General features: G+C 39.1%; 2 protein-coding genes across 4 annotated transcripts; one reads left to right on the top strand and one right to left on the bottom strand.

Moving 5' to 3' along the window:
* Positions 1 to 2,742: 2,742 nt before the first annotated feature.
* scarf2 (scavenger receptor class F, member 2) lies at positions 2,743 to 20,491 on the bottom strand. 2 transcript variants are annotated; one of them, XM_080893079.1, is made up of 11 exons: positions 19,808 to 20,487; positions 17,277 to 17,335; positions 17,081 to 17,182; positions 16,116 to 16,635; positions 15,440 to 15,658; positions 15,098 to 15,226; positions 14,651 to 14,754; positions 13,382 to 13,496; positions 12,985 to 13,082; positions 8,036 to 8,191; positions 2,743 to 7,467 (listed from the first exon to the last, which is right to left on the bottom strand). In XM_080893079.1, exons 1-11 carry the CDS (start codon positions 19,915 to 19,917, stop codon positions 6,305 to 6,307), a joined length of 2,775 nt encoding a protein of 924 aa, XP_080749205.1. In that variant the 5' UTR covers positions 19,918 to 20,487; the 3' UTR covers positions 2,743 to 6,304. The 2 variants fall into 2 exon arrangements, with proteins under 2 accessions (XP_080749205.1, XP_080749206.1); XM_080893080.1 differs by lacking the exon at positions 15,440 to 15,658 and having other exon boundaries at positions 19,808 to 20,491.
* A 1,026-nt stretch (positions 20,492 to 21,517) lies between these two features.
* prodhb (proline dehydrogenase (oxidase) 1b) lies at positions 21,518 to 36,538 on the top strand. Of its 2 annotated transcripts, XM_080895150.1 has the most exons (14): positions 21,518 to 22,381; positions 23,208 to 23,416; positions 26,400 to 26,434; positions 26,530 to 26,679; positions 26,827 to 26,891; positions 26,970 to 27,086; positions 27,264 to 27,337; positions 27,846 to 27,927; positions 28,656 to 28,748; positions 29,177 to 29,323; positions 30,660 to 30,835; positions 31,540 to 31,638; positions 31,745 to 31,833; positions 32,849 to 36,538. In XM_080895150.1, exons 1-14 carry the CDS (start codon positions 22,034 to 22,036, stop codon positions 33,037 to 33,039), a joined length of 1,875 nt encoding a protein of 624 aa, XP_080751276.1. In that variant the 5' UTR covers positions 21,518 to 22,033; the 3' UTR covers positions 33,040 to 36,538. The 2 variants fall into 2 exon arrangements, with proteins under 2 accessions (XP_080751276.1, XP_080751277.1); XM_080895151.1 differs by lacking the exon at positions 31,540 to 31,638.
* Positions 36,539 to 61,763: the final 25,225 nt, after the last annotated feature.

Genomic DNA, 61,763 nt, shown 5'->3' with positions numbered 1-61,763 from the left:
GTTGCTCTTAATTTGTGCATTAAGAGCGGCCTATTTTAGCTCTGAGCCAACGCGTGGAAGTTTTGGGTTTATGATAATGACAGTCTTAAATCGCAGAGTATGTAGATGTCACTGGAAATCTATAAACACATTTGATGCTGGTGCCCCCCCTGCCTCCCCACTTCTGGTTGCATGCTGACCACAGTCTTCAGTGGTTTTGGCTCAAGAAAAGCACCAGCTCCATTTCCAGTAAATGTCATTTCATAGTTACTGCATTTCCACAGGGCTGAGAAACAACATTTAATGTGTAAGAAAGACTGCAATTAGACAGTGTTTCTCGCAGACAGCCTGTCGACAGGGATAAGAGACGGGGGGAAAAAAGCCCATTTTTGAATCTCCTCTGGCCATGTCTGATGCAATGGATCAGCCAGGGGAATGACAGCATTTGAGAAAAATCGTACTACAGCAGACACAGTAATGTCAGACATTGTTTGAACACTTGAACAAAGAGCAACTGTTCATTTGAACTTCAATCAAACTTTACATCACACCGAGGTTTTATGAGAAATAATTTGTGCAAAGTTCATGAACCGTGTTCACACCGTGAACATTTCAATATCAGATTTTCAAAATCAAAAGAGAGATTTGCATAGAATATTCTTTTTCTTGCCTTTGTTTCTGGTGCATGCCTTTGCATAGAGGCGATACACGTCTCTTTACACTGAATACTTCTTACTGAACCTAATCCACTGTCCTGAACTTACGCGGACAGTGAAAAACGGCTCGTGACTCAGGCCATGCTTGAATTAATAATCTTCAACCACTTTCAAGTGTAACTCGACTCCACTTTCTTTCTGCTTTGCATTGCAGAAAATATTTGTCTTTTTCCCCCTCACTCATAAATTTCTTTCTTCCTTTCCTTGCAGGGACTGAAATGGCTACCAGATGTGGTTCCAATCTGTTCCTGTTGCCATAGAGACACAGGGACTGGAATAGGTTTTTTGAGTCCAGGGCTTTTGGCTGACTCATAGGCCTGAGTTTTAAAGCCTCGCTGTTCCTATAGACATGGCACATTGAGGGCGCCCCAGCTCCAAGTTATGTTTAGACTGGCAGCCGAAATGTCACTGAACCCCCTTCCCACACACCTACCCCTGACTTTTTGACCAAGCTTGGCATTATCCAGTGTAGTAGCTCCTTTTTGTGCATTTATGTTGCAGTGCTACACGTAACCTTCAATGCCAAGTCAATAAATGAGTAAAAAAATTACTTTAAGTTGATATGAAACAGGACAAGTTCTGTAATTGTAAATCTGTTCTATTCACGAGCAGCAGGCACAGAAATCCATCAAAAGTTGTACACATGCTTAATCAACACGGTTGATCCTGAGATTCTGTGCAATGGTGACATGCAATGTTCATTTCCAATCTGTGACTTTCCCACAGCATGTCAAGGATGAAAAGACAGAGAACATGTTTCGGTATCCTCAGCTGAGAATCTTTTCCATCTGTGAGTTGCGGATGGGCAGATGGAGGCAGTTGTGTTAACATTCTTCTCTATTCTAGCAGTAAATCTGACTTCAGGCTGTTGTCACATGAAAGATGGTATGACTTTTTTTGGGGGGGGGGGTGCTCATCGTGAGAGTGTACATTTCAGTATGGTCAGCAGCTCTGTGAAGCTCTACACAGGGATTCTTTAAGCCTAATGCCAATATCAGCAGGCTAACATCTGCTAATTAGCATTAATTAGGCGGATATTTGGTTATGAACCAAAAAACTAAAGTACTGAATTAATTTTGTTTTTAATTTGAATGGCTTTGCCAAATGAATGATCCAAATGGCTATTAAAACTCCACATGCATGCACCATATATGTCAACACCAAATGTCACTGGGTTTCATTCAATGCACAAAAATAAAGTAATGCAAATAGAATAAAATAAAAGTATTTAATCTTCATCGTGACTAAAGTAGCATAATGTCTGAAAATACTGATGCAACAGAATCATCAAGGTTCATCCTCTTTGGACCATGAATTTAACTCGTTCATGGTTTAATTTGTTACAATTCATTCAAGTCCAAAGCAAAGTGGCGGCGTGACTGGCACTTTGCCACTTGTATGACAAATAAGGAAACCATCACCACAATGATTAAATTGTTTGCTCTGCTCTACAAAAGACATCTTTTTAGAGTGCTCTGCAAAGGTCACATCAACATTATTGCTGTCAGTGTCAGTAAAAAGCTTTATCACACTGCTATCTCCATAAAAAAGTATTGGAAACCAGGCTTATGTTTTATAGCTCTGAAAATGTAGCATAAAACTTCTGTATGCATAACACATATGTACAGCTGTAAGTAGAACATCATGTCAAAAGAGCAGAAACCTAAACAAAGCCACTTCATCTTCTGGTTCCAATTACCCATCACATGACCTATCCATCCATCCTCATATACAACCATTCATCCTCCTTCATTGCCTTGTGGCCCAGTTTTGGCTATATCCCCTTTTCTCCCTTCCAAAAGACGAGACATATGCAGCGCGTGATTAACTCCTTAACACAGAGTTTCCACTGTTTTTCCTTCATGAAAGAAGCGCTTGTCCCCTCCTGAAGGAGCCAAACTGACAGTCCCCTGGTTCCCTCAGGGTCTTTGAAGAGCCGCTATGACCGAATGACTGTGAGAACATCCGCAGTACTGTGTAGCCTAACAGCTGAGACTTAAAAGAATGGATAAAATAAAAGTGGATCTGTTAAGGAGAATACAATACATGATGTATTACAAAATTTATACTTCTTTACCATGTTGTTTTTCTAGTGGACTGTACACTGGAATCAGGCAATAGAAAAAGAAGCCAATAGGAGGTCATGATCCCATTAAAATGTCCAGGAGATGCAAAACGGTATACAATGATTGTCACAGGAAACTGATTCAATGAGGACTGTTTTTAAATCTCTCTATAGCTACATGTATTGCTTTTTTATTCCAAAGAAGTAAATGAGGAAAAACCAACCAAATAACCATACACAAATGAAAAACAAATCAAAACTGCTATGAAAGAACCACAAAAGACAAAATACACCTTACAGTCAGTAATGTTTTCTGCAGCTTTTCAGGCCCTTTTCTACAAAAATGTTCTGTAAGCCAAAGAAAAAAGCACAGACCAGTCAGATAAAAATGGTCATTTCCTAATTACACAACATTATGGTCAAAAGTATATGGAATTGCTTCAGGAGTGGTATTATAGTACGACTGTACAACCCTTTTTGTATGAGTTCGTTTTTTGCAGGCAATAATAACAAATGGAAGGAGCACAAAGGTTACAAGGTTCTTCTGCAGCTATCAATGCCATATAATTACACTCTGCGTCATGCAGTTAAGTTTCACATAAACATAACATCAACAGAGAACAATTACAAAGCCAATGTAAACTTGACCGGAGGAAAGCACTGATACTCCAAGTTTGCTTCAGAGCCCAAACTAAGCAACAAAAGAAAACAGAGAATGCAACATAAAAGTAAATTCAATGATGTCAAGGAAAACATATAGGCACTGAAAAGGTCATATAAGCACAGCTTACAAAGATAATAAAATTTACACAATGTATACAATGTTGAAAAAACAAATCACCAGAGAAATATGTTGTACCTTGATAAAAACACAAAACAGCAATATTTGGTTCACGAAATTAGCTGAGGGTGCGATGTGGACTTTTCAGACGGAAACACACCATGGCACGTTGGTATAACTTTCTGCTTATTTTAATTCATTATCCATTATTTATAGCTCATATTGTGACAGTTATTTTCACGTGTGTATCTTGAAGAAAAATTGAATTTTTCAAGATGGAGTATTTCACTGCAATACCATTTTTTTGTGTATGTATTTTAGGATCAGCAGTTAAAATAGAGACTGGCAATAACATTAGGCAAAAATAGCTTTTTTCACTTAAACCGATCCACAGTTGAGGCAAATTATAAGACCCGAGTACCATCTAGTCTTACAGTCTACACCTTTTTATTTTAGCATGGTTCTGATAGCTTAAGATAATCTGATCCTTTAAGGTAGAAAAGATCTTAGTCAAGATTTAGTTCCAGAAAGTACCCAGGTGGCATAACACAACGTAATTTGAAATGAAAATACCTTTGACGCAATATCAACCTCACTTTTTGACTAAACTGAAAGTACACAGAGACACATGGCAGACTTCTTCTGTAGTCTGATCTGCAAAGAATGCCACTAGTGGTGAATATTTCAACAAAACTATATTTTACTTCTGATTAATAGGAGGATACCATATAATGGTATGCTTTTTTTAAATAAAGCATACAAAACTTCATCACACAGAAAGTAAGTGAATTCAAAGTGAATAATAAGCATGAAATAAAATGAGGTGTGCTTTGGGGTTTCATTTTTGGTTTAGTGGTTTAGCTGATTGAATAAAACATACAGTAAGAGCACATTATGTTGGCTTGGGTTAAGCAGAAGTATGGAAAAGCCATGTATATGAAATAGTTGGACAAAGGAGAGCAAAAGGCTGAAAATCCCTAAATACTTTATTTCTGTATGGAAAAAGAAGCAGTAATAATGCTCAAAGCGGAATTAAATCTGTCTCATAAGTACGGATAATTTCGTTAGATGATTCTAAATGTAGTATTTCACGTGTACCTGTGTGTCAAAATTTCAAATTTAGATGTGAAGAATAACATCATTAAAAGCTTGGAGAGTAAGATTTTTAAGATTTAAGATAGACTTTCTTTTGCTAGAGATGCTGTTCTGCAGCAAATACAGCATAAATTAAAGTGTTTCTTTTAAGAATCAACATCAAATAGACCCTTATCTAAAATACATAAAAGAGATGAGGATTATATCCTAAACTAATTCAGGTCAGATCTGTATTCCTGTGTGCTGGTACATCTAATTGGGGGGGAGTGGCTTGGTATACTCCGAGGACCAGTTTTTGGTTATTTTTAGTACCTTTAGTACCTGTGGAGAGCATATATAGAATAGCTATTTTTCTGACACCTGGATGGCAAATTAGTTTTCTAACCTCAACAGCAATTCATATTCAATTCGTGAATATATCTGCAGGCAAATATGAGGCGGTCAAACAGTAAAATAGGCCGGAGACATTATATCAATTTAATCCAATCATGCTAAGTCTGTGGCTGCAAGGTCACGTATGAAAAATGTGTTTTTGCCTAATTTGGTACCCCAGTCATGAAATTATGCAAATTAAATTTTGGATAACCTGAAGTCCTAACACCAAGTTTTGTGTCACGCTATAGGTGTGTCCAGGTTCAGTGGCCATGTTCTTGGAAGGTTGTAAAACCTTATTTTTGGTTATGTTATGACTTCACTTCCTGTTTGAAAATTCTGATTGACTGCAATAAACAGGCACAGAAAAAATCTCACGACTTTTGGTGTATAGTTATCTCTACGCACTTTGCTGAAGGTAGGAAAAACTGAAAAAATATTAATAAAGCGCAGTTTTTCAAAAGGGGGTCTCAAGTCTATGGAACTTTTTTGGTTTTTAATAAATCAAATGAAAACTTATTGCCCTTAAATTAAAAAAAATGCATGTAATAACTCATTTACTACTAAGTTTTTTAGTGTCAATTTTAAAGCCTCTTTTAAAAAAAAATACCACATGACAGATAATGATGACACCATGCTCTGAAGACAACCCAATCCCAAAACTTCAACTATACCTTTTTAAGAGAAAAAAATGGGGATGTACTTTAAAGGTTAAATCTTGCAGTTTGACCAGCTGGTGGTCCTAGAGTGTTTATTCACTGAGATGAAACTTTGAATAGGGACAATTCTCTGCCCCTTTGTACAGAATTTAATTTTTCAAAACTTTTTATGATACAGTGTACGGGTTGGCATACAAGCCAGTGGTAGAACTGAAAGAAAAAAAAATCTAATGGATGTCTAAGCATATAAGCAAAGTATAGTGGTGGACATACTGCAGAGTAAAAGAAATGAATGAACTTTGGATTATGCTTTTGCACCACTGTTCTCACAGTTGTGTCCAGTTTAGGCACAGGTTGTGGTGTGAGGTTGATATATAGTTGTTACTTTAAAAAAAGGACTCCTGAAACGAATACAATGATGTATATAGGTTATTATAATACACCTTACCAATATGACTCAACTGTTCCTCTTGATCTAAAGCACTTCTTATTCTTGACTGGTCCTGGATTCACCCTAAACTCTAACAGTAAAATTTCAATTCCTTGACCGAAAAACTATGTTGTGGTTAAACTTCCAACAAATTTTAGTCTTTTGCAAATCCATCATAAACTTTGTGCAATTTGTAGTTCAAAACACTTATTTCACAACCTGTGGTGGCATAATAGCTGTCTTTTGCTGTGGTGTTTTACTTTCAGATGTATCCAAAGTACCTTCCTTTCCTTTCTTCCTGGGTGGTTTTTTTATGGGAGTCTTCTTTGGTGTAGGATCCAGTGGGTCCCCTGTCCTGGAGCCGTTCAAGTCCTGCTTTTCCGGGCTCTTGGCTTCAGGGGTCCCAAGGTTGGTTTTTACAGGTGCCACCATTTTCTGTAGGCTACTTGAGGTGGGCAGCTGGGGTTTGGTGGAGCCTTGCTCAATCTGGCTCAATCCAGTGGAGCCGGTTCTTTTGGCTTTCTGTGGAGGTGTGGGCTTCTCCCGGTTTGCCCTTGGTGTGGAGAGACCATTGGTCTTTGTCAGCCCTGTTCCCTCATTCCTGTTGATGCTTTGGGTTTTTTCCTTGAGCTGAGCGGCAAGCAGCGTAGCAGCCTCTGAGTTCATATGAGGATGGATGACCTTTGGGCTCTTGGGTGGCTCCTTAGGGGTCTGCTTTGAACTATCAACACTTTTCTTTTCAGGCGAGGAGCAGTGAAAATTACTTATCTTCTTGAGGGCACTCTGAACAACACCATTGATGTGCTCCATGTGACTGGGACTGCCGTGCTCATCCCCAGACTTTTTTCCTCGCAGAGGTTTGTGTTTTTTAGGGGAGCCACTGGCATCTGCCTCCTGCCCCTCCTGTATCTTCTGTCGGTCATGATGCTTTTCCTTTATTCTTTGCCACTCTTCACTCTTAGATGAGCCATCACTTGAACTTCTCTTTTTCTCCTTTGACACTGCAAGTGCCTTAATTCCCCCCTGCTGCTCAGGCTGGGGAGACCCTGTGGTATTCCCGTGTATCCATGACACCTTGGGTTTAGTGGATGGGTCTGGTGGCCGGGGTTTGGGCTTGCCAGGTGAAGGCGGTGGCTTTCCATTGCGCTTGGCCTCTAATATAGGAGTGCCATCTCTATCCTTGCCACTGTTCTCATCCTCCTTCGACTGCTTGGAGAGGCGGGCGACCAAGGCATACTGTGGCTCACTACCTTCTGTTTTGGTTACACTTGTGTCTTTCAGGGAGGTGTATTCACCAGCGTCATCTTCATCAGGGACAGATTCTGGCTTCTCTGCTGCAGGGCTGGGGCTCCGCTTGTCATTCATGGAGTCTGTGGATCATTGGCAGGTCAAGAGATGCTACTCAAAAATGGTGTTTGTTTATTTCAATCCTGATTATACGTGCTGTTGCAGCATTACATTACTTGATATGATCACTACGTTTACTGCATGTTTGCTGTTGTTCAATTATACTGAAAATAACTGGGTCAATAACTGGGTCAATTCGGCAACTTGATGATCTTACTCAAAATCCATTTTTGTAAAGAGACCCACATCAAAGAGAAACAGACTAAAACTGGCTAAAGCATCATTTGCAATTTCATAGTTCAAGATTAGAAACTGACGGAATGGGTGTTTTCCACCAAACTTTAAGGATTTAGTCACTGTTTGGATGTGTGCAATATGCTGACTTGACCATTCCATTTCCTGTTTATGCTCTTCTTGTTCTCAAAGGAGAATCTAAATTTAAATGGCATAAATGCCAACTATTATGTAGCTATTAGAGAAGTGAGTGAGTCACTGGATAGTCACATTGGGGAATATGATTATCTCGCATGTGTGTCCATACAAGATAGCTGAACTGTTTTTTTTTTTGTTTTTTTTTACATGATTACTCACCTTCATGCGGAACACAGTAAACTGGCCCCTCATCTCCGCTCTCAAAAGAAGAGAAGGACCCCTGGGATGACCAGGAGGAGGGGGAGTGCTGTTCAGCCACAGAGGGGGGCTCAATGAAGCTGCAGTTGAAGGTGTTCTCTGGGTCATGGTGGGCTACTGAGAACAAAAAACAAATGCAAAAGTCAAAAGGTCAGTCAGAGGTTTTTTTTTACTGTGTTACAGGACAAACAGTCTGCTCTTACTCAGTCTCACAGCAAAGTTGTAGAAAGCATTGGTTTAACTAACTCTGTAGAAAAATAGGTTTTACATGTGAGCTAACAAAGGCTCTGACACTATGAGTTTCTAAAAGCAAATGGTGATAGTTTCATACCCATTCATAATTTATTAGCTGGAGCTGAATTCCCACAGCTGACGATATTCAGATTTTCTTTAGAGTTTGCTTGGAAAATCTTAACCAACAAACAACGCTCTTTATAATATACAGTATACTAATAAAGAGCTGAATGGTGAGATAAAACATTGCAATGTTATGTGGTTGCTTACTGTCTCTGCTGGGCTTTTCTAGTATTTTGTGGGTTCAGCAAAATGAACCACAAATGGGTTCTTCATCGTCATCTTCCACTGAGTCCTCTCCCTAACAATAAGTAGGTCAAGTCATGTTTCCCTCTCACAATCTCCCTTTCACTCTCTCATTCTTCTGTCCTCAGACACTACAGCATTCTGCTAACCCTTCAGTCTCAGGACAGCTGCGCTTTCTGAAGGGTACTTAAGCTTAATCTTCCCATCTGGTGTGAACCGGACTAAACCATACTGGGTGTTAACTTGCATGACCGGCCACATCAGATGCTCCTGTTTATATTCCTGATGACACATGGGTCCATGCGTTTGTTTAGACCTTAGATAAACCATCTATGGAAGGAATCCCCTAACTACCAGGACACTGGCCAAGACTGGCCTAAAACGATTTGCTAGTTTAAGAGATCTACAGCTAGATTTTTGCAGCCTGACTTGCAAAATGTATCTCTCTATATTCTTGCTGCATTTGTATTAGTGTTTGATATGGATGCACTTTTAAAATGTTACAAAAGAAGAAAATCCAGCAGATTATCTGCTTAGACGCTGTTTTTATATTCTCCCATTATAGCAAACAAGTCTGGTTTATCTGTCACCCTAAACCAGTCTGAAGTTTATTCTCTTGCCTCCCATGTGAATCAATGTGGCTCACACCATGTGACTTTCTGTTGAGCCTTTTGTGCTTTGAACTTTTTCTCCAAAAACAACATGATTGAGTCATGTTTTCCCCTTTAGTTTGCTGGATTTTATCTGAATTTCTACTTTCTAATTTAATTTTACGTTGCCCCTTTCAATCTGTTTTGAAAGTCAAGGTTTTCCCTTAGATATATGACTCACTTGGTTATTTTTACATTGATCTAAAATGGTTCCTTAAAAGGTTTCCTTCTTTCATCAAAACAAGAAGTCTAACTCCCTGAACAAAATATTTGATTTTGGGGTTCTATTGTCTTGTTTTATGCACTGAGGGGTGAATGTCAAAACAGTTGCAACATGTCTGTCTCAACTACTTGTATATATAAAGAGGTCACAAGATAGTATTTTTAAACACAGAGGGCTTACATTTCCAGTATCATTTTAAGATATCCCCATAACAATCTGCTATCTCTATGTTTTATATTAATTAATTTATAAAAATAAATCTGAAGCCAGAATGGAACTTCAATGTAAGATCGAAAACTATTTATGCTTAAGTAAATATTTGAATTATACAGGAAAAAAAGCTATTGTATATGTCTTTTCCACCACTTATGCAGGGTCCTCATAGTGTAGCAACAGGCAGACAGGCACAGACTGAAGGACAAAGGAATGTAGAACGGCAAAGATTTCAGTCATGTTAGTCAGCGATCTAACACATGGGCATTTTGCAAGTGATGTATGCAGCGATGAACAACTGCTGTCCTTAAAAATTGCTTGGTCCAGACTGTGAGTCTAGTAAGGAAGATCGCTATGCTGACTAGACGCCACTGTGATCCCTCTCTGCATGAAGGCCAACACACAACAGGGTATTATTGACCCATCTCCACAACAGAACTCCACCACCACAGCTGCTCAGTAGGGTGGTGGAAGTCTGGAGGATACAACAAGAAAGTTGATAGATCAAACACCTGGTCCATCTCTAGAAAACTGTGCACTGAATAATAATATGGTTCACCAGTAATAACAGTAAATAAAAATATACTTCAGCCTAAAACAGCATGGACATATGTTGCAACGTTGCATGTAAATTCTCATATACAAAGCCAGCGTACAGCCTACAGCCATTTGGACACTTCTGTTTTAAAAGAATGAATATATACAGCAGTATAACAGTAACTGGGTCATTCTAGTAAAAGCCAAAGTGTGACTTTGAGAAAATATTCTGACTTTTTGATTAGACAACTCCCAACTACACTGTGAGTATTGCAGCAAACACATTTGCAATACCAGCCAAACTTTGCCCGGATAAATAAAGAAGAAAAAAAGCAGCTGGTCTTAGCATCCGTCCATGAGGAAGCGTTTGGATATAGAGGAGGCAAGGAATGCCAGACAGACACGAATGTGCAGGGTGTGGAGTAAATATGCTTAGAAAGGAATGTTAAAATGCAAGCAAACAGCATTAGTTTCACCAAGAGGGAAATAGGTGACAGTGTGTTTATATAGGTTTTTTTTTATTGAGTCTAACTTTGCTAGGACTAAATGCTGTCCTTTAATTCATCCCTGACTTCTAAAATGTAGTTCCCATGCTGATAAATATTGCATTTTTCAATTTCAGGAAAATAAAGACAAATTGATTTTAAAAAAGTCTTATATTTAAAAAGAAAAGCAGGCATATGGAGGCATAATGTGAAAGATTTTCATTTAGGGTACTGTGGTTCAACTTCCATGTGTTTCCAAATGTTTATTTAGCTTAATTTTCATTGATTGTTTATTATTGTTTATAAACATACCATTTCAAAACATTGACCACATTAGATATTTCTTCACCATGTTCTGCTTTATCAGACCATTACATTTGACTGATAGGACAGCAAGAACTCAAATGGCAAATATAGGCTGACTATAAACATTTTTAAATACTACAAACAAACTGAAAATTGAATTTAGTTTCATGGGAACTTAATTTTTAGGTGAGAGCCAACACCCCCCAGCCCCCATCTCCCCTACCCCTGTTTTATTATCATTTGGTCTTACCACATCTGTTGCCACTGACCCTGATGTGGATAAATCACACTTCTGACACTAGCTGGGGTAAATTTGACCACTTCCTGTTTCCAGCCCTATGGCCCCCCTCTGGAATGTGTGTGTGTTTGTGTGTTCTGTGTGCAGGACTGTGTGGCTTCAGTCGGAGCTGGAGTTTCTAAATGTTGGCAAACCATGCTTCTGTGAGTAGCACAAATGCAAGCAGGGTAGCAAAGATTTATGCAGGACAAACGAAGGAGAAGATGAAGGTTGGTATGAGGGTCTGCCTTCAAGTCTGACTGCAACATTTTTCACATTTACTGTCTAAAACTGTTGAAACTTTAGTTTTTCAAGGCCTAAAAATAGATTTTTCTTTACTTGCATTCTTAAGAAATCCTTTTACCTACATGATTTGCACTTGCTCACAAATAAGCATTAATGTCCCATAGGATGACACAGGCAACACAGTCCATGTGTTGTATTTTCAAATGAGGCATAATGTGGACAGATTGTAGCTTAAATAATCAGTTGGAAAAATGAGAAAGCACATGCTGCTCAGACTTGGAAAAGAAACCAGGTCATTATGATTTAACCCCTTATGCACTACACTGACTTCAAAAACACATTTTAAAGCATCTGTCTTTTTCAGAAAACACAAATCAAAGTAAGGTTGGGAACATCTGTGTCACTGACCAGCCATATATGCTTTTACTCTGCAAAATGTTACAAAATACAGAGAGATGATTGGATTGACAGATTAACTTATCATTTTAGAATCAGAAAATGTCAGGATAAGTCAGTGTCTTGAAAATATTGGAAATTCCATTTAACAGCGCAGCAAATATCGCTTCTGCTGTCTGATATGATGCACAAATGAATGTATTTATTGCATAGGTAATGGGAAATGATTTGATAACAAACCTTAGTGTTTTAAAATTTAAACAACTCCAAATCCAAAGCAAATAGCCATAATACGTTGACTAGTCTGACATCTGTAGAAAAGCAAAACAAAAAACGAAAAAAAAAACCCAAAGCCTGGGGTCACAAACACATCTGTCACACACCACGAGACCTCCACATGGAGCAGCAGAACTACAGCGTCCACCCAAACAGTGCAGCCTTTGATAGCTCGTCACTCACCACCATGTGGGGCCCCCAACAACCACTGGCTTTCTTTTTAATAACACAGCCTCCTCCTCAGCACAAGAAAAAAAATTCTTGTGAAGAAGATGATGGAAAAGAGTAAAGAAAATAGGGAGAAAAAAGCCCAAGTTTAGGGTCGTAATAATATGAACACATGGCATTTGGCAGTGCCAAGAATAATAATGGGCTCTAAAACCAGTGCATTCTTTTCAAATGAAACCTCATACTCGCCTGGCAGCCACCATACACTTTTCAACCCTATTCATCTTCTAGGCAGCAGCCTAAGGTAGCACTAAAAGAAAATGCTTACACTGATTGACAGACATTAGCGTCATTGTCTACATGACGTTAAAATTAAAAACATTTGAAAGCACTGATAGCCACTAAAACACAGCTTTTATACCATCTACGTATACTGCTTACACAGAATATCATTACATTCACTGGCTTTTACTGAATCTAATAAAAATATACATTTTAGCAGACTGTGCAAGAATCAAAGACAACGATTACAGAGAATACAGAAGCTTCTGGTAGCACTGTGGTGGTATATGAGAAATAGTTTTCGGGCTCACCGACTACTTTGGGCAGTTTCTGTCTCCTCAGTGGAATACGGGGAAGTTTAGTGCTGATTCTGCTGAATCGTCCACACAAGATCCGTTTGGCTTTTTTGCTGTTGAAAAGGGATGACGCCATGGAAATCCAAATGAATCATTCAAACTAGGCATTTTAAACCTGGCCCTCTGCCTCTTTTGAGGGCTCAGGGACTGCTCATATTGCTATTCACAATATAATGTCAATATATAAAAGCTCTTGAAATACAATTTATGTGCATTTATTAATTTAACAACCTGTGAGAAAATGTACAAAGAAAATATTTTTCTCTGTTTTTATAACCAGGGCAGGCCTCCTAATAGAAACTCAAGCGCCTAATGTGGACCGCTGAGGTGAAGGCACCTATCTGTCACTCACTTGTGGTTGTCTTTGTGCCGACAGAGGCAGCAGCAGCACAGCAGTGAGAGGAGGACAATCAGTAAAAAGGAGACCAAGGTCCCAGCTGCAATCACACCCATCCGCTGGTTGGGCTCTGAAAGACAAAATGCAGGGAATGGTGGGTGTGCCACAATGTGTTGGTGAAGTCTGAATACCAGTTTCAACAAATAGCTCTCTCAGTCATAGCTAAAACAAAAAAGCGTGGCATGTAGGACATTATTACGAATTAATATGAAATCGCATTGAAGATACCATAATATAGTGTTTAACTCGTGTATTTGTTAATCTGGCAGATTTGACAATAACTGTAGATTATAGCGCTCCCCCCTTTAAAACCAATTGGGCTTTTGTTGTTGATTTTCTGCAATTAGCTTCCTCCTCTCACACCCTCTTTGTTATAGACCCTTCATCATAACTCAAAGATTTATTAGCATTCCTCCCACTTGAAGTTTGATACACCCCAAAGACAATCAGTGGTGTATTGTACAGTTATGGGCACCATTTAGTATTGGGAAAGAGAGACAAGCACCAGAAGAGAAGTAACACATAGGAGTAAAAAAGCAATGAGCCTCGGGTTTTACGCTGTCACATACGTCTCTGGTTGTTGGGTGGTCTGTCCTTGACATGTTGTCACCCTCAATTTGGAATGGAGTTGAGGTAAAAGTAGCAAAGGGTTAGTTTATCACTGACCAACTTGCCACCACCCATCATGTTCACTAGCCAAAATTCATGCAGTCTTTGTGTGTGATATTCTCCACGTCTGCCTCCAATAATCTCTTTCCAAACAGTATTTTTTCTCTATTCTCTGTATCCATTCCAGTTTCTCATTTTTCTTTCCTTTCCTCTATCCCTTTCTTTTTTTTCTTCCTTCCTTTCTCTCTTCTGCGGCTGGACAGGAACAGAGCCAACAAACACAGCCATAAAAAGGACACCGGTCTAGGTCTGGAAACACAATCAAGGCCCTTTGGTGTCCCACTACACACACTGACCTAAATAGATGTATTTGTTGCTACTCAGCATATACAGCCAACTATTAGAAATTTAATATGCAGGCAGTATTGCTGGCATGTAATTTACAAATAAACAGTTCAGAGCATTTGAATTCTTTTGGTGTGTACAGTATAAAGTAAGAAATATCTGTTCAAGTTAGGAGAATAAAAAAGACCCACTAGTTTCTGACATACTCGCTAACCGCAACACATCAGTTAGCTCATAAAAAACTAAAAGTAAAAATAAAGATTTTCTTACGGAGATAGCAGGCACCAGACACAGGATCACAGTTCTTGTCATGGCAAGAGCATGTCTGGTTACAGTTGATTCCATACTGGCCAGTTGGACAGGTCATATTGCAGCTTGACAACAGAGAAGAGACAGAAAACATCTGCTTAATGTTGTGTCTGAGTAACCAGTATGTTACATGGAACAAAAGAAGAAAGAAGGGGATAACTGGGATTAGCTCCATATCCCAATCGTTTCTGCTGTGTTTGAGAGAATTTTGCTTTCTTTGTTCCTAAATTTTATTTTATTCGTTTAAACACATGCATCAAAACACAAACTCAACCTTTTAAGTCCCCAGATATATAAATGTGCTACAAACATCATATCACCACGTTCAACCCTTTGCCACTGCATACTGTACAGCTGTCAAGGGTATAAACAAGGCTGTTTTTATCTTTGAGGTGTCGTTTAACTTACTATGTGCCATAAAACCCGGGGTCACAGAGGCACTCTCCGGTAACAACATGACAGATGCCATTAAAACAATGACTGCAGTTGTTTTCACAGTTCTCGCCATATGTGCCATTGGGGCAGCGCACGTCACACCTATCACACACAGAAAGAATGTCTTGATTACACATAATGTCATTTTAAAGCTTAGAAGTATGAGTCATGGTCATTACCACAGTGCCAGAAATAGTCTCGTAATAGCTAGTAGTTAAATATTTAAAAGGAATACTAAACAACAAAACAGCATGCTCTTTTCTTTACACATTTGCATGTGCGCACGTGCGTGTGTGTGCATTTTTTTTTTTTTACCTGTCCCCAATCCAGCCAGGGTTACAGTGCGAACACTTGCCATAGATGGGCTCACAGTGGTGACCATCTTTACACGTAGGACACACTTCCTGGCAGTTTTCACCAAAAAAGCCCTTGGCGCAGACCTGATCACACCGAGTCCCATTCCATCCTCTCTCACATGTAATACAGCTTCCTCCTGTCACTTTACAGGGCTGCTGGCCTTTGCAGTGCCCACACCTGGTGGCAGCCAATGAAACACAGTTTTTTTTGTCTCCTCTTATCTAAATGTAATGAGACAGCTCAGTGATCAAAATCTTCATGAAACCAGCTGTATTAGTTTGCTTTAGATTCTTGCTCTAATCATTTGAAGGCGATAAACACTGAACCGTAGCAGTACTTGAAGCAATTGTACTGCACGTTTCTTGTGTTGTGACAATGATTGTGGGACAATGTGAATACCATTACCTCCTGAATACCAATTTCCATTGAATCTCGCTTGGGCATTGTTCCATTAAATTAGACATGTTTAGATTTAAGATTTTAGATATTAAATCCTCTAAAACCCACAGACCTGCAATATCACATGGACCAGGCATGGAAACTCAACATTATGCATCTGAAAAGCTCAGAATTTCCTGTTTAAATAATGGTACACTGCTTTCTGCCTACTTTAAAAAAAAAAAAAAAATCCCACCTGATCCTGCAGTTTTGACCATAAAATCCAGCAGGACATGGCTCCCTGCAGAACTTCCCACGGTACCCAGGCAGACAGGTACATGAACCATCAGCCTGGTTACACTTGCCATAGAGGCACTGGCAGTTTCGCTCACAGCGTGGACCCCAAAGCCTCTCCCTGCACTGGCAGCGTCCCGAGAACTGGTCGCATGGTGAATTGTTACAGTTACACTGGAGTGCACAGTTCCTCCCAGTCCAGCCAGGGTTGCACAAGCATCGCCCTGTCATCACATCACAGATTGAATTGATGCTGCAGTAGCAGTTGTTGTTGCACTGAGGACCCCAGAAGCCAGGATAGCATGTGCATTTTCCTGTTTCTTGGTCACACTTGCCCTTCTGGCAAAGACAAACATTCTCGCATTTAGGTCCCCAGCGATTGTGGTTGCAGGTGCACTCGCCGGTCAAATCATCGCACTGGCCATTGGGGTAACAGTGACATTCTCCCTTGCAGTCTGGTCCCCAGTACTCTGCAGGGCATTCTGTTAAAAGACAATGCAATCAGGAGAAGTTCTTACAGAGTCTAAGACTACAAATACTAGTAAAACTGGAAGGTTGTACTTAAGCGCAGTAGTGCTTTGAGCTACAAACACTGACATTGGAACTTTGTGTAAAAGCATGTTATGATAACTAATTTGAGAGAAATATAAGAACTAGCTGATGCATAAAGAATGCCATTTATTATACATGTATTTGGTCATTTGGTCATCATCCAAAATCTTGAAGGTACATGAATTCTGAATACCTGTTTTTTTGGACTAGCCTTTGCCAACTTTTTAAGATATTTGTTGTGTCAATAAGCAATATGTTGAAAAACTGACTGTCGAGAGTACTATACTGGAACATTTATATTTAACATGTAAAATGTATTTGCTTAATACCAGGAATGACACAAAATGAAAAATAAAGTGAGAAAAAAATTCTTACTGGTGTTACAGCTAGCTCCAAAGTATCCATGACGACAGCGGCATTCATTTGGCCTGACACACACCTCATTGTCCTTGCAGGTGAAGTTTCCTTCACAGAGGGCTGAGGTGAAAAGTATAGGCCATATTATTCTATTGGTGTGCACAATGAGCCATATGACATACTGCCAAATGTTAGCTCTAAGTGTGGTACATACGTGTCAGACATTCAGTTCCTAGCTGCCCCCATCCACTGCAGCACACTGGTGTTGATGATCTGGGGGTAAAAGGTAGAGAATGAAAGGGGGGAAAGATGAAGCACTTGATTAAAATAAAGCAAAACAAATATATTTCAAGTGACAACATTCACACGAAGTTCCTGCTTCTTTGGCTTTGTGCTTCTTACTGATGCAGCTGTTGCCAAATTCTGCAAATGCAAGCAGAATGTGCTAAGCATATGCATTACACATATGCTTAGCACATTGTTGTATAATTACCTCAATATGGTTCATTCCAATTTCTACAAGACACATACACTCAAAAGCTACTAGCTCCTGAAGCTCTACAGGCTTTTCTGCCTCCCCCAGCCTGTGATGGAGTGTGAATATTCAGAGGCAAAGTTTTGCAGACAAGTATTGGGCCTAACAGGAAAGAACGGCTGCATGTCCTCTTCCTCCCATGCCGGTGACCTCTGTGGGGCCCCTGCAACACGTCAGCTTGCCCTAAATTGTTTGAAGATGGCAGTTTGTGTTCAGTTGATGGGAAGGGAGTAGCAAAATTCTATTATCCTGCCAAAACCGGCACGTGTTCAAGATCATTGGTCAAACCTTTGAATTACTTGACTTGTATGGAAGGAAATTTTCCAAAGAATCTCTTTTTTTCTTTTTCATACAGTTTTGTTTAGATTTTTTTTTTGTTTGTTTGTTTTGTGTTTTGTTTTTTGTTTTTTTCAAGTGTGCCACACCAAATTTGGACAAACTGTAATCAACCCTTTATAATCGACCCTTTGTTAACCATTAACATTAATCCAATCCATGCCAGAATGCAGAAGGAGAAATTACCTTCACTGTTTAATGGAATTAATTTGGTCTTTACATGCTGTGTGCTTTTCATTACCACAGAAAGAATGCACGGACTACTTTCACAGACGACCTCAATTGCTGCTTTTTCACTGATTTGAAAAGAAGATTTTAGTGCTGAAAACATCACAAAGCCAGCAACTTTTTGCATTCTCAAAACACTGTTAGGAACACTTGAAGCTAGAAAACAATGACTATTGAGGGCACCGGCAAATGATTTTAGGATGTATTGCCATTAAAGCCAGATTCAGCAGTTGATTTTCCACTATGAGGAGACATATTGGAATGCTGACTAGTTGTGATAAATAATGAACTACTTCCCTCTGTTCATATGATTCAGGGCTATAAAAATAGAACAATAAATGGATAGTGGGGGAAAAAAAAGACAATCTAATGGTGAGTTCAGTGTCATGAATGGTGAAAAGTGCAAAGAGGGGCACAATATCAACCTTGTAGAGCAATAGAGGTCATGTACAGCATGCTGAAAACTTCATAGAGCATAACAATACTCTAGAACAGAATTTCCTTTCTGGCAAATGACAACGTTTTGCCCAGTGAGGCAAGATGACAGCACAGCTTTAGCTTTTGAAGAGCAGCTGCTGATGACTTTCTATCTGAGTGCACAGGAAAATACAGTGTGTGGCTTTTCAGATAAGCTATTTCCCCCCTCTCTCGCTCTCTTTTTTCAAATAAGCTATTTTTGGTCCGATAACATTTTCAACATAAAAAAAGTAAGTGATAACTTTTAAGCTCATCCATCCTAAAGTAATCAGCTACAAGTATATGGTTACTTATCACACATTGTTTAGAACATACTGGAAAATGATCCCTGGATTACATTTGCTGTTTCTGGCCTACCACAATTTACAAAATTCAAAACATCAGTTCGAGCTTGGATACTACAGTCAGCAATTATGGGCTTGGATGTTTTTCTTTTACACAAGTTACTGAAAGGCTCAGGAGATCACCAAGAAATGCCTTTAGGATCACTTACTTTTGCTTTTATGACAGGATTTTAACCTAAATCCTATCAGTTTTGCGTTTCATTAACTCCTCCAAAATCTGGTTCTTAAAAGTGCATTATCAACCACACTATTAAATAGTGCCACGAGTGCTGTAAGGGTCTGTAAGAGCGCCCTCTTCAGAGCAACAAAAACATTTCGGTTCCAGATGTAGCACACACATCTGTATAGCTATGCTTTTCTTCAGTGGACTCCTCCTCTTGCTATCTTGCTATGGCTACACTGAACAGGGAGCGCGTTATATGTAAGGGAGAGGGGGTGGTGGGTCGACGTGACATAATGCATAAAAAACAAAGTGTTTCTAAGATCTCCTGACCTAAAATACGTATCTTTTAAATACTAAAGACGGCGGATGGCTTCACAAAATATTCGGCGACTTTGGAGGACCACTATTTACGCACAAGGCCACCAATGGAAACGTCAAATTTATAAAGTTACGCATTTTTCCACAAAACAAGAAATAAAAAACACTTTGAATAACTACTTATTTCCCAACTCTAGCGGAACCTTTTTGAAGGAAGTTCCCATCCCCCCGAAAATGGAGAATAAGAAGCAAAAAAAATGTTATCTTATTGCAAATCTTATTGTACAAGCTGATTTGCAGTAACAACAAATCGAATAGCTCCCATTTCCCCCCTGCATGCTTACCCGGGTACTTTGCACACATTCCTGCCTTTGGGGTTGAGTTCTTGGCTGAAACCGGAGCAGAAGAAAAGACAAACCAACGCAAGAAAAGTAAAAGAGTTCTTTACTTCCATTGTACAAGCAGCATCATCCTTCTAGACGCCGTATTTACGCCGCATTACCCTCATCCAAAAGTTACGACGGCTGGGTTTCAGTGTTCTTTGCACACTCCAGTTTCTTTAATGCACATAAAACGAATGCGCATCCCTTTTAAATAGGCTAATAAATCCTTAAGGTGTTTTAAAAAGTCTCGCCACCACCTACGCCATCGAGAAACTTTCCAAAACTGACCAGCGACGGCAGCTCCAACCGCAAAGGAGAAAAAGTCATAAAGCCAAAGTTGCAATCGCAGTAGTCTTAGTAAACGTCTTTTCTCCTGTTGTGTTACTTATTCCTTGAAAGAGGTCATAAGCCACATGCCTCCAGATTCAAAATGAATCAAATATTTTTTTCTCTTGCCAAAATGTGTCCTCGGAGCTTCTGGGAATGTGTAGACTGTTGATAATCTTTACAAAAAAATAAAATTAAAATAAAGCAGAGTGTCACTATGTCGCTTTTGTTCCTCTCGAATGAGACGCGCTTAATCCTTAACTTTGTTCCTCTCTTGCGCTCTCAGGAGTGGCAGAAGGGAAATTCCTGATTTGTTACTCTATCTTTGGCTCAGTGCGCCATGCGTGAGCCACCAAATTTACATAAGCCTGTGCGCAACAGGGTCTGATTGAAGGAAAAGGGTTAAAAAGAAATAAAGAAAAAATGTATTGTGCTCCGTTCTTAGATTTTAACAAACAGTAGAGGTAATTACCTATATTGATGACATTTAGTGGAAATATTATATTTATTAACAAAAGTTATGTACATAGATCATCTTAGACGTTGACTTATCAGATTTATAAGTATAATTTATAGAAGACTACGCATTTCAACCAAACCGTATTTTAAAGTAGTTGGGTTTTTTTTTTTTATTATTATTGTGTGAGCCTTTGTGTGGCGGCTTCAGGGGGCAGCAGTGTATTACCCACAACTGAGACAATAGCTCCCCCATCTGTCAACATGAACGTAGTGATGCTGATAGACAGTACCCTGCATTAAATCCTCTAAGTGCGTCGCACGTAAGTTGAACATATCACTTTTGTATGAGTGATTTTGTATCCATGAATTCATTTTAACAAACTGCAGCACTATACGCATTTCACATTCTTGTCTATATAGCAGTGTCTTCTGTGAACCTAATTTTGACTAAGTTGTGTCCTACACATTTACAACATATTGCTTCGTCGAAAAATGGAAAACAACCACTGCTGAAAGGATGGAAACGCCCAAATGGATACTAATTTACAGGTGATAAAACAAAGTTTTATCCAAGAAAACTTGAGTAAAGGTCTGACATGATCATGATCGTGCAATGCGCCCATTTCATAATAAAGCATAATTTTTTTAATATAATTTGGATAATAACATATGGGTACTATTTATCTATGTATGCAGACGGTGTTGTTGCACGATGCTAGCAGACAGTGCATACATGCAACTACATAACCAAGTGGCTGACATAGTTCATCTGCGCAGTGTATGGCCTTGAAAGTCCCGAGGTCAAAATGGGATACGCCCCCAAGGTTGGATAAGAATGACCTGTGTGACTTCCAGATACCGGACGTAGTAGTTGAGAACAAGCAGAGGAAGGAGGCCGAAGCGATATATGTAGCTATACCAAAGTGATGGCAAATTCAACTGCAGAAGCTGAAGAAATACCAATATAGCTTATTTTAATGTTTTAAGTTATATCCTAAGAAATTGCCATTTAATCCTTGAGTCTAACATAGTAAACAAAATGTTTATTAGGAAAATACCTAATGTGAAGTGGAATGTAATACAAGCATTTTTTTTGTACCTCTACACGTCATGGTAATTCGTGTTTTCTGCGGAAGTTGACAGCATTGCCAATTAAAAAAATACCCACAACAACGCAACGTGCTCACAAAAAAAAGAAGAAAAAAAAACGCGCTGGTGGAGAGATGCGGGAAACTTCGGGAAGGAAGCCGTGAGTGCGTCACCGTCTCAAACCACCAACCAAGTGATGATAATGTGCCCGTTCGGGCCCGAGTTTGTTTACAGTTGGGCACGCGCAGCTAGCAAACACTATTGGTGTGCTAGCTTCACCTCAGCGCTGATACCCGGGCCAGCTATCCGCTGATGTTTTACGTCAAAACCGTGCCAGCCCTCAAACGGGCGAGGGCGGACATCCACTTTAAACGGTTAGTCTTAAACCGAGCAGTACGTTGCACCGTGACCTCCAGTTCGACGGCCCAGACGGAGCATGACGGTGTCAGAAGCCGCGGCGGGTCAGAGTGTCCCGGACTGTCTGGGAGAGGAGGGAGAAGGAGAGAAGGCACCGCCGCCGCCGCCGCTGCTAATGAGATCTCCGTAGACTTTGAGCAGACCCGGGAGGCTTACAAGAGCAAAGACTCATTAGAGCTTCTCAGAAGTTTGGTGGTTTTCAAACTTTGTTCATATGACTTCCTGGTTGATAAGAACAAAGAGGTAATGAGGCGCTATCTCACCGCGCAGCCCGGCAATTTAACACGAAGTCTGTTTGTTAATGTGCCTTTAGGTGTTCAGATCACTTTCTAATTACAGTTTTTTTAAAATAAAGTTGAGCATAAATACTGAATTCTATGTGAAACGTTCGCATAACAAGCAAATGAGATGTCACAATCAAAGAAAACAGGTGTAAGCAAGTCACTGGACGATAAATTGTATAGTATAATACAATATTATATTATATACTATATAATACAATTTAATTGCTACTATGTTATTTTTTACTAATAGATATAGCATTGACAGTGATGTTGACAATTTCTTTTCAAACAATATGGGAATATTCCCATTTATGTCAGCAATAAGTAGCGTTGAAGGTAAACAAAAGTTCTGTCAGCTGATCAAATCTGAACCATAGGCTGTATGTAAAGTAATGCACTGTAGGCTATATATGTTCTCATATGAAGACAGGCCTAACAGTTTCCGCTCCACCCTTAAATGCAATGCACACCTCTCAAGTTGCAACCTGTTTTTCAGCTATCCAGTCCATGTTACATAACCTCAGCTGTCCTGTTATTGTAGTGTACTGTTAGCATACAGGCTGCTGTATAAATCTATCAGGGCACAAGGCAGTTTCCATTCATCTAAGACTTTTAAGCAAATGTGTTATATACATGGGAGTAGAGTGCATTAAAACACATCCAGCATGGCACACATATTTACATAATCAATGGGGACGATGTAAAAGACATGATGAAAGCCCAAAACATATTAGAATTACTAATCAGAAATGTAATGTATGTAATGTCCTTCCCTTTTTGCCCAGGTAATGGATCTGGCTAAGAAGATTCTAGGCCAGAAAACCTTTGACCAGTTCATGAAGATGACATTTTATGGTCAGTTTGTGGCTGGTGAGGACCACAATGACATCAAGCCACTGATTCAGAAGAACCACTCCTACGGCGTTGGCTCTGTCCTGGACTATAGTGTTGAGGAAGACATCAGTCAGGAGGAAGCGGAGCGGAAAGAAATGGAGTATGAAAATTCTATTGCTTTACTTAATAATACAATAGACTCAACCCCGTTACAGTGATAACCATTGTTGCCTCACAGAAGGAAGGTTTTGGGTTTTGACATGCTTGTTGCCTAACGTGCACATCTTTGGGCTCACGGTTTTTTTTTCCACTGTCCAAGGACATGCACCAGAGATGAATGTGTAATTCTAAATTGGTTGAAGGTTTGGAATGTGTTAGCATGGGTAATAGACTGGTGCCCTGTCCAGACTGTTCTTTGCTTCCTGCGCAGTGTCAGCTGGAATAGGCTCCAGCCCCCCCACACCTCACCTTTGTAATGTGTAATACCTTTGACCTTATCCAACCACATCTGGTTGGATAAGGTCAAAGGTATTACACAGTGATGTACCAATATATTAGGCAGTATTTGCTTTGCCGACTGCCATCAGCTTATTAATTTTAAATGACCTTCAACTATTGCAGTGGCTGATATTTGCTGTGTCCTAATAATGTTCTAGTCTTGATTTCTTGGATCCCTTGTCCCTAATTTGTTTGTTTTCACACCTGTACTGCAGCCCTGAACGTTTATCAAAACCACCCAGTGGAGCTGTATGTGAGAAAACAAGTGGTTGACGCAGCTGAATTGCACATTTAACAGTTTTTACCCTGCCAGCGCCCTGGTAAAATGTCGGTGTAATGTCTAATGCATCCATCTGAGAATAGAACAGACAATTGCTTACCCATGCAGCAGCTCTCACCTAAACCAAAGTGAGTAATTTCAGTTTTATGAACACTTCTGATTGGTATTATCTCCTGTTATGCTGTACAGGATGCAGGGCAATTGTGGACAGTGCCCTGACTTAACTTAACCTGGAATTCATTTGTGAGAACAGCTATAATGTGGTGAAGGAGGAAATAACTCAAAAAATTTATTTCTTGATAATGATTTTTTCCCCTGTTGCACAAAATGGGGAATACAAAAAAAATCATCTATACCCTTTTTTTATTTACATATCAGTATTGACCTAGAATTTCACAATTGGTTCAGGCCCAAAATTTCATGCCATTACTGTCAAAGACACATTGAATTCAGGCTATGCTTGTCTGTATTACACATATTACAGATTAAAAAAACAACACAAAGCAAAAGCACATTTTTTTGCATTTTCTTGTAGTTTAATACCAAATATAGATGTGTTTTTATTTTAGCCAGGAGGTCGATCTTCTTTACACCATGAATTGTTGGCATACTTGTGGCTTTCTAGTGTGGAATTGGCTGGCTGAAGAGAATTTCTCACTTGCTAGGTATTGCCTCGTGCAGCTCGTGTGACGGGATTCCTAAGTGATCTGTGAGATGATGTAAACTTGGACAACAGTGCAAACCTTTTGCAAGCAGTATCTCTGTGGGCAATAGCAGGACTTTTACTTTAGTTTCAGCTTTGGGCATTCATGCATTATGAGTAATGCACGAGTGCCATTTTGGTCCCCTTTGGAGATGTTCCAGAGACAAATCAGTAGAGAAAAGGGAATATTTTGATTCCTTTTTCTTTGAAGTAAAAATGACAAATGTACTTGTCAGATATACTTAGCAAAAAAGTTAATATTGAGGAAAAAAGACTGACCTTTTCTAACTCTCAGAATTTCTCTAGTTTTATAAAGCTCAGATGTGATGAATAAATGGGGCTACCTCTAGTCAGGTATCTTATGGTTAAGTCTGTTGACATAGAGTAACAGCTGACAGTGATAACATCTTGAGCCAGACATAATTTTTTGTCATCCTATCACATTCTGTAAAGTGATAAAACTTCTAGGTAAGCTCTTTGCTATAAACTCCCTTTTATTTTAACTGCATATATTTTTTAGACCTCATCACTAGTAACAAGATGTCATGGCACAGCTTTGATATCCTTTGTGTTGGGGGATGCCTGCTTAGAAACATCAAGCGAGGTATCAAATCTGAGCCTAGAAAGATATTGTTTGCCAAACATACACCTTCAAACATTGAGACTGTAGGACAAGGCACATTAAGCCAGCTTGATCTGAGACAGCAGGTTTGACAAGTTCTCCAGTCATATGTCAAGATAGCAACAACATTAGTCAGTTTCTTCCAAAAGAAGGAAGATGCTGTATAAGGAACAGAAGCAAATCCTAGCTTGATGTTGAACGCATGATATTTACATTGACAGCCTTTGGATGTGTAGACCATCTATACTAAAAATACATTCCCAGTTTTACACTTTAGATTTGACAAATGCACGCTTTTGAAGGCTTGCATGCTTTTTAAAGCAGCTGGGTGCCAGTGTTTTGTGCTGGCGATAAAATATATCCCAAATGTGACACAGAGAGCGTAACACAAATGTTATTTGACACAGACACTGTCCACTGAAGCTGTTTAATTCAATTTAATTTTTGGAGATTTGGCGTCTTATTTTTTAGGGCTGAAAATCAATCAATAGTATCTGAACGACAGCAAAAAAAAAATCTAGGAAATAGTAAATCTCTCATTTTTAAGCATAAGCAGATTGTATATAAAACACTATCATGCAAGGGAAGGACAAAAGAAAAAAAACAACATTTAAAATAGTACACTTTTAGACCATGTCAGATGGACTCCATTGTAGATTTTGCTTTTAAAAAGAGTCCCTGTCAAAAGCAAGCAAAGTTAAAAGAATATGGCTCCCTTTAGTTTTCCTGGCTTTGAAGCCTCTTGATGTCTCTGATGTCCAGGATGCTTACTGTTTAGTCATCTGTTTGGTTACATGAGCTCCCCTGTGCCTTATGATGAGGGGGGAATAGGTCAAGTGTGGAGTGATGCTGCAACTCCCCTCTGCAGAGGGTGAGCAGCAGAAATTCAGCAAAGCATCAGTAAACACAATTGCAGCCTCGAGCATGCCACTGCCACAAGGCCACAATGTTCACAGAAAATAGTGCAAGTTTTCACATTTTTGAAGTTGCCTAAATTCATGACCATGATCTTTTATCCTTTCATATAACTTCTGTTTTAGCTCATGTGTGTCTGCTGCAGAGAAAGAGAACATAGGTAAGCTGCCTTATTTTTCCCCCTCATTTGTGGACAAACTGTACTGTGAGATGTAATCAAAAGTAATGATATGCAAATGTGTTTTTCACTCACAGGCAAGGACCACAGAGAGAGAAAATATCAAGCGCACAAACAATTCAGCGACCGCCGTGGGGGAGTGACCGGAGCCCGCACATATTTCTATGCTGACGAGGCCAAATGTGACCAACATATGGAAACCTTTATCAAATGCATCAAAGCGTCTGGTAGGCAAACACAGGAGAAGCCACACTTGTATGTGTTTGCATTGAAGTTGTAGTCTATGACACCAGACATCATTCTATCGTACCATCACACTGTTATCTTTAGTTTTTTGTCATTTCATTTATTTTAATGTTATGTGCCACTTGTAGGTGGGAGTTCAATGGATGGTTTTTCTGCCATCAAAATGACTGCACTAGGACGACCTCAGTTTCTGGTAGGCACTAAAGAGCGATGAAAAAGTCAGTGTAAGCTTTTAGTTTTGCTGAATGACACTACTTTCTTTCTACAAAAGCTCCAGTTCTCAGAGGTGCTGGTGAAATGGCGGCGGTTTTTCACCTTCCTAGCGTCACAGCAGGGTAAAGATGGCTTGGAGGCCTTAGAGCAGAGGCTGGAGCTTACACAACTGCAGGTAGTATTTTTTTTCTTTTTCCATGTTTTTCGCATTGATGAATTATGGTGATACTTGTGTAATATGTGCTAAACATGTCAGATAGGTTTTACATTTCCATAAATGCACAACTGGGATAATGCAAGACATGTTTTTAGTGTGTGTTGTGCAGAACTTTAAATCTCTGTATTCTCATAGGAGTTCATGACCAAACTGGGTGCAAATGGTGACTTCTATGGCTGGTTTACAGGAAGGAAAGAGGACTCGACAGGGTAAGCGAGACCGGACTTCTCAAATAGTTATAAAAGACGTGTTGACACAGAGAAATATTTCATTAGTTGTGAAGCAGTTTTGCAGAAGAAGTAATTCATGAAAAAAAATTGTATGGAAATTTTAAACTAATATTAATTTCAAAAAGTAAATTAAACTAAAGAAGATATTCTTAGTTCATGCATTTGATAATTTATTTTATACAATGTTTAATACTATAAAATACGATCCCTTTAATATATGTTACTACTTCTAAAAAATGGAAGAAATAATCATCACTTTCCTTTCTGCTAACCTGACAAAATTCGGCAAGTAATAAAAGTAATGATTAATAATAAAAAGGGGGTAGCTATAAATATGTCTTTGACTTTAAAAACATAATTATCCACAAAGTGGCCAGTAAGACAAAAAACCAAAAAAACCAAAAAAGATTCTGGTAACAAAAAGATACTGGTAATAGTTTCACCAAAACCCTGTTCCTGTAATACTTTCCATCCTTTTTCCTGACAGATGCATTGACATGCTTGACTGGAACAGCCTAATAGATGACAGAACAAAGATATCGGATCTGCTTGTTGTTCCAAATGTAGAGGTCAGTAGCATAGAATCCTGAAAAAGAGAGATTTTTTTGTTGGGATACAATAGATTAAAGAAAACAGTTTTCAAAATTAAGAAACACTTTTAAAATATATTTCTACCATTACTCCTTGGAGACTACAATTGACTTAGATAATACTGCTCCAAGTTTGGCATGCTTTCAGGTTGTAGCAGGCAGGAGAGTTTTAAGTGTCAGCTGTGCCTGCTGAGCTAATTCTGACTTCTAAGCAATTCATTCAAATGTACTGTAGCTGCCATAGGCTGTTGTTATTGATCCAGTTATTTTTGTTCCCTGTTGTAATATGTTCATTTCAGAAGCAACTGGAAAAACTGAAGCAAAATTAGTAATTAATTGTGATGACATTTAAAATAAGGATTTCATTACTAAATGGTCATTTGCTCTCTGGCTGCTATAGTGAAAATGAAGTGCTTTTTGAAGTTTAAATGTTCTTATCTGAAGTTATTTTACTATAACCAGACCTTGAACACAATCAGCTCAATTACACTGCAAATCGTAAACAGCCATTTGGAGTTTTATTTACTTTAAAGTCTGCAACCTTTAACTGCAGATTTTCTGCATCATTCATTGGAATTTCTAGGGTGAATGACTTAGCCCTGGGTTAAGAAGAAGCCATAAAGTGGGAAGACTAATAGGTGTCATGCTGTGTGATATTTGGTTTATTAGTATCTCACAGTGGATTCTCTCCTGGGTTGTTTTCATAGCTAGGTAAGCTGGAGCCTCTGCTGGGGAAGTTCACTGTAGAGGAGGATCAACAAATGAAGCGGATGTTACAGCGTGTAGATGTCTTGGCGAAGGTAATTACATACCAGCCACAAGGACTGATTACCATACATGAACATGCCCACACTTAGAGGCAATTTGCTGTTTAACTACTATGAATAAACACCTATAGATCAACTATATGCGATTAGTAAGATGTTTTTATGTGTATCGGTTAAATGAGATTTGTAAATCTTGTAAATATGATATAATTCCCATAAGTATATAGCTACTATAGTCTATAAAAGCTGCACTGGTATAATTATAATAATAATTAAAAAAATTACAGGGATTATTATTATTATTACTGTGTTTTAATGTCACAGTGTTAAGAATCACTGATTCTTTTGTTTCATTTATTTAATAAAAAATGTTCATTAATTCAACCTTGAAAACTATTTTAATGAAACTCTAGGATATTAGATGATATTACACCAAAATAATGAGATCTTTCATGTTTCAGCATGCCCTAGAGAGTGGTGTTCGTTTGATGGTGGATGCAGAGCAAACCTATTTCCAGCCAGCCATTAGCAGACTAACACTGGAGATGCAGAGGACCTACAACGGAGAAAAGCCTGTCATTTTCAACACCTATCAATGCTACCTAAAGGTCGGGCCTACAGCGGGCACAAAAACAGATCTTCAAAGCTGCAAACTTCTACTAATGCCTTGCTTATGCAAAATGTTTCTGTGGTGAATGGGAGGATTGTTATTGTCACTGAGTGATTAAATCCATGTTCTCAGCTCACAAGAAACCTCAAGTTTTGACAATGTGCTTCTTTAGGTTAGTAATATATTCAGTGTGTTTGAAATAGATCCAATGAACAGTTGTTGAAAATAGCTAAAAAACCCCAAACAAATAAAACCAAAACAGATGGAGATTCCTCTCTTTATTAATGAGATCCATTGACACAGCCGTTGTAATTTTTATCGAAGAAAACATGCTGTGACAGGTCCAAATGCCAGCATGTAAACAGATTTCTATTAGTCAGCCAAGCTGGACTCGAAAGAGTGACGCGACAAAGACGAGAAAACAATAGTGGTGGAAATATGGTGATTTATTTTTTGTGTGTTTTTCCCAGCATTATTATTATCATTATGATATCAAAAGTGCATAGGTTCATAATAGGTTCATAATAGTTGTATTTTTAGAATATTATCTGTTGGTTACAACATAACTACAAGGTTTATTGTGAGTGTTTTATTTTTTATGTTGCTGGCATTTACAGTCATGAAAAAAGAAAATTTTCACAGAGCTTTGTGCAGTCCTGTGAAAAACCAAATACTCCTCATAGTTCAATAGTTTATAGAGCCGCCTACAGGAAAAACTTGAAGTCATTATTTTCTGTAGGACTTCTGCAGTCTCTCAAATCATTTGGAGGAATTTTTAAACATTTCACTATGCGGTTGTTACTTTGGTTCACTAGTGGGCATTTGTTTAGGCACAGGTCTCGAGTTGATCGAGAGGTTAATACCTTGATTCTTATAAAATATTTTCTTTTGTCCTTTGGATCCAAGCTAACTAATGAGCTCATATCTAAAATCCTTCCGCATACGTAGAATACAAGGTGTCCAGGTCCTGTGGCTGCAAACCAAGCCCAAATCATCACCCTCGGCCCTGCCATTGTGCTGATATGCTGTGGTGCTATACATCATCTCCACATTGGATAGTTGTTTTGTTTTACAGAGTTTGTCTTCCATAGTTCTTTTTTTGTTTTTTTTTACACGTCATTTTATTTATTATGTAAAGGTAGATAGGACAGGTAACCCAGATTAAGTTGACTAATCCTTCTGTAAAAATAAAGCAGGTATATCATTGCACATTTCTACTTGTAATAAACATGGAAATGCGGTCAGCTCTGTATATAAAACATGTTTTAAAACTGGTACCTAAACTTAGAGGACTTGATTTTCATGATTCGGTGCTCCTCCTTTTTGTTCTGCAGGAGGCCTATGACAATGTAACTATGGATGTAGAATTGTCTCGACGTGAGGGTTGGCACTTTGCTGCCAAGCTGGTGCGTGGGGCCTACATGTATCAGGAGCGAGAAAGGGCCAAAGAGATTGGATATGAAGACCCTATTAACCCTGACTATGAGTCAACCAATAGGATGTACCACAGGTAAGAGCCAAGGCTTGTCAGTCTGTTTGTTCTGCATAAATCTACACATGTAGAGTTTGATTGCTGTTAGCCAAGCTCTCATTTATCATATTCAGAGAGGAACAGTCTGCTTACTGTAGTTTTTTTCGTTTTTTTTTTTTTTTTTTAAATAACAGAATTAAACTGTCAACCTTTTAGGCACCGGTTAACACCACAAAGGACAGAGTCTTTTATTTGGAGTTACTGCAGTCTTGTTCTTATGGCAACAAGCTTTCGTCTCAAGAGTTTGAGAAGATTTTGATGGAATAATGTAATCAATGAAGAAAAAACTCAGGATGCTTAATTGGATACAGTATAACATGAGGTGGATTCAGAACATGCAGATGGTGATTATGAATATGTGTATTAATATAGCCTTACTAACAGAGAAACAAATGAACAGGGCCAGATTTCTGTTTACATACTGTGAATACTTGATGTTTATAGAGATTTTTTATGGAGTATAGGTTTGTAAAAGTAGTCCCACACCTTACAATAAATGTGATCTGCTGATGAAATTGATTTATTTCAATGTGCCATGAAACAGTGTAAGCACAATAGAATAAAAATGCATATTTTATAGTGAACAATATAAAAGAAGTTACTAATTCCTACTTGAAAGACAAACAAACCTATTATTATGACTACCTAAATTGTCCCTGTTGTGTGTCATGTATTTGTGCAAGGTGTTTGGACTATGTGTTGGATGAGATTGCACTCAACAGAAAAGCAAATGTAATGGTGGCTTCCCACAATGAAGACACAGTGAAACACACCTTAACAAGGCAAATTTTATGCTGTATCCAGTAACTTGAAACTTAAAACTATAATTCTTTCATACAAAATTGCATCTGTATAAACATGCTTATATTTTTATCCTCTCTCAATCAGAATGAATGAGCTGGGTCTCATTCCCACAGAAAACAAGGTATACTTTGGTCAGCTACTGGGCATGTGTGATCAAATCAGCTTCCCACTGGGTAAGAAAAGTACAGAAGCAGAAATACACAACCATGCAATGTCTAGGTACCAATCTGTCTTGTCATAAATAGTAAGAATAATTTTGACAGTGCCAGCCAGACAGGCCATACACCCTGTGATGCTTTCAACTCTGTCATAAGACCTTTAAGTTGCACAAACGTACCTCACAGGCCCCAAGGAGTGCACATGTAGAAGCCAGTCTGCATGACATATGAGCCAAGACACCTCAGTATTGAACAGTCCTCTTAACGAAGTGCCTCTGCTGGATCTCAGCGCTTTGTTTGTCAGTCAAAGCTAGACATAGTGGTGGCAGGCAGTTGTCTGTCAATGTGAGGCTGAAGCTGACATGGCCTTGACCAGTATTGATGTAAAGAGACAGGCATGTGTTTCTTTGTTGCTTTTTTGAGGGATGGAGCTGCCAGCACTGCTTTTGAATCCTGAAACAATAAAGAAGTTGTTTCATAAAATAAAGCAGACTGGAGCTGAGACCCATATTATTTGTCCATCACTTACTGCACCAAATGTACCTTAGTTAGTTTTTATAATTCAGTTTTCAGATAAGCTGTTACTCAGGATGTGCTTGTCAGGGCAGAGTTTATTGTATCATGTTATAATGTTTTGGATGGATTAGTTAAAACAACATTTATTTCGACAGAGCTAAAGAGTTAAGCCCTGGCAAAGCAGTTTCACAGTGTGCGAGCCTAACTGACAGACGAGAGGAAATCTTCAAATAGAAATGCTGTAAACTGAGGATGTCAGTGCAAATACTGCAGTCTCGTCTGATTACACAGATCGTAGCAAACATTCAGTGAGAGAAACCAATCAAGATGATGCTCATGCTGTGGTTCTATAGAGTTTGTCCAATATAATCTGTAAAAAGTATACTCTCCTGTCATTTAAACTAGTCAGTCAAAATGATATTTTATGAAAAGGAATTTCATAATATTGACAAATAAAGAGAGAAATAGTTTTTGTCTACATTTATCAATCCCATTTTCTTTTGTTTCACTCCAGGCCAGGCAGGCTTCCCTGTCTATAAGTATGTTCCCTATGGACCAGTGAATGAGGTAATGCCCTACCTGTCTCGGAGAGCACAGGAGAACCGAGGCTTCATGAAGGGGGCCCAGAAGGAGAGGGAACTGCTTTGGAAAGAGCTGAAACGGAGACTTGCCTCTGGAGAGCTTCTTTACAAACCAGTGTACTGAAAAGAACAAAAGATTTAGTAAAGATTATTGAGGGTTTCTTTATCTGGTTCTTTGGTTAGTGTCCATCATCATAGCTGCCTGTGCTGTCTTTTTTAAGCACATCTCTTGTTTTAATCTATATTTTGAAGTTGTTTTTTTTTTTTTTTACTGATGGACTATTTACATAGGTCACTAGTTTTTCTTTTTCCTACTAGTGTTTTTCAGCATTCTGCTCTTGCAGGATTTTATCCACCTTCACTCCATTCACTCCTTCTGTTCTGCACCTCTACATCCATAAGCATTTCTCATTTTGTTTTCCCACTGTCTGTAGAGCTCTAATATCCATCATATGGGCAACTTTACTGCTCCAGAAGGACTTCCTAAAATGTCAACAAGACTGGGCTGGGCATCTTTTTTTATTGCTCTATTTATTTTCAAGGAGAACGGGAATCATAAGAATAACATGCTTGATATAAATGTTAGCAAAGTAAACTATATAGGTATATCTACTGTATATGTGCTTCTCAGTACTGTATGTTTGTTTTTGAGGTTGCACTGACATTTTTAAAACAATACAAGTTTATGTGTCATGAAGAAGTATAACTGCCTCATCAAAGCACATCTCTCTTCTTCATCCTTGTTATTATATTCACTAGGAGAAGTTATATTTTTGCCCACAGTATGTGTTCTATACTCAGACTGAAAGTTTCCCCAATTTTGGTCAATTCATGTCCAAATCTTGATTTTAAATCCAACTCTTAACTTAATTCAGATCAATCCCAGATCTCTTAACCATCTGTCTGCTCAGTCTCATAAGTAATTGTTAAACATATAGTTTTTAATTCTTGATCAATCTTTTTGATGATGAGCTTTGTAACTGTAAAGCAAATACAATAATATCAACAATAATTTCATCCTATTAGTCTTAAAAGGTTGATTAAGTATTTTCTTGGCTTTATCACTGAAGTGTATCTCCGTTATAGTTTCCTACCTATTAATAGTTTTCTTCCCTTCCTGTGATTGTGGTTCTGTTTCTATGGTTAATAGGCTAAGTACTGATGCCATGCTGGTGGAGAAGTGAACGTTTAAATCTGGGTCTGTTATAGTGGAATTGTTGAGGCTCTTTCTCGTTGTTTGTGGCTTGTTGATGTGGGCACTTTGTCTTGTTTCTCCATTTTGACTGATCTACAGCATGCCCTTATCCATTTGGGGTGTCTATAAAGCAAGCTAAATCTGGTCTCAAGAGGCTGAAAGCCCCCTGAATCTGGCATTGATATCTGTTTTTCTGGTCTGTCTGACAGACTGGACCTCTTACAACAAAGATACCTCCTAGCATGTTGGAGCACTATCTATTACATTAGACAACTCTGTGCAATTCTGATTTTTGACAATGTAAATATGTTTAACTCAGAATGTATTTGTTGAATTTGCATCTTACCAAATATGCTTGTGAAATTGCTAAATATGTGAATATAAAGTATGTGAAGTCATGCATATTTTTGATGTCCTTGACGGAAATGCTATAGCTTTGAACTGTTTGTACAGCTTGAGTTGTTTGAGGTTTTAATTTGGTGACATATTCTGCTTGGTTATTGATGCGCAATTAGTATTTGAGTCAGAGGGTAACCAAGCTTCATGATGATTATGGCCTTGTCATTTTATGAGAGCAGTCGGTGCTCTGTAGACCATCATTTAATTACCCATGATGCTACGCTCAATACAGATCACAGAAATTGGATGCATTAATCATTACTCAGAAGAAACTTTAGTGGCTGTTCAGTTTTACTGAGGCAGAGCACCGCAGAGGTGTCACCGTTGCTGTGTTCTATCAGTTTAATTAAGAATCAAGTCTACTTTTGATGTAAGATGTGCCTTTGAGTATACATTTGCCAATAAACCCCTTCTTATAGGGTAGTGGAGTTTTTCTGGTTAGCATGAGTAGATTCAGAGGACACATTAAGAAGTGAAAAATTCTACCCAAGTTCTAGGTCAGCAAAGCTCTAAGCACAGCAACAGTTCTCTCTACATCAAAAGCACACAAGAATGTAATAACATCAGCATAGACTAATTTACTTTATATAATGAATGTTGACATTGTATTATGCAAGATGTGATGTGTGGCATACATAACTGGCTTCTTTGGGCTCTTGTTTCTACCATTTTGGACCTAAGTTTGTGTCTTGGCTGTGGCCATTGGCTTGGAACACAACAGCCCAGGGTTTTTCAAATAATGACTACTTACGATGTGACAGGTTTTGTTTAAATACATACAGAACATCAATTTTCAGGGGTGTGACTTTGAAAAGTTTTGTTTTTCTGTAGAACAAAGGCTAGATTGGATTGTTGCCGCATTCTAGGCGTCACTTAAGCTCTAATCAGGATTTGTATGCCAATAGATAAAGTGACAGTATGGTGGCTTTGAGCCATCCAAGAGTATTATGTTTTGGTTTGTTTTTATCTTTTGACAGCAAACTGAGAGATTAGTGGCTCACAGTGCACAAAATAGATAACTAGGCCAATGCACATTAACTTCAACATCTCTAATCATATCCTCAATTTTAAGATAATGTTAAAATTAAGAGTAAACTTCGGGGGAAGTGTGCAAAACTATATTGTAAAGTATAAATAGTTAAAAAAAAGTCATTCTGAATGAGAAAGTAGGAAGAGTTTTTAATTTTTTTTTATCTTTGTAAAATCCTTACATGCAGTTTGTCGTAACACCTGACACCTAACATTTACACAATTTTAATTGCCTGGGTCAGCCAAAAGTTGGCGAAGCGGAAACGGTAAAATTAAGTTAGCTGTTTATAGGCTTAATTAGTTTGAAAGCCGATGAGTTGGCTATGGTGTTTAAATTGTTTTCTTCTTCCATACAAATATTACTTAATAAAGTGGAAATAGAGAAAAGTGCAGAAAGAAGACTTCCAAGAATAGACAATAGACTCTATTTCCTGACATTGCACCATAATCACAAGATCATTTCTACATGGCCAGTCAGAATGACAAGCACAGTATAACTCAGCATCAGTGAAAATGCTGCATGACATCTTGTCAATATTTTATAACAACATCTGAGACAAAGTTGGCTCAAATGTCTAACAAGGAGGAAGGGCTGTTAACTTTCTGCAAGACACTGACATTTCCTGGTAAAATAATTGGCAATGCTTAACAAGAAGGTATGCATAAAATCCTAAGTAATTACAGAAACACAACAAACCAGAAACGTTGCTGCTTAGTCCTAATTAATGAATACCTCACACATGGTTCCTGAAAAATACTTAATAGGCTATGCTCTATAGTCTGCATCCATTTTACAAATGTACTTTGACATTATATGCTTATTTGCTCTGTAGACGACCTTTAATAAATAGTTCAGTTCATAACCCCTAGTGAAACAAACCAAAACTACCACACAGTGCAGTTAAAAAAAGACTTTATTACTGAGATACACACACACACACACACACACACACACACACACACACACACACACACACACACACACACACACACACACACAGGTGTCAGTCATCATAACAAACAAATGCTGCTGATAGTGTTTGTTTTTTTAAGATATTCATTATGATAGCAGAACTATAGTAAAAATAATAATACTAATAATAATAAATATATAAATAATAGGTCAGATGTTTTATGCAAAAGGATAATGAAAAAAACAAACATCAAGACTAGAGTCAAACAGCCCCTGTTACGACTGTCTTAATGTCGGTTCCTGCGGACTGGCAACGTATTTGATGACACCGCCATGGACGGCCAGCCATTCATCCTCGGCCCATCCCAACCCGCAGACTTTGTTACCTGTCTAGTGATGTTTGTTTTACACAGGAGCATGTAGGACTGCCTTTTTGTTTAATTACAGTTTTCTTAAGTTTTTGTTAGTTAGGGAGGTAAGTTGCTGTCATTTGGTTTAATTCTTTTGAGTAGGCAAGTTTGATTTATCCTTGAGATAGGCTCCTTTTTGTTTGCTGTTCTGCTGTTAGGTCCACCCTAAAGTTATAGTCTGCTCCTTTCCCTGTTTTAAATCCACTCATTGTAAATAAATCACCATCAAACTGTACTAATTGTGTGATGTGCTTCTTGGGGTCGGACGGGGATGGATCACCCTTATGTTATGGTCTGGCCACCCCTAGACGGTCCATAACAGCCCCCCAAAATTACCTTGCATGTCTTTTCCTAATCATTCATCATGTTATGCATTGATATAAAGGAGAATTCATAAGGACTTGAACCACACGGCTGTACTTGCGCTACACTCTGTAGTAATGTTATTGACATGGGTCTGCCGTCGAAATGGCTCAAATGACCCAACTGGGTTGTGGAGGGTTAGTATCTTGCCCAAGGATATTTGGCATGTAGACTGGGATTGAACCACCAGCCTTATAATTAATAGGTGATCTGCTCCACCACCTGAGCTACAGTTCCCGCTGGCACGCCTTACATAGAAGAAGCAGAGCCTAGGGTCGAGGGGGATGATGTGCCCATCACTAGAGGTGAGGACACTGAGGTAGTTAAACAACTCCATAGGCCCTGGGGAAGATAAAATTCATAATTAGTTCCTTAAGGCCCTGGATTTTGTTGGGTTGTCTTGGAATTGGATTGGAATGGTTTTGCAACATCCATGGGAATGTGTTTCCTACGGAGCCCCGCAGGGGACATGGGAGAAAAAAAAAATTAGGGAGAAAAAAAAAATTAGGGAGAAAAAAAAAAAAATTAAGACGGACGGAGATCCCGAGTTTGTTTTGCGAGATCTCGCAAAAGTTTTGCAAGATCCTGAGTTTGTTTTGCGAGATCTCGCAAAAGTCCGTCTTAATTTTTTTTTTCTCCCTAATTTTTTTTTTCTCCCATGTCCCCTGCGGGGCTCCGTAGTTTCCCATGTTTAAGAAGTGAGAACAGAGGGTATGTTCCAGTTATAGGGTGTGCACTGGAGCTGGTCTATTTTGGTAAAGAGATTAGCATGAAAGCAAAACTGTCAATTTATCAATCAATCTACACCTGAACTTAGTTATGGTCATGAACTTTGGGAAGGGAGTAATAATTGGACTAAAACTAATTAATAATAATACCAAAGTCTATTAACATACTAATACAGCAGACATAACTAGTGTTAACTGAATTATGTTAAACCTTATATTCACTTTGAATATTCATGCATTTTAATATAGGTCATATTTATACAGAGCCTGTTTTTTAAGAATATTTTTTCACATGAGGCAACAACTTTATACTGAGCAGATTTTATTGTTGAAGCTTAATGTTTGTAATTCGTAGATTTTATAAAAAAAGCTTAATGTTCATAGCTAACCTGCCACTGAAGGTTCAAAATATATCAGCTATTAATAGCATAAAATGAAAACCCCACTATTAACAAAATTTACATGATTTGTATGACTTGCTGGTGAAGTTGATTTTTAGTTTTCATGAAAAGTGCTTTGAATTGTGGAACAGTATTATCTTTTTTCCTTCCATAAAAGATGGTCCAGTGATAAGGAAGGCAACAAGGGAAGCACTGAAGGGAGTATTTCGTAAAAATGTAGAAGATTTGACCAGCTGTTCTTTCCAATGTCATGCAAATACTTCCATATCTTTTATTTGAGTTACATTCCTAAGCAAAATTAACTGTTCATCTGCAACCCATAAAAGAAGATACACAGAATAATGCCTGAAAAACTCTGGTGAGAACAAGACAAGCTGGGAAATGACACATGAAAAACTAGAGCTACATATAGAGGGAGGTTAACTGATTGGGATACCAAAAAACAAATCATTATTTTGTACCGATACACTATACACAAAACACTTTTGCATTTATTTCTGTGTAATAGTCTAAGATAGCTATTATGCCTGAAATTGAAAACATCTTTCACTTTTGTATATGTCATCACTGATAGCAAAGAACTGATATATGAAGATTGAATTACATAGCAAAATATATGGATAGCACAAGGTTCCTGTTATCCAGAATTAGTATAAGTGGGTATAAAAATGAATGAAGGGATGGATAGGCAAGCCTGGGGAAATCAGCTTAGACTAAGAGCTAATTCCCAGTCTGGCATATATTTAAAAGTGTTGGTGGACAACACTGAGTTTCAGCAAAGTTTTGATTGTGAATGTCTCCAGCTGCCTCTGCTGTCTTTACTGCTCATCTGCATAATGTGAATTTATTGCAGTCTTACCTAACATCACCACCTGTTCTATCAACCCATGTTCATGCTCACAGCTATTTCCCCATGGGCAGCAAGCACCAACAAACCATTTTTTACCAAACTGCGTCTGGACGATGAGCACTTGTTTGTTTTTTCTTGAAAATTATCTAAATCTATGAGTAGTGAAATCGTTGGCTGACCTGACCAACCAACTGTTGGTTAGTTCTGTCTTTGTTCCGTTGGCTCTTTAGTGACATTTTTCCACTACTTTGCTTTTCATCACAGATGGAAATGAAAGGAATCTGTGTTCATCACAGCTACTTAGTGAAAAATATGATGAATCACTGAGCTCAGTTGACCCTAGAGCCCAGACCTTGTCCCACACTGAAGGAATCCCCCCTGGCCTCAGTAAGCTCTGATGTGAACCAGTGAGTAAACAAATGAGTCGTAAACACAACAGATGGGACCTTCGATGACTAATTTCACTGGCCCATATAGAGTGGCAGAAAGGGGCACATGATCAGAAACACTGAAAAGAAGGGAGCAATGGAAAGTTTGTGTTTTTCTGTCTTGCCTGCTGTCAAGTTTGGATCATGGAAAACACTTTTATTTCACACACCAAAGCATCGCGTCTTCCCACTTCCATCGGTGTCATCTCTGCGCTATCAAATTGAAATCACAAAAAAAAAAAATCTCCTGAGTGGATTTGTGTGGCAGAGTGTCGGCCTTTATCGCAGTTTTTATGACAGGGGGGGATGAAAATTCATGCAGATAACATATCACACGCCTCACACATCGCTGAAATTAATTTTTTTCTTTCAGTCACTCTGTCATCACTGACTGGCTTGTGTTTTCAGTAATCTCATTTGGAGGCGAGTAAAGCTGCCCAGGAAGAATTAAAAACACAATGGCTCTGACAGCAACCTCCAAATTCTCTCCCATAAAGTCACCAGTTAAGGGGGTGACTTGATTTCTTAGAGTTTACTGTTGCTACCATCTCCTCTTTCTCCTTTTATTCTGTGCCAATGAATGGCACCCATACATTACAGATTATTAAACCACTTTCATCTTCTCCCTTTGAGATGTATGCTGGTTTCTCTTTGTAAGTGATAAGCACGGTGCAGCACGAATGACTGACGACTGCATTAAAAAAAAGGAAAATTGGAAAGAAGATGGGAAGCTCTCTGTGTGTGTTGAAGAGGAAACTGCTTAGAGAATACCAACAGTGTGGAAAAGGAGCAGAGCAAGTGATCTGTCACAGCCACTGGCTTCACAGCCTCATTCCAGTTCTTACCCTGAAAGCACAGATATCCCACTATTGCCTCTAACACACACACGTGCAAACAGATGAACACACTTGGTATTACCACACCTGCACATGCAATTATGTATATACATATAGGTGTGGAAGCAGATATGGAAACAAAGTCACGCAATCGTGTACCGGCTGTGGGTTCACACAAATACTCGCAGGCACCCACACTTTTCTTCCCATCAGTTCCCACATCTATCAGTGTGGGGTGAGAGATGATTTGGAGCGGCTCAGTGTTTTGATCATTAGTTTGGACTCATGGAGTGCAGCAGCAGTGAAAAATGAGACTGCTATCTCATGGCCACCTGTTCTTTTAATAAGAAAAAGAACAATTCCCAATCACAGGATGGATTGAACCTGATGTCTGGGGTGTGTGCGTGTGCGTGTGTGCGTGTGTGTGTGCTTCCATGCATTAGAATTTTGTTCTGTCAATCTATGTGAAATCTACAACAGAGGTGGGATAAGGGTATTGCATAAAGTAGAAAAATCATACAGCAGAAACTGCATGTGTGAATATGTCATGTGGTAGACTCCATTTCTTTCTTACGCATCACTCAGTTTTTACACAATTACAGTTTTTCTCTGTGAAAGGAAAGTTTTGATAGTTACATTGTTTAATATTCTTGCTCTGCCATGACATTATTCTAAAGGAAGCACTGATATTACAAATTATACATAAAATTACATTTGCTTTATTTAAAATCTTTAAACTATTTATGTTTCTACTTTTCTGGCCTCTTGTTCTTTTGTGATTTCTGACCTCTTGTAGAAAGAAAAGGAGATATAGTGTGATGTTAATAATTGATTCCCTAAACTGCTAAGGCTAGAGACACTAGAGGTGACTGAACTCGATTTTGTTACATTGGTTGAAAAAATTATTTGACCCCCTTCTGAATTTGTACATTTCCTCACTTACAAAGAAATGAACAGTTTCTATTTTTATGTTAGTTTAGTTTTCATTGAGAGAGACAGTGTATCAATCATTAATAAGCTCCTCCCATGTAGTTTTGGGGTGATCTGCCACCTATCTCATGATCATTCTTACCCCATGAGGCAAGCTCTTGCTTGAAGCTTCAGACTAAGTGTCACTAATGGTTATTTCTTCCATTTCTGAATAATCGGACCAACAGTTGTCATTTTCTCGCTGATGGTCTTGCAGACCATTCCAACTTTGTGCAGGTCTACAACTTTGTCTTTGTTGTCCTTCGACAGCTCTTTGGTTTTGCCTATTGTGGTGAAGAGGTTGGAATGGAAGGAATCAATTCTGTGGACAGGTGTGAGATCAGAAGTTTCTGTAACTGATTGATTGTAATCTGTCTGATGGGCACAAAGCCAGCACACAGTGTAAATTTGTTGCGGGTTGTACGAGATCAAATACTTGTTTCATTCCAGTAATTAATTTAACTTTAATGTAGTTTTTCTGGATTTTTAGCTGATATTTTCTCTCTCTATTAAAATGAAATTACCATAAAAAATATCAGATTGTTCATTTTTTGCAAGTGAGCAAATGTACAAATTCAGCAGGGAATTATTCCCCCACTGTGTACAAAATTGTGTCCAAGATCTTTTTATAATTTGTACAGTGAGTGAGATATTTTTCATTCCCTATAAAATCCCCCACATACTTGTATGCAGGTTGTTTGATGATACATGTTTATATCTTTTTAGAGAAAGAAGCATCTTAACAAACAAACACAGCATGGTGGCTCTTGGTTCGGGGATCAAATTAAAGTGCCGAAACAGTAGGAGGAACCTTTACATGACCAGTGATGCTGAGAGCAGAAGGAGTGCAGGGGATAGACTGGTTATCTTGCAGCTCTGCAGTGAGCAGACAAGCAGCGATCAACCAGATTGGTGTTAGGATTCGGTGGTGATAACATCGAGTTGCTTTTTGCCAGCAGTAGTTAACCATGTTAAACTGAACTTTATGAGTCATTTCCAAAATGGGGCTATTTCTTCTCCCCGCCCCAATCAGCATGACTAGATACCAGGGGAAATAAGACATATTGCCCACATTTAATTGATGAAACCAATCTTTTACCCTCAGAGCCAGATCAGCTCCAGTTCATTTAGTAATCCTGCCACCTCTGTCTCCTTAAAATTATTTCTCTCTGTTTTTCAGCCTTTTGGGGAAATACTCATAAAACTACTCAGAAACTTTGAGAATGAACTGCAAGTTGCCTTTAGACACTATATTGTTGTGTTGAAGAAAAAAAAAAAAAGAAAAACTTCAAAGCTACTGTCGGACAAGTGACCTATAACAGCAATCTTTTGATCATGAATGTTTCAGTTTCGCCAGAGAGCGTAATAAGTGACTTTTATCCGTTTAACCTACATCTTTCAGAACATGAGACTGGAATGGGGATTATGAAGGAAAAATCATTTTAAAAGTTTGGTAAAATACTTCATTCTGTATGAATTGGCAGAAAGCCACTGCTGGGTTGAGGATTGCTTAAGGCAAAATATTGTTTGCAGATTTCGATAACCTTTGCATGTATCTAAATGAAAGATTTCTTATCACAGCAGAGCAGGTGAGCATACCGACATTAGCAAACATCTGGCTTGTGCTGGAGTTTCTTGCGGCTTTGAGCAACAGCTTCATGCTGTCATTATAATCCACTGTGAGTCTCTGCAACCTGCCTTTTTTTGTAGCTCCAGATTGGCAGCATATGGGTAGGTACAAAAATGCCTTCAAAGATGCTGTATAATATCTACATTTAAGACCTAGAATATTTGATTCTGTGTATAACATGTAGCATTGTCTATCCTCATTACTTGAAACATCACAGATCATTTATTTCCCTAAATATTTCGTGTCATTACCCATTCTAAAATCAGGAAATACAGTTTTCACTCACTATGGGACTCAGAAGTCTCTAAACATATAAACATTGCATCATTTTTCATATAATAATAATCTAAAATGCACACAACATGTTCATATTTAAATCCCAACTAGCTATAGTTAGTCTCCAAGGTCTGCCTGGTTTAATAACATGCTCTTAATAAACAGATAAAACACAGTCTTGTAAAATCTTATGCACCAAAAATCCAGGGAAGCAAATAGCTAGCAAGATAGCAAGTATTACGTGGTACTTAAAATATCAAGGACCTCTTGCGGTGGTAGGCACATGCTCCTTCTCTCTAATGTTCAAGATCTAATTTTGTTCATTTTTGGGTGAGAAGGAGCAGGAAATAAAATCTGAACAGAAAGCTAAAGGACACAATTATGGTCTACAATGCAATACAGAATTTTATTGTGTAGAAAAGGCTCGGAATATGAGTTAAATAAATTAGTTTTTATGATAAGTAAAACAAGTTTTTATGGAACATTTTAAACCACAAGTCCAATCTTTCATTGTGAAGAAGCTGTTTTAAGAGATACGGCAGATTCGTTAAACGGAGTTGAACAGAAGAGCGATTGGAGGTGAGCTGAGAGCCTTGTCAGCAGTATTAACTCACTTGATCCTAAAATATGAATAATTGCTTGGCTTATTTTGGGATGATGAGTCAGAGATTCCCTCCCTATTCTTATGCAACCACAGGCGGAACGTGAGGTGGCAGCTTATGAGAGCTCCAATTTTGTGGGTAAGTCTGGCACATCTTTATTGATTTCTTCTTCTCCCATGTGTTTATGTAGGCTCCACTACATAAAGAAGGCGTGTGAAGGGGAACAAATGGACATCTCATCCGTTCTCGTTCAGTGTTTAACACCCACACCTTGACTGAAGCCTCGGTGAGATGATTTCTATATGAGGAGACTGAACCCACACGTTTTTGCCTCTCCAAATGCTCAGTAGGGGTGAGCCTTTGGATGTACGCCCAAGAAAAACACACTACCACAGAGGCAAACACCAGGGGGCAGTAGTAGTCTTCAAGCCCCCTCAGTGAACCTCGACCCAGCTCTGTGTACGCGTGTGAGAGAAAGGGATCCTCAGCAGCATCTTCTCCACAATCCTCAGTCCTAAAAAGCCTTTTAAAAGGCTGTATGAAAATTCATCGTGCTTTCAAACTGACCTATTTTGGGAGATTGGTTGCTTAGCTTCTCTGAAATTTTCCTCTTTTTTTCCCCACTCATATTCTCTCTTATCATGATGAGAATTTTGAGAAGACAGAGGAAATATTGGCAAGTTGCTGGAGCAGATTTAAAAGCAACGGAAGCAGGAGCATGGTTTGAGATTGCCTGTGCTAAAAATAGAGCTGTAATACCCAACGTATCTCTTATTTTCCATGAATTGCCTAAAGAACATATGGCAGTTATGCACCCACACACAGCCAACATCCACACACACAGAAATATTACACATTATTCCTCTTCCGTTCATTTTTTTTTTTACTCTTTTATGCCTTTTCATAAAGCTTTTTGGACAAGCAAAAATGCCACCATCACTCTGTGGTAGCACTCCATTTCAGGAGAAACGCACGTAGTAAACAAAGTAATCCCCTCCTCCATATTTTAAGGATTAATATCATATTTATTCATAAGCTTAGCGGGAAGACTGCTGTCGTGCCTGTGAAGGGACACTTAAGCTACACACATTCACAGACGGACATGCGCAAACAGCCATTAAGTGTCATGCGGGCCGGCTCAAACACACGTGTCCTTGTCTTCTTTTCGTGATAACATGATGTGTGGGTGGCAGATTGATTTGGTCCAGCGAGGGAGAGAAACAATCAGATCAAAGAGGAAGTTAAAGTGAGAGAGAGAGAGCAAGAGAGGGAGAATGAGCAAAGGGGAAGGGAGGACGTTGCGTTGGGGAGGTGAGAGAGCGAGAGACGGAGCTCTTCCACTTTGACTTGATAGATTTAACTCTCATTCAAAGAGACAGTCTTATGACACATGGGAAAGAGATTCGCTTTTCTTTCCTTTTATCTGTGCTACTAGCATCTCTTCTATGTGCACAACCCACTCATGTACACATCCATTTTTGTAAAAAACACCTGAAACTCTGCTGTCCACACTCTCTGCTCTGCACACAGAAACTCACAAACCTCTAGCACTCATCTTTCCTGCTTCTCATACTTCTCCCCTTCTTTTCTTTCAGAGGTGGCTCCAGCTAAAAACCTCAGGGCTCAAGGGTTGCATTAGGGAGGTCCACTGTCTACAGTCCCCAATCACTGAGCTGTACGAAGGGTTTCAGGACACCACTATCTATCTGATTGCCTGTGTGATAAAAGAATAAAGCTGTTAAAAGAGGATGAGAAGAAGAAGCAAGAGGGGGGTGTCACCATAACAGTCTTTGGGGTGCCATAAGTTTCCCTCCCTCAGGGGCAAGATTGTGCGCCTCCGATTTCCCTGCATGCTCAGTACCCAGACTGATAAGTCCAGGCAAAGTGTGGGGGTGATTCCAGATAAGTGCTTGTGCGGTATCTTGGTGACATTTTGTTCATGACTGTGTGAGAATGGTGTGTTTATTGTGTGTTTGCTTGTGGTCCCAGGCGAGGATTACCTTAGCACTCATTATCACTCATGGTGAAGATCATCATTACAGCCCTGCTGGCCTAGCATGGCTCCCCTACATCCCTCCAGTAGCTCACTGCTAATACCCACACTGCTCTGAGACACACTGTAGGCTGCGACTAGCAGCAAAGGGCATATACTGTACATAAAAAGAGAACGTCTGATGCTTTGCTTCCATCAGGAAAAAACACCAAATATTAGCCATAAGTGAAACACAAACATCCTCTGAAAGCACGTGCGTTGAAAGCCTGCAGATGTACGACTCTGTTGGTATTGTTTCATCTGAGTGAAAGCTGCTTACAAGCTGCTCCAGCGGTTTACAAATCTGTCTCTGGAAAACAATTTCACTTTCACAGACCTCCCTCTCCCTCACACCCATTGTTCTCAGTCTTCTGTTTCCCAAGTGGGCATTACAGCAAGCTCACCCCTTGATCTCACTTTCTGGATCAAATTCATTCTTCCGTGATAGCAGCTGCATAGCAGATTAACTGCTTTGTTATGCAAATTGTTAATGTGCTGAAGTTACTACATGTGCATGATATTGATCATATAATAAGTAAACTGCAAACTGAAACGTTTGAAGGCAGAAGGTCAGAAATATTGTGTGTCAAACTCCAGCTTTAAGCGTTACAAATAAAATCCCAAGAATAATTTAGAATTCATGAGGCTATAGTTCACAGATCTTTCCAGTTTTTATTTAGACCTCTGAAGGTTTTTTTTCCTCTGCTCAGCTCATTACCAGCAAACTTTCAGGATGATTGTTGCCTCTGTCCACCCACTCTGTCTTATTAAACCCCTCTTCTATGTGTTATGTGTCTTATTTGATTTGTCTTTTAATTTTGCTTCTTTGATTTGCTGGTGTGAAATTAGCTCTTACATCCTGAACCACCTTTCCACTGCTACGTTTTCTGTAGCTTTTCAGTTTGACTCAATTGTTCTTTCTCACAAAGATTTGTTTGTGTTAGTTTGTGGAAATTCACTGAACTCTGAGTTCACGTTCTTCATTTAAAAGGTGCTTTGAACAATAGGCCAGTGATGCCAGAGCTAGACACTTCTCCGATCTCCAATAATAGATGAAATCTAAAAATTTTCCTTTGATACTAATAGTAGTTTTATTATTTCTGCATCACCTGCTGCAGCTGTTTTCTCATGTGCAAATTGTAATATTTTCCTTTCATTGGAAATAAGATAATGAATAATCAAGACAATATTATCCCACGTAATTCCTACACTATGTATTTCAAATCTTCAGAAAATACTTACATTCATGAGTGAGATGGAATAAACAACTCTATGAAACCCTAGTTTGCCCCATTTGACATTCATGTAATAAATAACAATCTTAAACATGTCTCCCTTCTGTTACTACTGGGGTGGGGGGGGAGCCTTTGCAGTCTCAAAACAACCCTTATCTCGAAGTCGTCTTCAAACCTCAAAACTATGCGAATCGCAGTATTCTGATCCACTAACAGCAAGCATCTCTGGTTCAGCCATCATTTTCCTTTTCTGTCTCTCTTTGTGTCACAGGCCAGAAGGCTAGTACGTGGGAGTGGAACCCAAAAGCAGACTCGATGGACAAAACAAGATGATATTTAACAAGGTTTTATTGTGCACAGGAAACATGTACAAAAGGCGACAAGAGGAATGTAGCAAGGGTCTCTGACACAGAGGAGAGGGCGGTTAGATCCAGAGCTGTGGTGCGGATGGCCGAAGGTGAGTTTAATCGGTTCGGGCTTACTTTCAGGTGGGATGTGAGAGGCTTCGGGAGAGTAGCCGAGTGAGCGTCTGGCTGAATGAAGGGGTCTGTGAAAGGTGAGGTTCCAACCTTGTGACTCCAGGAATCCAGGAGTGATGGCAGGCGAGTCCAGTGAGTAGTGCTGTTTCCAGGAAAGGGGCTTCGAGCAGGTTTGGAGAGTGTTACCAGGTGTGGCCAGCATCCAGGACATTACACAGCAGGTGAGGTTAATCGGAGGCAAGAGATCTAGGGACACAAGGAGATGGGAGTAAGTACAAGGGCCCCCCCCCCCAAACAAACCAAACCAAACCAAACCAAACAAAACAAAAACCATGAGCTGTGGGAGACAAGGAGGCCTAGTTATCACCATGAGGTAGCTGACAAACTAGCAAAGAGTGCAGGATTGCACTGGCCTTAAGAGTCGCTGATTGCTGTCAATGGATTACAGGTGAGAGAAGCAGGTGAGGAACCAGAGCCTCATCCACATGGGCGGACACAGGAACTCACAGGACTCAAATGGAAGAATACCACACACTCATTCACATCATGACACTCTGATAGAACTTTTGCTGTTGGTAATCATTTGCAGTTGAGCATAAACTGAAAGGTATTTTTTATGAGTGGTATGTAAAAAATATTGTTACAAGCCTTTAACCATTGTAATATGTCTAATTAGAAATGATTGTGTAAAATGTGATACAAAAACGATGAGGTTTTTATTTATGTCCGTGTGTGACACCAAGTAGCAGGAAAGTGTCAGTCAGAATTCTTGGGGTCTCACCACAGTGTAAGATTTTCTTCTTTTTGCATGTGAAAGATATTTAGAAACTCAGGCTGTGACAAAGGTGATTATTCATGCTACTTTTTTTCCATTTCATTTAGGCTGCTTTAATTAATTTCTCAGTTTGCAAACCATCCTGGGATTTTTAAGCAGTGATTCAGAATGAGTCTGCAAAAGCTTTGACCAAGAGGTCCTGTGAAACTCTTTCCTCCAAGTCAAATTCAGATTCTAGTTCGAAATAATTGTGATTACCTTATAGAACCACACACCTTTCTCCATTAAAGATCTAGCTTAAATGGCCTTCATAGAGCTTTTCTAGTCTCACTGATCACTCAGAGAGCTTTACACTTTAAGCTAGGTATAACTTTTCCCCATATATTCACATATATATTGATCTGCACTAAATATTTATCTACCTTGCAGCCACACCTTACACTCACCAATTTACCAAACATGTCTTTGGACTGTAAGAGGACCTATACAGGATTTACAGATACAGGAAAGAGAAAGGCCCAAGCTAACCAGAAAATAACACTATGCCAACACTCTTTCATTATCACTGTGACCCTTTGTGACATGTAGACCTTTCAAAACCTTTTGTAGGTAGTGGTGTAGACTTGAAATGTGTTGACTCTGTGAATAGCTTAAAAAACAGTTAACTTCCTAGGACCTGGCGTCCACATATGTGGACATCACATTTTGGGTTATTTAGACCAAAATACTCAATTTTGCTCTACAAGGGCCTGATATCCACTTACGAGGACATTATACTGCTACTGTTCTATCGAAATTTTAAACAAATATCCTCATATGTGGCTTTCATTTTTCTTAGAACCAAAAATCTGGTAAAAAAAAAAAGAATCTGGTAATTCTTTGTTTTTACATTCATCGGGTCCCAATATGCCCAAATATCAAAGAGAAATTAAAATCGCATGCCGTGGAAGAGTTCGGGTCTTAGGAGGTTAAGTTCAAGACCCAAGTATTTTAGAAGTGCTGTTGAGAAGTAATAATTTCATTTATTTTATACCTTATTTCTAATTCCACTGCCTTTATTACTTTTTATTTTGATTCGTGTTGTCTAATGAAGAAAGATACTTAATAAGTAAAATGGTTTACGTCCACAAAGGAGGGAAACTACAATGAGGTCTTGAAATATACGCCACAGAGCAGCAAAGAAAGGCTTTTGTCACACCAAAGTGAAACTTTTCCTCCCTTTTTTACTATTTGTCAAAAAGTAATCTTGAAAACCTGAAAGCTGTCATCCAGTTCTTATTGCAAGTTGAAATATAGTCTTTAAAAGTACAGCTGTATTATTATTCATGAGTGACATCAAATAACATTTCACCTACATTTTAATGTTGACAGAAGAAAAGTGGTGGGTTGTGAATAATAATGTCATCTCAAGAGGTTCTGATTATCTTGCTGCATGCCTGGAGAATAATAAGACTCAGCAGCCCCCATAACCAGACAGAAATACTACTAATGATTTTCATCTGCTTTCAACATAGTTTAGTGAGAACTTTAGCTGTTAAACATACTGTTTTTATAGCTTGGCCCAAAGCCAGTGAAACTTTTAGACTTCTTTATGCTGTAATGTACTGATTTCGATGGATGAACTTCAATCACTCATTCAATAACATCAGCGTAGAGGCACACACTCCAGAGAATATGTTCTTGGAGCTGATCCTCTTCTCTTTAAATGCAGAGAAACATAAAAGAAAAAAAGTCCATCTAAGGCTTTAAAAGCTGATTTGATGTGTGATGTTGCACATAAGAATAGAAAGGGAGCTAAAGGGCAGAGAGATGGCAGAATCGATGGTTATCTCTGTTCATTTGACAGTGACATATAGAGAAAATCATTCTGCAATATGCTTAAACATTTTTTCTGGTTGCTTCCCTCCCTTTTTGCGTCACCTTTGGTTTGACATTTCTCCTTACACTGACATAGCTGCAGTGGAAAGGAGCAATGAGGTGTGGCTGAGGTGTACAAGACTATTTTTAAATGTAAACAGAGGCATTCACAACCATCGAGTCACATCTGTCTCTGTCTGCAGATCTGCCTCCTCCTTTCTTTTTTCCACACATGGCCCAAAATATTCACCCACACGCACACTCAAATACTCGGTGTCGTTCTCTATCCCATCATCCCAATTCACACTCCCTTTCAGATGTTTAATCACTGCAGAGGATTGTGGGATACAGTGTTGATAGGGGAAAAAAAAAGGAACAAAGCTGAGCAGATATTGGTTGTGCAGTAGACGACTCAGATTCCAGCCTCAGCAGTTCTAACCTCAGCTGACCTTGAGGTGTTGTTAGAGGGAGATGTGGAAAGCTGTCTGCCTGTCTGGCTCAGCACGGGGCCTTCCTCCTTGTTTCACAAATAAACACGTATGCACTCATCGCGTAACCTACTTGCTTTTCAATTTCCTTCTCTTAACTCAAGCTCGTGCAAAAATATACAGTGTTTTCTCTAATCCACCAATTATACTGTCTCCCTCTCTCCCTCCTTCTGTCACACACACTCGTACACACAGCAGACTAATCTCATCACTTGTAACACGTAGCGGAAATGAGTCTCTCTCTGCCATTACCAGCTGCCACTTCTACCACAATCTATTGCTCATACATCGATCAACCACAACATTACAACCATACGTGGCTCCACCACGTGACTGAAGAATCTCTGACCCTTTGAATAATGGAAGTGAAACATCTAAGAGCTTTGGCTATCCGGTACCAGATCCACTGGGTCTTGTGGGGTAAACTCTCCATGAATTGGACTTATTCAGGTACATTCCTAGATGGTAGAATTTAGGGACGGAATCCTGCAGGGGTCTTGTTTCTTGACCATGTGTCCTCGATCCAACACAGCTGATTTAAATTGCTGAATTACTTCCTCAACATGCCTTGAAGTTCTCCAGGCTTGTTAATCAACTAATTATTTGATTCAGGTGTGCTGACCCTGTGATATCTAAAATCTGCAGGACACCGGCCCTTGAGGTTTGGAGTCCCCACCCCTGTCGTAAAGGGTGTGTTTGATCTACACCCACTTTATGCACAGCGTTGTTGGTACATGTTGAGATAGCAGCATGTATGTTTCTGGAGTCTTCCAGAAACACATTGTACCAAGATGATCAGTGATGTTCATGTCACTTGCTAGTGATAATAATCAGCGATCAGCGTACAGCACATGCTGTTGCTGCAGGTCCCTGTCTGAAGGTACCAGAGCATGTAATTGTGCAGCCTATTGTCACCAGGACGCAGTGTCAAAACAACACCTGATAATAAGGGCTGCTCTTGTTTATGCTTGGGCTGGTGTTGGTCCTTGTTAGCCTCAACCACAGAGGAGACAGAAGTCATAATAGTCAAGGAAATGACAGAAAAAAACTGTACACTGCAGTCAGTGGTTGTATTGTGCATGCATGCCTGTTGATCTTTGATTTACATGTTTTTTTTAAACACTTCTTTCTCTTTATAACGAACTCCACTGTCACCTGTCCTGTTCATGCTAACTTTTCAACCAGTCAGCATTCTACCTTAACATAGCCTCATCACATCAATGTTGGAAATGATCCCCAGAGATTTTAATCCATATTGAGATGCTGGAGATTTGTTGGCTGCACATCCATGTTATGAATTTCTCATTCCACCACATTCCAAAGCAGCACAACTGGACTGAGATCTGGTGACAGAAAACTATTATTATTGTCATGGTCAAGAAACGAGACCTTGGTGACATGGCGCATTGTCCTGTTTGAAACAGTCATAAAAAGATGGCTATGCTGTAGTCATAAACGGATGGACATGGTCATCAATAATACTCAGTAGGCTGTTGCATTTAAATGATGCTGAGTTTATACTGAAGAGCCCAAAGTGTGCCAAGAAAATATCCCCCACAGCATTACACCACCCACAGTAGCCCAAAATGTTGATACAAGGCAAGATGGATTCATGTCTGTGACTCAGTTTCATTTTCTCTGCTGACAGGAGTGGCACCCGTGTGATCTTCTGCTGTTGTAGCCAATCTGTTTCAAGGTTTGACATGTTGTGTGTTCAATAGATCGTCAGTTTCTGATCCACCAGAACCAAGAACCATGCCATGTTGAAAGTCACTTAAATCACTTTTCTTCCCCATTCTGATGCTCAGTTTGAACTTCAACAAGTGGTCTATTTGTAGTCCTTAAAAATGTGGTTGGTAAATGTATATTAAATCTATTACAGGCCCTGTGGTCTTCAAGTGCTTACCTGCCTTACCATCTCTCTATGTATCCTTCCCTGCACCTGCAGTCATTTGTTATTCGCCTCCAGTGCATCCTCCTGTTCTTTGCCATATTGTTCTGTCTTCTTTTTTAACTCATTTCAAATAATCAAAAATCTTATGTGAAAACAGTGCAAAGTGTGATTAATTGCCTCAAGTGACGTTACCTGAGTGGTTAGTATCCACTGTTGGGAATGTAAGTAACAGATTCTGGCAAGGTAGAACGTGACAAGGAACATCTGGTATAAAAAATGATGATAATAATAATAATAATAATAATAATAATAATAATAATAATAATAATAATAATAAAAAAAAAAGATTGCTTCTTTGCAATAAATTGCATTTTTGCATTTCCCACTATAGACAATCTCACATATTTTTTAAAAATAATTTTAACCTTAATCACCCAAATAAAATAGATCAGCAATTTAAACCGTTTTATTTGTTGTTTTTGTTGTTTATTAAGGATTAAAAAAATGCCCTGAGCAAGTCTAACATTAGTAAGATCTTAACAATGTGTCGAAAAGGGATAACTAAGCTGTGGCACGTAGGAGTAACCCGACAAAAAGTTTTATGGATTAAAAGGTCATCTTTTGCCTCATGAAGTGAAGTAGAAGCTAAAGTGCGAGTGAGAAAGGGATTAACCCTGTCCCCTAGGACAGCAGGATATTGTACGTGTCTGTTTCCACAAGTGGGTGTGTATGTCTGTGTGTGTTCAGGAATAGCATATGTGTATTCCTCTCACTTCGTCTGTGCATGTGGGATGCACTAGGTAGGTGGAAGGTCGTCTGGCATTTAAGTATTTGACAGTATCACAGGCGTGTGTGAGTGGGAGTTGGGAGTGCGTGGGTGTATAAGCGTGGGTGAGGGGAAGATGATATGGTGGGGGTGGGGTGGGTGGAGAAAAAGGGTGTGTTTTTGTGTGTGCGTGCTTGTGATAGGAGGGATATCCACTGAGTCACAAAGCAGATACTGCAGATGTGAGTGGGTGTTCTCAGTCTCAGCAAGGCCAGGTTTATCCAGCAGCCCAGTGGAAGCCCAGGGATACATTCCCATCTCGCTCTCCACTGAGGACTCCACAGCCTACCAGCTCATTACCAGCCTCAGGCTAAACTGTGAACGTTTGTATATATACAGCCTAACTGGTACGATGCCAGGCCACATATTGTAGCTTGGTGAAAGCACTGGCATTGAAGTCTGTGATATGTCAAAGCAATGCATCATCATCATCATCTTGAATTGCTCATCACACAGTGGAGGAGAGGGGTTAGGTGTAGGATGATGAAAGGTTTGCCTGATTGTAGCTATTTCTAAAAGAGTGTGATGAGAGGTGTGATGCTTTTGAAGGAACACAAACTGTGTTTTTTATCTTACAAATGCATGTACAGTAGCGCTATCTGAAAGTTATTCTTTTGTGGGTGAACATTTCAATAACGTTTGTGACTCCTGGGCAATAGAACCCCCCCCACCCATCATTAATAAATGCACAAACCAATTACTCTTCAAATCAGTTATTCAATTTTCCCATTAATTACCCATCCAAGCAATCAGTTAACAGAATCAGCCAATTACTGTTGATCCAAAAACAATAATCCAGCTCCTTTCTCCTGACACTGCTCTGCCCTCCTTCCATCTCAATAGATAAATGTGATGGGAGAAATACTGTAGCTACAGCATCTGATGTTTCTGACTACAGGGTAGCCTGGGGCCAGTTTTCATCATTACTTCCATGTTCTTTAAGTATTCTACTGTGGCTTGCTTTTGACACATTGGTGGTATTTTCAGTATGTCAGGTATCTGCATGTAATCAGCTTTAACAGTCAGAAGCACTGTAGCATCAAGAAGTCAGGACATAAAGGCTGTACTGGTTCACCTGGCTCTAACATAGATCAAACAGCAACAGGCTGACGGTTTATAATGAGCTTATTTGAGGTGGCATTTAGAAGTATGTGACAGTTAACCTTTATTGACCAAAATGAAAAACAGAAATAGCCGTAGAACTTTTTAAATGAAGTTTGGAGTGTGTGCCCAGTAGAATAACATTTCACTATTTAACTTTAATAAATTAAAGCAAAAAAGGACACATTTAAAAGGTTTGTCATTTGTTAATGTTAATGTCACTTGGTGTAATTTCCATGCTTTTTCACTATAAACATTTGGAAGCAGGAACTAATTATAAAAAATACAGTATATATATATATATATATATATAACCCACAAAAGGCCGAAACCAAAACCACTGAGTTTGCTAAGTAAACTTAGTGTCAGTCTAAACTGGTGATATCACTATGAGTGTAACACCATCTATGCAGGCAAACATGAGACTTCCAAAGTTAACCACTGCACATCCAAATAAATTCAAACAAATTCAAATAATAGTGTGTCACACTGTGTCCCCTAGTTTGTACTTGTCTGCACAAATTAGTGGAATTACAAAATTATGTAATAAGCCTGAACAATAAAGTCATGTTTTAACATCAAAGGTATGCCTCTGAATGAATGTTTTACCTAGAGATCAGTCTGCTGCCTAATTAGGACAAAGATACAACAAAAACATATCATAAAGAGTTCTAGTGTTTTCTGGCTTGCGAACAAAGCTTGCACAGCTGCTAGGTGGAGGTTTTTTTTTTGGGGGGGGGGGGGGGGGGGGGGTTTAAGCAACACTAGGCTGCAAAAGTGACTTTTTAAAAGCTGAAAATATTATAACAAAGAGTCTCTGTATTGGATCAAACCTCCCCTCTAGAAGAAAAAACTCCTCTTTTTGCGATACGGCAGGGAAATTATGTCTCTTAATTGACCCAAAAAATGTGAACAAATCTATCTATATTACACCCACATAATAACCAAAGTGATTAACCCACTACATTACATTATACCACCATCTGATATTCGTCGCTTGTATGTGTGGCCACTGTTGCAATATGTCATGCTCTGTCAAAACTGCTCCCTGTGGTCATTGCCTGTTTCCTCTATTTCATCATCTTGGTCTCATTATAAGTACCATCCTCTTTCTTGCATGTCTTTTTTATTTATTTTTCATCTCTCTCTCGCTCTCTCTCCTTTATATTCCACCACCCATGACACCATCGGCATGCAGTATAATCACATCCTTCCCCTTCTCCTCTCTTTCTCATACTAGCTCCCACAGTTTCTCTTGTTCTTTCTCTCTCTCTCCCTCTTTCCATCTAATGAGAAACAGTAAAACCAAGCACAAGGGGTATCCCTTATGGTCTAGGGGACAGTGGTAGAGGCCTGTTTATTTCAGAGTGATTAACACACAGTGCCACAGTTCCACATGCACCACCAGTGGCTGGCAAATGAAGTATCTGACAGATGAATGGCAGTGGAAGAAGAAACTGAACACAGAGGAAGACTTAATGGATGTCCATATAACTGCTTGCCCTTGTGTACCACAGAGCTAAAGATGTTTTGTGGATGTGTTCAACATTTCAAACTGGTCTACCACATATGACTTTTTACATTTTCCATTTTACAATATCTAGATCAATAAATTACAGCTATTCGTTTTTTCCCCCTTAATATTACACTTGCATACTTCTTAACTACCTTGTCAAATACATTGAGATGTAAAGTAGTCCATGAAGTGTATCATTGCTATACTGCAGTGATGTTACTGGGATGAAGTCAAGGTGGATGGCTTGGGGGTACGAAGTAAAAGTCGAAGCAACAAATGTGTTCAGCTGTGTTTTTAGATTTAAGCTACAGAAAAAAAAAACCCCTGCTTGTTAAAAGTATGGTTGATTTAACAAACCCAGAAAGAATGATTACATCACAGGTCTCTTCAGCTGTACAAATCATTTTAGCACTTCTTGCTACCACCAAATTTACCATGTTGCTCCACTATCACCACATATTTCCAGCAGCCACATATGTTATCATAAAGTTTGCACAGTGCATGCTGTCACAGTCATGTAGAAATCTGAAATATTATGATCACAATCATTAGAGGTTTCCTTAGAAATTAGTTAATTTAAACTTGCACTAAGCAGCCACAAAATTTAATAGACTGGACAAGCAGTTTTTGAGCATGCACACACAGTGTGCAGATTTCCACGTAGTGCAAATCGTGCTCTCCGTGGGCTGCGCAGCAATAAATAAAGGACAAATAAAAGTAATGACTGAAGCTGGTTAATGTAACGTCAAATACCTCATGCAACTAGTGGCTTCATAAAAAGATCTGCTTATTGTTTTTACGCTAGTATATTTAGGTTAAAAATTGACACGTCGATAAAGAAAAAATATATATAACTGATTTAAAGACTCTGACATAATGACGCCATCAAACTATTTGATTGGCGTCATTATCATAAAGTACATGCATTTTACTCCGAAGTTCCATTGTTTTTCTCTGCCATTGTTTTTCTCTGCATTTGCTTTGTGATCTTCTTCTGGTTGTCTTTCTGTGTCACTTTTCAACAAAGAACATCTGCAGTATTATTTTGAGTGCCTCTTCATGCAAGGGGCTTTGAGGGTATGATCAAGATGAAGGGCCTCAGCCATTTGAAAGACAATGCATTTCTTTATATTTTTTCCCAGGCAAAATGCAAGTGAGCTCCCTACATCTTTATTTAATTTAGACCTTTTTAATTCAAAGTCACTTCTCTTCAGAAAGCAAAGGGTTGATCCAGTTCATTTAAAGCATCTGAGACAGCTTTGAGCTGCTATGGCAACCAAGAAAGATAAGGAATAAGCAATCAAGTAATGTGACACTTTTTGACAGTCATTATTGCTAGCCCAAAGCTCTTGGGCAACAGCAGCAAATTTAATGCATTATAATAATAAGCAATTGTGCGTGCGTGTGTGTATAACAAGTACGCTGTGAAAAGCGAAAGTTAGATTGGTACATCTGCTCATGATGATTCAGCATCATGTGATATTCCTGCAATAATTTCTTCATCAGTAGCACCCTTTGGTAACCTCTGATTTGCCTATTCATTATTGCCCTTCAATCACTTTTTTATTGTCTGTTGTAAACTCTTCATTGAGAGTGACGCTTGTGGCTGTTACTTCTTATGTGCTTAACATTGCAGGCAACCTTTTAAAATTGACATTTTGCAAGCATTCTTGCTATTTTTGATTTAATATGCATGCAAATAGGGATTATAGCAAGCTGTAAACGAGTGCCAGAACTAAAAGGGATGGGTTATATGGGAGGGAGGGTTGTGGGGAAAGAGCTGGGCAAAATATGTGATAGCTTTATTAGTTGAACAATGCATTTAAATCCCTTGTCATTGGGGGCCAACAATTGTTTTCAAATCCAGAGGTAGCAAAAGCAAAGTGACACTTAAAAATAAAAGTGCAAGCAATTTTCATAACCAAGGTCATACATTGTCTTTTAAATTAATTATACTGGAGTTGTAAATTTTATAATTTAAGAATATACAGAACAACATAAGCCCATGAAAATAGGCATGCATAGCATCTGTATCAAAAGCATTCAATGTAATGCAATGTTATATCAAAAGCATGCCAAACTACAGCTATATACAGTATAACCTAAGCATTGCATTGTGTTGGCTACCGGTACTCATCTTTTTACCTGCAAAGCTGCTGTGAAGTTAAAGATGGCTGTCCTGACTGAAGTTGGCTTTGGCTGATTGCTTCTGTAAGGCCAAAAGAGATCTAGTCAGGAACACAAATTAAAGCATCCTACAAAACATCCCCTAAATTCTTCACTGGCTCTCTAGGGGTGTTAAGCTCCTGCAGAGTCCCCCAAGTCCAAATCTATTCTCATAACTGGGGTTCCTAAACAAGCTAACTGTTATGTTTTGGCTAATTCTGTTAGCTACCTACTAAATATCTTAAATATTTAAAGCCTAACAAGTTTTTTATCAGATTTGTACATTATATTGCTTTAACTATGCTTTGGGATAGATCTGCATTGCCTCTGGAACAAGGGAGATTGATATCTGTGCTCCATGAACTATCTGCCTATTGGCAAGGTTGCACCAATCACTGAAACTAGTTGCTGCTTACGTACATGTTCTTGAAGGATGTGATTTTGCTACACAATGAGATGTGGAGCACAAGATCAACAAGCAGTTCTTTATGTTTATTGATAGGCTCAAAAATGTGCAACTATGATTCAAGGCAAGTCGCATAAGTGGAGTAAGTCTGAGTGAGGAACAGTGAAGAGTAGACAGGCAGGTTATCTAAACTTAAAGAGGTTGCTGATGCAAGAGTGATGATTTGGATCATGGGGGAGAAGTAAGGTAAAACTGGTGGGAAGACACACTTCAAAAAGTCTGCATTTCTAGATTGACTAGAAACAAAGCACAATAGAGGCGATACTATGGCAAAGCTGGCAGAATAATGTGGCAACGAGTGGTTGTAAGGGCTGTTGTTTAAATCCAGCAAGTGATGAGTTGAATGTGAGCAGGTGTATCATCCAGGGAGCCAGTGTAAGACCACATCTCTAGGGAGGCAATACAACACAGAGAGAGAGCAAGGGAGTGGAGGGAAAGATAGAGCCAAGCAGAAAAGAAAAAGGCAGGTCAGCACTGGAGGCAAACGGGATCAGAGCAAAGACTGCACCCTGACTTACCAAACTCTGACAGATCTCATGTACCTCAGATCTTCAGGCAGATTCATACTTCAAAAGTTCAGGCCTTCATCTGATGTAAGCTCCACTTAGCTCCTTAGTGGGTAACACTAAGCGAAGGTAACACAGTTAAATTTAACACTTTATTGCTTACAATTTCACAAAATGAAAAGAAAAGAAAGCAGGAAAAAAAAGAAAATGACAAATGGTTTACAATCACAGCCAAAATTCACAGGTGAAGCTCTAACACAATTTAAGCAGGTAGGGTAGACTGAAGTTGGTTGTCACACTTCTTAGTTTATCAATCAACACTTAAGGTGGTGGCCCCAAATGGGTATTAATTGTAACAAAAAGCAATTAACCACCACCAACAACAACACTGACACAAGGTGTGGGGTTGGGTGTCCCAACAGTTATCAATGGGGTTTCTGTTAAAAAATACTAACTTTAGTAAATAACACAACATAACTGTTATTAAAGCAGCAAAAATAAGTGAGAGCAGATTCACATCCAATGGCTGCTTTTTGAACTGAGCTATCATTGATATCATTAAAAAGGGAAATAGGGAATATGGTGTCATTGCACATTTGTAAGCAAGTAAAATTCTGGATGTTGAAATAAGCTCATCCTGTTTCTGTTCCTGCTAACAGGTGGTGGGCTCTCAGCATGAAATCAGTTTTCTTTCAATATGAATAGGTGGTCATGTACAGCCGAGATAGTGCCATCATAGTAGGCTTTGGTAATTATAATCTACTTACAATGAACATCATCTTACATTCTAATAGCAGAACAGGAAGTGTATGGGTACCAAGCGTTGCAAGAAAAGGGACAGTTTGCGAGAGATGAACAAAGAGGATGCAAAGGCTCCATCTGCTGAGAGCATATGTTGGAATTTATATTTTTGGAATTTAAATCAAATCAAATCACTTTTATTGTCACATCACATGTGCAGGTACATTGGTACAGCACATGTGAGTGAAATTCTTGCGTGCGAGCTTCACAAGCAACAGAGTTGTGCAAAATACAATAATGTAAACAAGCAAAATACAAGAATGGCTACATCTGAAACTAATAAATATATGTACAATATATAATAGTATATGCATTTCTGGATATGTATACTAAATATTTTTCTACGTGTGTGTGTGTGTGTGTGTGTGTGTACACATATTTTACAAATTAAATAGAGTAAACAATAAATAAAATATATAAAAATATACAGAGTTGAGACATGTGCAAAACAGTGGCATTACTGTACAGTATGGAGTGCATAATGTTAAAGTTCCAGTAGTGAAGCTGAGGTGTCTATGACGTGTTCAGCAGTCTGATGGCCTGGTGGAAGAAGCTGTCTCTCAGTCTGCTGGTACGGGACCGGATGCTGCAGAACCTCCTTCCTGATGGAAGTAGTCTGAACAGTTTATGGCTGGGGTGACTGGAGTCCTTGATGATCCTCCCCGCTTTCCTCAGGCACCGCTTCCTGTAGATGTCTTGGAGGGAGGGAAGCTCACCTCCAATTATCCGTTCAGAGCACCGCACTACTCGCTGGAGAGCTTTGCAGTTGTAGGCGGTGCTGTTGCCATACCAGGTGGTGATGCATCCAGTGAGGATGCTCTCAATGGCACAGTGATAGAAGGTCCTGAGGATGCGGGGGCTCATGCCGAATCTTTTCAGTCTCCTGAGAAAGAAGAGGCGCTGCTGCGCCTTCTTCACTGTTTTGTTTGTGTGTACTGACCACGTAAGATCCTCAGCCAGATGTACACCAAGGAACCGGAAGCTGCTCACTCTCTCCACAGCAGCGCCATTGATGGTGATGGGGGTGTGTACTTCTCTGCACCTCCGGAAGTCCACTATCAACTCCTTTGTCTTTGCGACGTTGAGGGTGAGATGGTTGTCTTGACACCAGTGGGTCAGGGCGCTGACCTCCTCCCTGTAAGCCGTCTCATCACCATTGGTGATAAGACCCACCACTGTAGTGTCGTCCGCAAACTTCACAATGATGTTGGAGTTGTTAGTGGCTGTGCAGTCGTAGGTGTAGAGTGAGTATAGGAGAGGGCTCAGTACACACCCCTGTGGAGCACCAGTGTTCAGTGTGATGGGGGATGAGGTGATGCTGCCCAGTCTGACCACTTGGCGTCTGTCAGACAGGAAGTTAAGGATCCAGCTGCAGAGGGAGCTGCTCAGTCCTAGATCCTGCAGTTTCCTGTCCAGCTTCGAGGGAACGATGGTATTGAATGCTGAGCTGTAATCTACAAACAGCATCCTCACATACGTGTCTCTCTTCTCCAGGTGTGACAGGGCAGTATGTAGTATATATATATCTTCTCAGTTTTGGCACCATGATCCTCATCAACTACACGGACAGGAGCTTAAAGTGTAAATAGTATGAATCACATTTTTCACATTAATATTCAAGTCATATCCCAAACATGTTAGTATCCAATGCTACTATGACTGATCCCCAATTTGAGA

Source organism: Rhamphochromis sp. 'chilingali' (genome assembly GCF_963969265.1).
Source record: "Rhamphochromis sp. 'chilingali' genome assembly, chromosome: 10".
NCBI lineage: Eukaryota > Metazoa > Chordata > Actinopteri > Cichliformes > Cichlidae > Rhamphochromis > Rhamphochromis sp. 'chilingali'.
Note: the sequence above shows the minus strand (reverse complement) of the source record. Positions and strands in the feature narration are given on the sequence as shown.

Excerpts from the sequence above, each read along its gene's own strand:
- prodhb (XM_080895150.1), top strand. The coding sequence starts at position 22,034 with ATGTTTTACGTCAAAACCGTGCCAGCCCTCAAACGGGCGAGGGCGGAC. Across the intron at positions 26,892-26,969 it reads TAGGACGACCTCAGTTTCTG|CTCCAGTTCTCAGAGGTGCT; the intron begins GTAGGCACTAAA and ends TTTCTACAAAAG. Across the intron at positions 31,834-32,848 it reads TCAAATCAGCTTCCCACTGG|GCCAGGCAGGCTTCCCTGTC; the intron begins GTAAGAAAAGTA and ends GTTTCACTCCAG.
- scarf2 (XM_080893079.1), bottom strand. The coding sequence starts at position 19,917 with ATGGAAGTAAAGAACTCTTTTACTTTTCTTGCGTTGGTTTGTCTTTTC. Across the intron at positions 15,227-15,439 it reads CCTGGCTGGATTGGGGACAG|GTGTGACGTGCGCTGCCCCA; the intron begins GTAAAAAAAAAA and ends TGTGTGTGATAG. Across the intron at positions 13,497-14,650 it reads GTCTGGTGCCTGCTATCTCC|AGCCCAACCAGCGGATGGGT; the intron begins GTAAGAAAATCT and ends TTTGTCTTTCAG.